Source organism: Syzygium oleosum, unplaced genomic scaffold (genome assembly GCF_021117445.2).
Source record: "Syzygium oleosum isolate NSW1041296 unplaced genomic scaffold, Sole_v2.1 Sole_v2.15, whole genome shotgun sequence".
In the NCBI taxonomy this organism is placed as follows: Eukaryota; Viridiplantae; Streptophyta; class Magnoliopsida; order Myrtales; family Myrtaceae; genus Syzygium; species Syzygium oleosum.
In genome coordinates this window covers 5,048,498-5,118,698 of record NW_026607499.1, presented here as the reverse complement: position 1 = coordinate 5,118,698, position 70,201 = coordinate 5,048,498, and the positions used below count along the sequence as shown (strand labels likewise).

Below are 70,201 nucleotides of genomic sequence, written 5' to 3'. Positions count from 1 at the left end.
GTTGCCACGACAGAGACCGGCGAGTCCTCATTCACCAGAATCCTTGTCCCCCAACTTGTCCCAAAAAACAAATAATCAAAAACCCAAAATAACTAAAGATGAGTACGTTCTTCAATCTGATTTGGACTTGGCAAGCGCAAGTGAAGATCTCGACTGGTTAACGTATTGGCAACCACCACCTAAACAACTCTCCGCACGTAGTTGCGTGGGGCAATTGGAGAACGATGATTGAAGATGACGCTTTTGCCTACCTTTTAAGCTAATCTCCCCCAAGAATGTTGGTGTTAGGTGTCCTGTTGTCGGTCACAGCAAAGAGTAGGTCTTTTAGCCTGAGATCTGCATACAAATAAAAAGACTTTTAAGTCTCGTTATGGGTCTCTTTTGTTAGGTTGATGTTAATTTTTATTGTGAAAAGTTACGTGGTCAGTGTCAACGAAAAGGGGCAGAGCAACTCCTTGAGACGACTTCGTTTGTTACAAATTTGTGTGGAGGGTGAACTTCCTACTTCCTAGCTTGAAAGTTTAATTGGAGTCTTACCATCTATGTTCCATCCTCGTGTTGTTAAAGAAAACCAGCAATTGCATTGACTCTATTTCCCCTTCATCTTGTTTTTGTTTTCCGGGTTTGCAACGATTGAGTGGAGAACACAAGCGAAGAACTCATGACACTAATACTTATCGGAATTATCAACACGGTCGAACGTGATGAAGTGGCTTTTGATGGTGATTTTGTTCAATTCATGTATACGAATGTTATGAACTGGATTAGCATCGAACTTGATAGTTCAGTGGTAAAGGAGTCTATATTGTCTTTCATGATATCATAAATTCGAGCCATGTCGTAAGCGAACCTCCAGCCAATTTATGCCCTAGGCATCTAATACATCATGTGAAGAGATTTTCGAATTTTTCTACTTCTGGTATGCTATTGAGGTTCGCAAACTCGACAGCTCCTGGTGGATTGAATAGTTATAGTTCAAAAACCAAACATTTCGTAGAGGATGTGAGACCTTTACAGCGATGCTCAAGGGTAATTATGTTGGTCGCCCCTCTCCACCACTTCATTAATATTTGAAAAAAAAAATGGTTTGAAGTGGGACATTCTATTGAAATTCTTCTAGTACATCTAGTACCGCGAATTAATACTCTTTCAAGTCCTCTTGAAAAAACGGATGCTACCAAAAGTTTATTTGTTATGACTAACTAATTTACCAAATCCAACCAATTCCTTTTTTCTGTAGAAATAAGGAGCCCGAACAATTCTAATCGGGAAAGTAAGGAAACATTTTCCGTTAACTAAGAAAACATTTTCTGTTGACTCATTTTCCTAAGCAAATCAAATGCCGGAAAATGAGGAAAGTGTTTTCCTAAAAAAAAAATTCCTTGAAACAAATGGACTCTTGAAGTGATTTTCAATGTATAATGAGTCTCAATAATTTCATTTGTGGGATTTTTTTTCTCTATGCAACTGTAGAATCATAATACTAGTAGAAAATAACATAAGACATAATGGGTCCGTTTGGTTCGACTTTGGGGGAATGCAAATACTTTTGGGCTAAAGGGGTTTTCCGAAATGCAAGTAGTATTTGGTAAGTGTTTTTTAAAATCAACTTGGACTAAAGGACTTTTGCTAATATTTAAAAAAAAGGCTCCGGTGGAGCTTAACCACCAACCACCGCCGTCGGCCAACCGCCGACGACCAGATCTAGTTGCCAGCCATCGCCGCCTGGGGTCACACGACCTCAAGCGGCGGTCGTTGGGGTTGCGCGACCCCTAGGCGGTGGTCGCCGAGGTCAGGCTAGCCCTTAAGCGGAGGTCGCCGGCCGCCGGACCTGCCTCTGAGGAAGATGAACAGTCGCAATGAACAGTGCAAGTTGCATTCCGAAAATGCAACATCTCAATGCACCTCTACCTTGCATTGGCCAAAAGTCCCTTGGAGAGCATTCCAAATGCAATTGCATCTCCCCAATGTGAGTTAAAAAAGTTGCCAAACACCATTTGCATTTGGACAATGGACTTTAAAGCCCAAGTGAGCATTCCAAATGCTGACCAAACGGGGCCAACATCCATAGCAAGTTTGTCATTTGTTAAGGCTCCTCTCTACCTTAACAACTCAACACAACTCAAAACACGTGATGTAGAACAGTTAGCCTGTGATTATCTTGAAGAATGTGATCGCCGTAATCACCGGAAATTTCGGCAGTTTTTTTGATTAGGCAGTTTTTTTTACTTTAGGCAATTTCGAATTATCAATATTTCGTTTGATTTTATTAGATAAGATTAGATTTAATTTTATTAGATAAGATTAGATTAGATTTGCTTTGATGTTATCTTCATTAATTCGGATATCTTTAGGAGTCCTATCATTATAAAAGGACGTCCAGCTTTGTATTCAGATTATTATCTAAATGAAATTGAATTGAATTCCAGTCGAATCGTGGAAGAGTTTTTCAAGTTATCGCTTCTATCTGCGTCATTTGGTATCAGAGCAGGTTTCTCCTGTGACGATGGTGAATAACGTGAATGTCAATCTCCCCGCTGCTGAGGGCCGTGAGAACGAGCCTATTACGCGGGCTGAGTTCAATCAGTTTGTGGATCAAACCGATCGGAGGTTTCAAGAGATCCTTGATGCCATCCAGCGTTTGTCCACAAACCATGCACCTGGCGTTCTTCCAGCCGAGCGAATTCGTGTCGTTCGTGATCTCGAAGATGCTATGGGGCGTGGAGGAATTCCCCGACATAGGCGTCAAGACTATGTCGAGGATACGGAAGACGAAGACGATGATTTCCAGGAGATACAGATTCGTGGTGGTCGCCGATACAGGGGATTCCAAGAGGAGCATGTTCGTGGGGATCGACGGCAGGGGGGCTATCGACGAGATCCTGAGTAGTATCAACTAAAGGTAGATCTCCCTACTTTCAATGGGAATTTGGATATTGAAGATTTCCTTAACTAGCTTTGGGAGGTCGAAAAATTCTTCGACGCTATGGATATTGACGAGAATCGCCAAGTGAAACTTGTGGCGTACAAGTTGAAGGGTGGCGCTTCAGCTTGGTGGGAACAGACTCAATTGACGCGACGTCGACAAGGCAAGGCTCCTATTCGATCATGGGGTCAGATGAAATAGAAGTTGAAGAAGAGGTTCCTCCCAACGGACTATGAGCAACTGTTATTTCAGCAATTCCAGAATTGCCGACAATCGAATAGATCGGTCCAAGCTTATACGGAAGCGTTCCTTCGACTCTCCGCTCGCAATAACCTGGATGAGTCCGAGGCACAACAAACTGCTAGGTACATTAATGGTTTGCGACTTAATATCCAGGATCGGGTTTCTTTGCATCGACTATTCTCTGTCGAAGACACCCAGGATATGGTGCCAAAAATTAAGGTGCAATTGGAGAGGACTAGCCCTAGTACTCGTGGTAGCAATTATTCGAGTCGTGGGTCATTCGGGAAAGGAAGACAGCCTGATGTTGCAAGTTCTTCTAGTCAACAAACACCTGATTCGAGCCGAGTTCCAGGAGATACTACTAGGACAGCTAAGGAAGCAGTCGCAGCAAACAATCGCACTCCCAATCAGAATACCCAGAATCCATATGCCAAACCCCAACCGATCAAGTGCTACAAGTGTAACGAGTTAGGCCATCGTTCCAGCGATTGTCCTCGTCGTAGAATGGCCAATATCGTTGAACATGACGAAGATGTGTATGAGGAAGATTGGGAAAATGAAGAAGAAGTGGGAGTGGAAGATGAAGTGGGCGAGCAAGTTAATTGTGTTGTGCATCGTCTATTGCTTACTCCGCGGATAGAAGATACCCAGCGGAATCAGCTTTTCCACGCTCGCTGTACTGTCAACGGCAAAGTATGCGATATCATTATTGACAGCGGAAGTTGCGAGAACATAGTGTCAAAGGCCTTGGTGGATCACTTGCAACTAAAGACGGAGCCGCATCCCGTGCCCTACACGATCGGGTGGATACGCAAGAGAGCAGAACTTAAGGTAAACCAATTATGTCGTTTACCTATTTCGATCGGGAAATCATATCAAGATACTATTGTCTGTGATGTTGTGGAGATGGATGCGTGTCATGTTTTACTGGGTCGGCCATGGCAATATGATGTTGATGCTACACACCGAGCTAGGGAGAATACGTATTCTTTTGTGTGGAAAATGACTAAAATTACTTTGAGACCAAAGAGTAATTCCCCTCAGATTGTGAAGAAGCAGAATGCAGGGATTATGATGAACATCCGAAAGCATGAAGGGATGTATATGATTGTGGACAAGGACGACCAGCAAGTTGTGGTTCGTGTTCCCGACATTCTTAAGCCCTTATTAAAGGTATTCAGTGATGTTATGCCTGAGGATTTACCTGACGGATTACCTCCTTTGAGGGATATCCAGCATGAGATTGATTTTCTTCGAGGAGCTAGTCTTCCTAATTTGCCGCATTATCGGATGAATCCGAAAGAGAATCAGATTCTACAGGAGCAGGTGGGAGATGTCCTTCGAAAGGGCTTCTTGCGTGAAAGCAAAAGTCCATGTGCAGTTCCTGCGCTTCTCACGCCAAAGAAAGACGGCACCATGGGTATGTGTGTAGATAGTCGTGCCATTAACCGGATTACTGTCAAGTATAGGTTTCCGATTCCACGACTTGATGATATGCTAGACAGACTTGCTGGATCACAGAATTTTACGAAGATCGACCTTCGAAGCGGATACCACCAAGTTCGCATCCGTCCTGGCGACGAATGGAAAACGGCCTTCAAGACAAGTACGGGTTTGTACGAATGGCTTGTCATGCCGTTTGGACTCACTAACGCGCCTAGTACTTTCATGCGTTTGATGACTCAGGTTCTCAAACCTTTTCTTGGCAAGTTTGTGGTAGTTTTCTTTGATGATATACTCATATATAATCCGGATAGGTGTCAATACATGGAGCACTTGAGGGATGTCCTACTAACCTTGTAGCAAAATAAATTGTTCATTAATCTGAAAAAGTGTAGCTTCAAGACAGAACGCCTCTTGTTTTTGGGTTTTGTTGTTGGCGTGGATGGACTTCACGTTGATGCAGATAAGGTGGCCGTGATTCGCAATTGGCCAGTTCCAAAGAATGTTGGCGAGGCTCGAAGTTTCCATGGTCTTGCAACATTCTATAGGCCTTTCATTCGAGATTTCAGTACTATTATGGCCCCGATCACTGACTGTTAAAAGAAGGGCAAATTCCATTGGGGAGAAGAAGCTTCGGCCAGTTTTGCTCTTATAAAAGAAAAACTCTCCACGGCGCCGGTATTGATGCTCCCTGATTTTGAGAAAGTGTTCGAGCTGGACTGTGATGCTTCCGGCGTCGGGATTGGCGCTGTCCTTTCCCAAGAAGGTAAGCCTATAGCCTTCTTTAGTGAAAAACTTAATGAAGTTCGCCGGCGTTGGTCGACGTATGAGCAGAAATATTATGCTGTCGTGCGAGCTATAAAGCATTGGCAGTCCTATCTTTATCAATAGGAATTTGTTCTTAACACGGATCATCAGGCTCTTAAATATATCAAGAGTCAGAAGCACTTAAATCGAATGCATGCACGATGGGTTTCTTTTCTGGAGCAATTTAATTTTGTGCTTCGTCACAAAGCAGGCCATTTAAATAAAGTGGCAGATGCGCTGAGTCGACGTGCTGCGACACTCGTGACCATGCGCACTGATGTTGTCGGTTTTGATCACCTATGTTCTCTTTATCCTGAGGATGATGATTTTGGTGAGATATGGGAGAAGTGTTCTGAAACAGGTTGTCATGGCGATATGATAATTCAAGAAAAATTCTTGTTCTTTGGCAATAGATTATGCATTCCTCGTGGTTCCTTGCGTGAACAACTCATTTGAGAGCTTCATGGTGGTACTCTCGGCGGACATTTGGGGCGAGATAAAACTGTAGCCTTGGTGGAGGAGCGGTACTATTGGCCTCAACTGAAGCCAGACGTGGGGCGATTTGTCAATAAATGCTACATTTGTCAAACCGCTAAGGGCCACTCTCAGAACACTGGTCTTTATACCCCCTTGCATATTCCTTCGGGTCCTTAGGTAGACATATCGATAGACTTCGTGGTGGGACTTCCTCGCACTCAACGGGGTTTAGATTCTGTTTTCGTGGTGGTTGATCGGTTTTCGAAGATGGCGCACTTCATCCCTTGTAAAAAAACTTCGGATGCTCCGCATGTGGCAAGTTTATTCTTTCGTGAAGTAGTCCGTCTCCATGGTGTGCCGAAGACAATCACTTCCGATCATGACACGAAATTTCTAAGCCATTTTTGGCGTACTTTATGGCGTTTGTTTGGAACTGATTTACAGTATAGTAGTTCTTTTCATCCCCAAACGGATGGTCAGACGGAAGTTGTGAATCGCACTATGGCGGATATCATTCGCTGCCTCTGCAATGATATGCCTAAGCAGTGGGACCGGTATCTTGCTCCTGCTGAGTTCGCCTTCAACAACTCGGTTAACCGCTCTACCGGTACATCTCCCTTTCAAGTTGTTTATGGGCGTACACCACAGCATACTCTGGATTTGGTTCCCTTGCTCAAGATTCACGGCTATAGTGTCGCAATGAGAATTTGGCGACAGAATTAATGAAGTCCAAACTTGTTGCTAGTCAATTGGTCGCTTCTAATTCAAAGTATAAGGAGGATGCTGACAAACGGCGACATTCGAAAATTTTTGAGGTAGGCGATGAGGTAATGGTTTTCCTGAGACAGGAGTGTTTTCCTGTAGGTACCTATAATAAACTGAAGCACAAGAAAATTGGTCCTTGCCGCATCCTCAAGAAGATCAACGACAATGCCTATGTAGTTGACCTTCCTGGTGATCTCAACATTTCCCCTACATTTAATGTGGCAGACTTATTTGAGTATCATGCTCCCGATACACCCCTCTATCCTAATCATAACTCGAGGGCGAGTTTTCCCGAAGAGGGAGGGAATGATGTAAAACAGTTAGCCTGTGATTATCTTGAAGAATGTGATCGCCGTAATCACCGGAAATTTCGGCAGTTTTTTTGATTAGGCAGGTTTTTTTACTTTAGTCAATTTCGAATTATCAATATTTCGTTTGATTTTATTAAATAAGATTAGATTTAATTTTATTAGATAAGATTTGATTTGATTTGCTTTGATGTTATCTTCATTAATTCGAATATCTTTAGGAGTCATATCATTATAAAAGGACGTCCAGCTTTGTATTCAGATTATTATCTAAATGAAATTGAATTGAATTCCAGTCGAATCGTGGAAGAGTTTTCCAAGTTATCGCTTCTATCTGCGTCAACACGCTATTGAGTTATATATACATATCTTAATATCTAAGATGGTTGGTGAAATATTAGCATAACACACCTTTGGCACAACTAACAATTGACCAAAGTTTGTGGCGAGTATGTGCAAACGGTGACGCTTGTAAACCCAATAAAGATGGAATGATTACACAAATGGTGCATGAACTTCGACCAAATATGCAATGTTGTCCCTAAACTTTTAATTTGTTCAATGTAGTCTTTAAACTTTAACCCAGTGTAAAATATCATCCATGAACTTTTAATTTGTTTAGTATGGCCCATGAACTTTTGGTAAATGTTCAATCTAGACCCTAGATTATTATAATCTTGGATTCAATCTAGTCCCTAATTTATCTAATCTAGAAACTAGATCGAACATTTACCAAAAGTTATTGAACCACATTAAACAAATTAAAAGTTAAAGAACGACATTGCATATTAGGCCAAAGTTCATAGATCATTTGCATCATTTTCCTAGAAAAGATTGCAGTGCTTCAAGAGCACTTCCAGAAAGAGTGGGGGATCAACAGCTGACATAGGGATGCATGTTGAGGATCGAAAGCTGCAGTGCTGCAAAAGGAGCCCATGAAATGTATTGGCCTCGGTCTCCCTAAACCAACCCCAATTTGATTCTCTAGTCCAAACTTGATCTGTGTCCAAGTCCTGTCCACTGGGTCTCGTCGGGACAACATGGACCTCATCAGTCCACAAACTTCACTGGCCAACTCCATCGTGGACAGATCACATATTGAATGAACTTGGATGCCTTATAAGGCCCACAACCACTAATATTACCATCCTTCAAGAATTTCAGAGGGCAAAATACCTGATTTTCCAATGGTGTGGTATCGTTTCTGGCATAAACTAGAAATAGCTTCTCTCTTTCTCTAGGGTTTTTTTCGGGTACGTTTTGAGCATTGTCACGCAATCCACTAGGTCAATAATCACGTGTCAAGTATAATTTTTTTTTTCCTTATTTCTTTTCAATATGATAACACTTCGCATGCGGTGATTGACTTGGGTGGACAGGAACGTCGTGTTCTATGAACACTTGAAAATCTTTCTCTAAGAGACCCTTTTTTCTTGACATGAGTATTGGATTCATATCTCATTAGCCCCCTGACTATACAACCTACGCTAGGTTTCCTGAAAAATGATCATGATCTCCTCAATCGAGTGGCTCGATTTACATGGTTGGTTTGTAGGAATGTATCATGCCATTTGTCAAATTGCACTAGTACATCTCCCCACAATCTAATGCAGGTCCGAAAGCATTTCGTGCACTAATATTACATCACACACAACATCTAGTCATCGGTCTCTCTCTCTCTCTCCCTTTCTCCATCCAATCAATAAAAATCCGTCGCATGCAAAAGCTAAATCCATACTTAACCCTAGGCCACAAGATGTTCATATTTACTTGAGCTCTCTCACGGGATTCTTCTCATACAAAAGATGAAGAAATCACTGTCTCCCAACTCCAACCAAACAACCACCTCCTACGATCCACATCTTTTTACCGACTTCTCGTGATCGATCTCTCAGGCGCGCGCCCAAATGCATACGACACAACACCTCCCAAAGAACTTACAAATGCTACCCATTCAAACCAAACGCTTTGTCTTCGTTCTCTTCTTTGCTTCGGTTTGTCTTGAGGAATGGATGCTCGACCAGTGAATTCTCCCCGCGCCCATTTCGTCGACATTCGCGAAGTCCCCCCGGAAGAAGAAGCGGAACAAGTGACTACAACAGCAGCAACAAATGCAGATAACAGACCCGACAGCAACAAGCGCACCAACCGAGCAGCGAAGCTCCGAGATTCGAGGAGGCAGCAGCGGACTTTGAGCAGGCAAGTTTCGCTAGAAACGGGGTTCTCGGTGCTCAACAGAGAGAAGACCAACAACAACTACAGCAATGGAGGAGGCGGCGAGAGGAAGGTCCTCTCGAGGAGTGGACTGAGCTTTGGGGGATTCGACTCTGCGATGAAAGGAGCAGGCGGCGGCACGGAGGGAGTGATGAGGAAGGCGGACTTTAGCTTGTTCAGGACGAAAAGCACGCTGAGCAAGCAGAACTCGCTTATGAAGTCGAGGAAGGAGAGAGAGACGGTGGCGTCGGCCGTGCACGAGTATACGCAGAGGAACGAGGGTTTTGCTGGGAATAGGGAAGACGAGTCAGTGAACAGGAGTGTGCCTGCTGGGAGGTATTTCGCTGCTCTAAGAGGACCTGAGCTTGATGAAGTCAAGGTAAATATCAAAAATTAAATCACACTTTTAAGGTGTTTTCACAGTTTTAGGGAGATATAATAACGTGTATGTTCGATATTGACCAAAAATTTATGCATGAAGGATAACATTTCATCACGTTGAGAGTACTTCCGAATTACCATGTTGAATGACTGAAAGCTTGTAGCAGTAAAGGCCAATCTCAAACCCTAGGGTTCAAAATATTCATTATCAAATCAATCAAACTTTTGTGTTTCTCATTATAAAACTAAGAGAAAGATCACATCTTTCCTATAAAATCGACTTTCTCTGGATAGAACTGGCTGATCTTTCTTTTCTGTTGATTTTCCTCTATTTGGCTTATGCATGGGGGTATGGGTGAAAAATGATTCCTAAAATGAACTTACAAAATAATGTACAAGTTCTAAATCCTATGAAAATATGTTCAAGAACCCATTAAGATTTTCTTATTTAGTTTTCAAAATAAGTTCCAATAAATTCAATTTTATATCTAATATCTGTCTTCTATATTACACGAGGTGGAGAGGTAGAAAAGTATTGAACCATCGTTGAGTATTTAGGAATGATTACCTCTATCAATTTGAGCAAACTCTGAATATTGTTCGGCCTGAGCAAGTATTGGATATTTCTGGAGTAGATCTTCTCATACTTGGGAAGCAATCAATTACAACCATCAATTTCAAAAGATATAATATTAGGATTCACGCGAAATTTTCAAGTGGGTTATTTAGATCACACCTGACCTACCAAAAACGATAAGCTCTAGAAGTGTCTAAAACTTTTTGTGTCCGACCAAGATTTCAACGAATGATCCTCTTCATATCAAGCAAGTTGATCATATTATCAGGGGAATGATTCATCACCAACAATCACTTTAGATAAGTCATTCTTAGATGGCTTATACTTTCCTCTATCCCTAGACAGTTGGATCAAAGGGAACTTTCTCTAATAATCACGCATATTCGTTAATTGATCATAGGTTATAGATATCACCCACATGTAAATTTAAATAAATATAAAATGTAGAAATGTTTGGTTATGTAATCAAAAAAATGTGGGCATGCTTGTAACCAAACATGCAAAAGACTGGTTGGATAAAGTTCTTCGAACCAGAAATGGAGGAAACCATGCCCATCATTGATAGTTTATGCTCTAATTCATATGAACGCATGCAGGACTATGAAGACATCCTCCTCCCAAAGGACCAAACTTGGCCCTTCCTCCTCCGCTTCCCTATCGGTTGCTTCGGTATCTGCCTCGGCCTCAGTAGCCAAGCCGTCTTGTGGCGGTCCCTCGCCACAAGCCCTGCCACTCAGTTCCTCCACATCTCCCCCTTCATCAACCTCTCGCTCTGGCTCCTCGCCCTTGCTGTCCTATTCTCCGTGACTGTAACCTACCTCCTTAAGTCCATCTTCTACTTTGAAGCCGTCCGCCGGGAGTACTTTCACCCGGTCCGCATCAACTTCTTCTTTGCCCCTTGGGTCGTCTGCATGTTCCTAGCCATCAGCGCACCGCCTTCCCTATTTACCGAACCACTCCATCCCGCCATATGGTGCACATTCATGGCTCCTTATTTCTTCCTCGAGCTCAAGATTTACGGACAATGGCTCTCCGGTGGGAAGCGGCGGCTTTGCAAGGTCGCAAACCCTTCTTCTCATCTCTCGGTGGTCGGGAACTTTGTGGGGGCAATCTTGGCAGCAAAGGTTGGGTGGAAGGAGGCCGCCAAGTTCTTTTGGGCGGTCGGGTTCGCGCATTATCTGGTGGTTTTTGTGACTTTGTACCAAAGGTTGCCTACTAGCGAGGCTTTGCCAAAAGAGCTGCACCCTGTTTATTCCATGTTCATCGCGGCTCCTTCAGCCGCAAGTATCGCTTGGGATGCCATTTATGGCGAGTTCGATGGCTTGTCCAGGACTTGCTACTTCATTGCCTTGTTCCTCTACGTGTCACTGGTGGTGCGGATCAATTTCTTCACAGGGTTTAGGTGAGTTCAATTGATATATGTTGAGTGAAACATCTCTTGAAGCTAGAGATTATGTGGAAGTTTGTATGCCTCAGTTCTGTGTGAAGGTTTGAATTATGCTAAACCTTTCGGCCAAACAATTAGTCTTAACCTAACGCATAGAAAGATTGAATTAGGATGATGCTTGATGATGATGAGGATTACCCAATTGAGAAGAATCTGCATACGTGAAATGAGACCAAGATTGAAGTGATAGCGTTCCTAAGCATTAAATTGGTTCAAGCTGTTTCTAGGATTTCTTCTGGCTTTCTAATTGACACTTCCATATGAACCTTTGCAGATTCTCTGTGGCATGGTGGTCTTACACATTCCCAATGACGACAGCGTCGGTGGCAACAATCAAGTACGCAGAGCACGTCCCTTGCACCGTAAGCAAAGGCCTCGCGCTCACCCTTTCGTTCACGTCCTCGACAATGGTCGCCCTACTGTTTGTGTCGACGCTCCTCCATGCCTTTGTTTGGCGCACACTGTTCCCCAACGATCTCGCAATTGCGATAACCAAGAAGAGGCAAGGCAGCAAGGAGAAGAAGCCCGTCAAGCGGGCCTACGACATAAGGCGATGGGCAAAGCAGAGCTCCCTGCCCTTCGTCTCGAGCATACGGAAGCAGAGCTCGGGGAGCAAGGACGAGAACGAAGCGGAGTAGAGCTTCAAATTTCGCAGGGAATCCAAATTTCGAAACGGGATAGCAAAGGGGCTTCAATTTTGATAAGAAAATTGGTGTTGCATTGAATAGTATGATGATGTTGGACAGAGAATTTCTCATCTCAGGTTCTTATTGAATGAATGAGATCTATACCTGAAGTTTGATCGTGAGCTTCTGATTGAAGCCTGGTCTAGTCGCTCAAACTTCTTTTGGGCCCAGATGGCTCGATCGTGCTGTTTAATACCTGAATCTTATGTAGAGTAACTAAAGTCAGACCAAATTTTCCTGGATTCCTTCAAAGTTATAGCAAAAAAATACGAAAAAGAAAATTGTAATTTAGAACTAAGAGGGTACGATAAATAAATAAATAAATTTTGGCTTCATTGGATCCTGAAGTTAAATGTTATTATCGAGAAAAAGAAAAAGGGAAGAGTGTTCATCTCTCAGATCATTCAATGGAGTCAATGGGATCCATGTGAGTTTGGATCCTTTTCTCTCGCAACAAGATTTATCAACCTTTCTTTACCCCAACCAAATAAATTAGTCCTTCATCTCTAATTTAATTTTGATTATGTAGTTTGGCTAGAGGTTGACACCGCCTCTCCCACCATCTTTTCAAAGCTGGAAATTAAGTTAGGAAGCTGAATCGAAACTTAATTTAAATTTCATTAGATCCATATCCGTGGGGTCATATGTATCCGTACAAATTTATGAGAATAATTCTCAAATTGAAACTGACTAATGTTCACAAATTTAGAACGGAGTGGAATATCATTCATCTTGGTCAATTGGGGAAGAGACAGAGATTAATGACGTAATAATTTGAATGTCGTAGGTGTGCTGCACAAGATCTTTTCAACTACCAATTTTACTCCTAATGAGTTCGACTGAAACAGATCGGTCATCTACGACAACTTCCGTATGAAAACAGTATACAGAGACACAAACTTAGGCATCTTATTTCCGTAATTTAAGTGGGAGGCCCTGGCGGTGGGTTGCTAGGCTAGTCTCCCCCGAGATATAGGTGCCCCGATTACCTGTACGGGCTCGTCCCCGGGGAATGGTGGCGGATCCTCGGTTACCAAAAAAAAAAAAAAAACTTAGGCATCTTATGGTATAATAAAATTAGGGTTCACGCAATGACAAAAGGGTCTGAAGGAGACAAGGAAGAGGAATGCTATGTTGTTTTTTTTCGTCCCCTTTCAACTTCGATGCACTTGCTCACGCAACCATCTTTGCATAGAAGCCTCACACATTAACATCCCTTTATCCGCGCCGAAATTTTTTCTATATTTTCGTATTTTCATACGTGCGTAAGGACTAAAATTAGCGGCTGCTCGATAGGTGACGCTCATCTGTCGACGGTTTTCATTCGTGGACTTGAAAATCATAACCTCGAAATCAATTTTATCTTACCCCTCAACCCGCAAAGTCTATCCTATACCGCCGCTTTCGCCCTCCCCTCGCCCTGCCAGGCCCCGGCAAACCCCTCGCCATGCTCTTAACATCACCAAATCGCCACGGCGAGTCCGTCCCCGTCGTCTGCTCCTCCCTCACTCGCCTGCTTTCCCTCTCTTTATCTTTGTCCGTCGGAAGTTGTGCCTCCACGGCCAAGGGTCAATGTTGGCCGTCAAGCCTGGGGAAACCCCACCCGAGGCCGTTGCCGACCCAAACATCGGATCAATCGCCATCGAGGACGACCCGAGCCGTAGATCTAAGGCTCGGGCCGAACGAGAACAAGCCCGGATCCGAGGATGGCAACTTTTTAATGAATCTCGAGTTCATCAACTACTCATCATCAACATCATCGTCATCTCCTTAGTCAATTGCATCTACCTAATCGGTTGTAAAAATAATTCGCATCATCTTCATCCTCATCTACCTAATCCGGTTGTAAAAAATCTGAACTAGTACATCACTCTCTGATCATGTAAAGAAACACTGACAGACAGTCTCAATCAAATTAGGTTTAATTTTGATTTAGTCAGTATAAAGCGTCTTCACTAATATTCACGAGAGTGTGTTTGTGGCAGGAGCAAGTGGGACACTAGATTCTTGTTGATTCCTGGTGGCCCCATTATTAAAAAGATTGGAATAGCGACCTCACATTAAGATAAGCCTAATGTGAAGATCCTAGGACATCAATTCAATCCTTTTATTACCCAATAAAAAGGCTGATTAAGACTTATGTGCATGAAATGAAGAAGATGGTACCATAAGTTTTGCTTCTTCTTTTTCAATTTAATTGATTTAATGTGTGTCTGTGTGTGTGATATTCTTTTCGTATAGACATGGTGGATTTCGTTTTAGCCTGAGGCGTGTTCTAGCCTTGTGGCTGCGGTTGGATAGTCGGGCATGCCGAAGAGGAGAATTTGTCACGAAGCGACCCAAGACAAGATGACAAATTGATTGTGAATGATGTGAAGAATCTTGAATATATTATATATATGGTTTTTGGAGAATCCTCAAGTGTGAGGGAGATCCTTGCTTTGAAGCCTTGGATTAATTCGCCCAGTAACTGACAAAAACCCTAATTGTGGCTGCAATCAATTTGATCTTGGACTTCCTGTATGGTTGTGAATTTTGGCCTCAAGAGTATGTAATTTGTATGAAGAAAAATAGTAGGAAATGAACCGAGTCAGAGAGAGAAATCATTTATAGAGTTGAAAAACCATCACCTTTTTTTCTTCTTTTACATCTTGCCGTCCTGGCGTAGAGTTAAGCATACGAACGAAGCAAGTTTGATGTTCTCCACATATTTGAGCCAACCGTTAGACACTAAAAAATAACCAAGTACCCTTAATCGACATGACGGTAATATGGAGCTCGATATTGGATTGTTGACAACGAAATCGATAAACACGATTGTTGACAATCAATATGGCACCGATATAAATTCAATATCAATGAGCTGTCGATGGTCAAGGGATGTAACGATTTATTGACGACCATAACAGCCCTTGACATACCAATGGCGCTTAGTTATAGATAAAACCTGGACATGTTGAAGATAGAAGACCAAACGAAGATGCTAAGGATATATATGTCGATCGGTGGTTTAGCCCAGCGGCATTTGACGAGTTGTAATTGCTTATTGATAAGGACAATACATGATCGATGAAAATGATTTTGAAGCCTAAAACCATGGGATGCGGTTGTGACTGGCAATTTGAATGTTAACCGTTTATAAGCGGTAAATCAATGTAGAGGATCCGAATCATCAACAGTTATATATCTTTTCGATTTCAGTTTATCGATTTATCAATTTATATCAATTCCATTACTTGCATTTTACTTTAATCTAGATTTACTTATCCATGTTCCATGAATTATTTCCTGTCAGGATCGCCACTCAACCCAATTCGATAAAAACCAAAGATCAATTTTTGGTGAAAGGTATTTCACCGTGTGGATCAATTCCGACGGAACACCACCATACAAATTCCAGGTCACATTTTAATCCACAAGAGTGAGTTTCATCGAGAAAGAAATATATTTACTCCCAGCCTGAATTGGAGCTGTCGTAATCTCGCACCGACGGTAACATTTTTTCAATTAGTGTATCAACAACTTAATTAATACGATCCTAATCTGCCATGTAAGGGTAGAGATAGCTCCAATGAGCATAGGAAAAAAGACACTTCTCTTTTAAAAATTACCACTTTCTCTTAAAATTTTACGAGGACAAAACCCATCTTAAATAGCTAAATCTTGTATTATAGACATGCACACATTAATCTCATGGATCATATAAAAATGCCAGAAAAATTCCAAATTGATTGTCCAAATATGGGCATGTTTGGATATGGAAAAACTCGTCACTTATTTCCTACTTAGGAATTTCTCTTTTATTTTCCAAGATCCCTTTCCTTAGGACCTTAGCAAACAGCTTTGCTAAGGTCCATCTATATGAGTTCAAGGTAAATCGAGAAAGTCCATGAGCTCTTGTTGGTCAAATTTGGAAAAGTGAAATTTTCGAGATTTCATTGTCTTGTTTCAATTGATTTGTTGAATTATAGGTAAGAAGTCTGACCAAAAAAAGGGATACGTGGAAGATACTTGCCTCCATAAAAGAATCATTCTTTCTTTTTTTCTTGGCGGGGGAGTGACACTTTAGATCTTGTGGTTTTCAAGAACACATCTCAAATGGTAGACGTACCCCAGAAGCAATGCAGCCTCTGACCGACTCTAACGTGTTAGGGTTGTAATTCAATAGCGTAATAAGGTACAATTGGCATGCGGAATTTGTACGTTCCGAATGAGATTAACAAAGTATGAGTATCTTCAAGATGGTTTCCAACCTTTCAATCAACTCTATATACAAATCAATCTAAAACCAATAGTAATGAATACAGGTTACGACTAGCTCGAATTTCACGTTCTGAACTCACACTATATATAAGAGAAATAACGTGTGGGGCTAATGACACGCAATGTGTGCAGGCGTTCGATCTAACATTACAATCTTTCATGATTTTTTTTTTAATTGAGTTTCTTCTACAAGACAGAGTCTAGTTAGATAAAAAAAATTCAAACAATCACAACTTGAAAAATTACAAGAAAGTCCAAGTGAATCTAAAGCTCGGTTTTTTTCACGGAAAATATATATATTTTTAACATTTTCCTAAACATAATTGCTTGCATCACTTATAAGAATCAATGAACGAAATATATATTTACTATTCACGAAAATGTTTATTGATTAATTATTTCAATCGATACAATCATTTTTTTTAGAAAATATTTTTCAAATTATTTATTTTATGCGTAATAAACGGAACCTAAGGTAACTTTTCTTAGAGGCCATTCTAATTTCTAAAAGTCAATGGGAAAAAAAAAAACATTGATGACTTTGAATGTCGAAAAGATTAGTAGTTGTTCAAAAATTAAACTTAAAATACGGTCCCTTTTCTAATCCTCAAAAAAGCCATAGAAAATCACAAAATTCAAAAGCAGAAGCCACGCCAAAGAAATCCCACTCATAATTTCAAACGCAAAATCAAATCATCGCACCATTTTTTGGCCGCCGAAACATGTGCACTTGTCAATTTCCACATCTAATCATCGCTTGCATTTCCTTTTGTTTTTATTTAACCCTCTTGCGTGGAAATCTTTCTCCAACGTACCAAAAGACCCTTCATCAAAGACTCCCCCTTATAGGGCTACCTGAGCGAGCCGGGTGTTTTATCAAGAATGTCTTATGGCGTGATCTTGCTTGCGATATGGAAATGTTCCGTTTGATCTAATTATGGTAATTCACATCTGAAACTAAACATCTTCGTCTTTTAAGGTAACGGGGAATCGAACTTTCCATCTCCCCTCTGCCCTTTTCCAAATAGGAAAGATGACTGCTGTAACAAACTCCAGTGACGTCAAGTTGATATGCAAGAACAAACAAACATCTGTCGCTTGTCTCGTCTTTCCTCTGGAACTCCAGAAGAAACGCTTCAACAATGACGAAGGCGGATTCTTAACTAGGTCACAAAGATCACGGGGACAAGAATGTAAAACTCGTAGCGCCACAAAATATCAAGACGACTTGATCCCTGCTGTCTCTCTCTCTCTCTCTCTCTGCGTCTGCGCGGCAACAAAAGGAACGGCGCGCCCGATGTTTTCAACAGTACAGAGCAGCAAACCAAAGCTCCAAAAGACCCAAAATTTTCCTCTTTTGGTTTTTTCCTTCAGGAACAGAGCCACGCGATTGAACAGACAAGATTCAGGGCCCAAAGGGAAAAAAATATGGGAAAACATTAACCTCGAAAAACAGGGTCGTCACTCTCTCTCTCTCTCTCTCTCCTCCAAAGCCAAAGCCAAAGCCACCATTTTTTCCCTCCCTCGTTCTCTCCGACCATCTTCCCACAAACCCAATTCAAGAACCAACCCATCCCCCCCTCCCCCCCTCGCTCCCTTTCATTCCAATTTCGTGTCGACCGAAAGGATGAACCGTCCAAGATGACCCGCACCCGCCGTTCCCGGACCCGGGACCCGGATCCAGAAGAAGACTCCTCCAAGCCCACGACCTCCTCCTCGTCGTCCGGCGGAGGAACCGCCATGAGGGTCATCGTCCCTCTGCAGGGGTTGGTCCAGGGCAGGGGAGGCCTCGTGCTCGGCTCCGTCATACCCTGCGCCCTCTTCTACTTCCTCCAGCTCTACCTCAAGAGGAACAGGTCTCGGGAGCCCCCGCCGCCGCCGCCGTCCCCTTCCTCGTCGGCGGAGCACCTGCTGGAGGTGCCCGGGCTGCAGCGGACCCTTTCCCGGGCCCACCTCTCGCCCCGGGGTCCGGGCGGGCCCGCCCACGTGTCGGGCCGGGTGAATGCGATTCTGAGGAGTGGGGATTCGCCGGATGTTGTTGGGGCGAGAAAGTATCTGGAGGATGTTTATGATGAGAGGAGCAATCCTGATGGGATTATTCAGCTTGGTTTGGCTGAGAACAAGGTGGGGTTTTTCTCCCTGTTTTTTTTTTTTTTGGGTGTTGGATGATTTTTTCACGTTGTTTTGATTTTGGTTGGTTTGATTGGTTGAGTTAATCTTAATGACTTCTTGTTTGTGAGATTTTGATGGGTCCAGGTGGGTTTGGATTTGGTCCGGAATTGGATGGTGGAGAATGGGAGGGAGGCAATGCTGGGGGATGAGTTGAGCATCAGTGGAATTACAAATTACCAGCCTTTAGATGGATTGATGCAGTTGAAAGTTGTAAGATGCTTCGAGTTCGTGTTCGCTATGTACTTTCTATGCCTGTTTTATTCGTATTGCGGAGTTTGACGGCGTGTCATGTTCATTTGTCAATTACGATGTGCATTCATGTGAAGTGAAGTCATGGTCATTAATTGTGGACAATTTTCTTTGTTTTGGTTCTTATGATTGACAATTGGAGATGCACCCTAGCATACCGATTACAAGTGGAGGGAAAGATGTTTGGTGGCCCCGGCAACATCCAAATTTACAATACCCACCTTTCAAGTTCTGCCCTTTATCATGAATTTGCCCTGTCATTTGCCGTGTTTTGAGACCAAATTTTACTGCACTTACATATGGCAGGCTATAAATGGTGTATATGTGTGTGTGGTGCATGCTGATGTCCACGCGCGTGCAATTGTCGTGCGACTCTGAGCTAAGAGGAGGATTGCCAGCCAATCTCCCTGGTAGCTAATCTCGCTGTCGAATCTGGGACGTATCAGTGATGTTTTAGTTAATCTCTAGTTATTCATGCTATAATCAAACTTGATCAATTTGTTAACTCCCCTCTTATGTACGAGATTCATTAATTATTTATACAACAGTACAAATGTCAGTACAGATGACTCATATTGCATCGGGCACTCCTAGTCCTTCCTTATTTGGATGGATCCTTCATCTTTTTCCCCGTGAATCAGTATCTGGATTAATTACTCACGAAGAGTTATTTGAAGCAGATACTACTCTCATAGTTCATATCATTTTATTCTCGTCTGCATTTCGTGTGATTTCTCCTTTGATTGAATCCTTCCATTTTATGAACATCATCTTGCTGATCATGTAGGCTGTGGCGGAATTCATGTCCCAAGCTGTTGAAGGAGCAGTGTCCTTCAACCCATCACAGATTACGCTGACAACAGGTGCAAGCGCTGCTATTGAGATGCTTAGCTTCTGCATAGCCGATGCTGGAAATGCATTCCTAGTTCCAACTCCATATTATCCCAGGTAATTATAGGTGCAGATATTCTATTTACGTATTCACAGGTGCATGTGAAGCTAAATTTGAAATACATATGCAGTTTTGACTGTGATTTGAAATGGCGAAGTGGAGTGGAGATAATACCAGTCCCCTGTCGTAGTGCCGACAGCTTCAGTTTAAGTGTTACTGCTTTTGATCGTGCCTTCAGCCAGGCAAAGAAGCGCGGGGTAAAGGTTCGTGGGATTATAATCTCAAATCCATCAGATCCTGTTGGAAGTCTGCCAAATCGTGAGACTCTTTATAGCCTTCTGGATTTTGCCACCGAAAAGAACATCCACATAATCTGTAATGAAGTATTTGTTGGGTCCACTCATGGTGAGGGGTTTTTGAGTATGACCGAAGTTGCTGATTCAGAAGACTTTGATCGGAGCAGAGTTCATATCGTTTACAGTTTGTCGGAGGACCTCTCTCTCGTAGGGTTTAATGTGGGTGTCATTTACTCCTACAATCAAAGTGTTGTGGCTGCTGCTAAAAAATTGGCACGGTTCTCTTCAATTTCATCTCTGACCCAGCGCATGCTTGTCTCTCTGCTTTCTGACACTAGATTTACGCAAAACTTCATTAGGATCAGCAGAGAGAGGCTTGGAAAAATGTACATGGGGTTCATTGGGGAATTAAAGCAATTAGGAATCGAGTGCATGAAAGGCAGTGGGGGGTTCTACTGCTGGGCTGACATGAGCGGGTTGATTCGATCATACAGTGAGAAGGGAGAGTTGGAGCTTTGGGATAAATTGTTGAATACAGCAAAGATTAATGTCACTCCTGGATCCATTTGTCACTGTATCGAACCTGGATGGTTCCGGTTTTGTTTCACTGCATTGACCGAAAAAGATATTCCTCTCGTCATGGAACGCCTTCGAAAAGTTACTGAAACCTGCAAATCTCGCAGTTGAAAATTTGTTATCTATTTCAATCTACAGAAGTGGGTCGCTTGTGGAGAATTTAATGGGACAAAGTTAGCCTCCAGTTCAAGTGATCATGGATGAAGAAGACTCGAGTCGCCCTAATATTTCAAGTCCAAGTATCAAGTAAGAATTCATGTGGGTAACTTCTATGGTTGGATTTGGCTACTTTCGATCACATATATGCCTGCTGATCTCTGCCCTAAAACTGAACAGCAGCAGTTCTCGGCTTGGATCCGGAAGCGGCTCTGATGGAATTTGTTTGTCAATTTTGGTCTCTTAGTCGATATGCCTCGGCTTCAATATTGTTTTTTTATGGCCTTTTGTAATGGTCGTCATGGATTTAAAATGTCTAGTGCAGTTTTCAAATGTGAATGGATAATGCTGGTACATAGGAATTGTTCGTTAGATTGTTGAAGCTTCCTTTTGAGACATGGTTGTATCCAATTCCTTTGCCTTTTGCTCTTATTGTTGTAAAGGTGCCCATCATTAGGTGCAAAAGGTGTTCAAATAGATTTGAATGGGCATCACCAGTGGAAGTTGGAGATGGAACTGCTTTAAGCATTTCTTTCAATGATGACAGTTGAAAAGGTGTCGAGTCCTTCTTGGTTTTGTAAATTTGGGCCCCATGGCCCTTGCATTTTGTTTCTACAATTACTTTATTGTGTTTGAGGGGGGTGGGTGGATGGTTCTTGTAAGTTGTGCATTCACCTCTGTATTTTGCCCAATATTCTGATGACCCTGAGGACAGCAATGAGTATGATGAAATGCATAGCTTGTAAAACGATAAAAGGGAGACTTTTAAGCAATGAATACAAATGATGGACGCAAGTGAGAGCCATGGTTCCAGGCAATTTACTTAAGATTTTTAACGAGTGGCAAAATGTAGGAGAGGTTGTCATACTGATTCTGCGACTTATAGAAAAATGTCACTGTTCCGTTGTTGCGTATCAGACATTGCTGTACGTTTCCTGATTTCCCAACTTGAAACAATGAGATGGGAAAAGAAAGAATGATTTTATTTCCAGAAAATTACAAAGGTCAATGAACATTTTCAGACTGATGATCTAGAAAGAATACAAAAGAATTTTCTTGTTCTGCTCCATTTAATTCTCTGTAAACAATCCCCAACCCCATGTTTCCTCTGCACAAACAAAACAAAAAACCCTCTTGGCTAGGCTATGTCATTACCATGTCTGTACTCAGAAAGCCCCCAAAATGAATCCCGCTATAGCGCAAATTGCATCGCTAGGATTCAGGTCCAGACCTAATAGACTCAAGAACCTGAACAACTTCGGCCATGCTCGGTCTTCGCGTCGGAACCTCGGATGTACAAATCAAACCTAACTTCATAACCTGAATCAGCTCGTTCTCCACAAGTCCTCTCAAATTCCTGTCAAAGCAATCCGAGGCAGTTCCTCTGTCCAGTAACCGTCTCACATATTCACAGAGAACGATCACCTCATTTGACACTGGTCTCTCGACCGGTTTCCGGCCTGTCACCAGCTCCAAAAGAATCACTCCAAAGCTATAAACATCACATTTCTCGCTCGCCCTCAAACTCTGGGCCAACTCAGGTGCAACATACCCGACCGCATTGTGGGATTTAGTCAGACCGTAATTATCCAAAATAGGAAGCAGTTTCCCCAACCCATAATCCGACAACTTGGCCTCATATCTGTCATCTAATAATATGTTTCGTGATTTTATGTTGAGGTGAAGAATAGGTGGCCGGCAATCATGGTGAAGGTAAGCTAGAGCTCTCGCTGTACCAAGAGCAATCCGAAACCTTCTAGACCAATACAATTCGGGGTTACCACTGCTTGTGCTGGTTCCAGCATAAGAAAACTCGTGCAAATTGTCATACAGATTCCCATTGACTATAAACTCGGTCAAGATTAACTGCATCGTTGAGGACCAATAGTATCCTTGCAAAGCAACCAAATTTGGGTGCCGCAGACTCCCCAGGCGTCCAATCTCTTGCTCGAATTCATCTTGATTCCTAATCCTCCCTAGCGTCTCGAGCTTCTTGACCGCGATCGAGACCCCGCCTTCAAAGTTGCTCCTATAAACTGTGCCAAGCGAGCCGCCACCTATCAGACAGTCCTTGTCAAGCAAAGCCTTGGTCCCTGCCTCCCAGTCTTCATACTTCGTTGGTAGACTTTTGCTAAACAAGACCAACTTTCCAATTATCACATTCGAATCGGTCGAAGCTAGCGGAGTGCTCTCGACAATTTCCACCTCACCATCTGTTTTTCTTTTTCGAGCCCGGATGTTCATGACAGTAACCACGCAGACACCGGTAAGGATCACTGCGGCTGCGACAATAGCCACAATCACCGAAACGGTTAGCTTTGTTGTCTTCCCTGGTGCAGGGGTAACTGTGCCATTGCCGGTTGATGAGCAAGGCACATCCAAAGGGTCCCCGCAGAGCCCCAGATTGTGGGAAAATGCAGATGGACCAAATGCCCGGAGGATCATACTCGGAGGGATGACACCTGAGAGATTGTTGAAGGAGACATTGAAGTGTGTTAAATTTGCCAGATTCCGTAGGGACATGGGAATGGATCCGGAAAGCGAATTATTGGACAGATCGAGACTTTGGAGTCTCGAAAGGTTCCCCAGTGTTGGTGGAATGCTTCCATCTATTTGGTTTTGATGAAGATCAAGAACTTCCAGGTATGTCATGTTGTATAGATTCAGAGGGATTTCACCATCCAAAGCATTACCAGAAAGATCCCTGCAGTCACAACCCATAAATTACTACTTACAAATTTCAGAGTAAAAACTTGTTCATGCATTATCGGAAGCAATTGAATTTTGGGGACTCACAGCTCACGAAGGAAGCGGCAATTGCTTATGTTATTGGGTATTTCACCAACGAGGTTGAGATTCTGCAAATCCAGGATCTGTAGTTGCTCAATGCCTCCAATCTCCACAGGGATAGTTCCATCTAGCAGATTATTACCCAATCTAATCACTAAAAGCTTCTTTAGACCGCCAAGTTCAGTCGGAACACCACCGCTCAACCTGTTGGACCCCAGGTCCAAGACCCTCAAGCTGCTGCATTTGGCAATGCTCAAAGATATCTCACCGTCCAAGTGGTTCCCTGAGGCATCCAAAAACTCTAGGTTTTCACCGCATGATGTAATGTTAGGGATCTCCCCATCAAAAGCATTGTGCGATATGTTAAAGTGAGAAATGGTCTTCAACTCGAGAACCCCAAAAGGAGCCGACCCAGTAAAGCTGTTGCTACCAAGATCCAAATGATTCAAACTCTGGCATTGTGATATCTGCTCTTGCACATTCCCAGTCAGACCATTGTTACTCACAGACATGAAATCTAAGCTCGGAATATTGCAAATTCGGAAAGGAACTCCTCCGCTAAGATTGTTGTGAGAAAAATCGAATCCTTCAAGGTTCAAGCAATTCGCAATTGACTCGGGTATTGAGCCGGAAAAAGTATTATGAGACAGAGAAACAAACCGGGTCTTGTAGCAATAAGTGAACAAAGCAACTGGAATCTCTCCATTGTAACCATTTTTGGACAAATCAAGAAACCTAATGTTTGGCAAGCTACCTAGAAACTCTGGTATCAAGCCAGACAAAGCATTAGAGCTCACATTGATCTTCCACAACGACTGAAGAAGCTCATACTCTTGTGGGATATTCCCAGAGAAGTGATTCCCAAACAATGTCAAAATCCTTAATGACTTCAAACCAGATAAAGCAGGAGACAACACACCTGCGAGGCTTTTGTTCCACAAGACTATCCTCTCAACGTACCCATCTGCATTGCAAGAAACACCGCCGAAATCACAGGCATAGGCACTGGGGACCCAAGTGGCCAAGAAGTCATACGGGTCCTCCGTGATGTTGCCCTTAAATTGGAGCAAGATCTCCTTCTCGGTCACCGGCGAGACCTCGCAAATGATGCAGACAAAGCAAGGGATCACGAGCACAAGAGCATGAGAGAGAAGAGGGTGTTGACCGAGACTTCTCATGCTCGAAACCCAGATGGTGAATTCGCCGGATCTAACCGTTTGGCATGATGGGTGCTTGATTCAGCTCACAAAGACGAAGCGCGATAGAAGGGTTCGGCAGCCTCAGCGGCCCACACTCCAGCAGAGCTGAAGACGCGAACTTTCAAGAATGAGAAATGCCACATCTTACTGATCGTTGAGTAAAGCAAGAGCGCTCGCTCACACTGTGATCTGATAAAGGAGGTTATCATTGACTGAGCACATTTATGCACAAGCAGCAATTTAATGGAAATCCCAGCGAAGCATCGATTTGGGTGATCCTCTCTCTCTGGGTCAAGCCCAAGAATGATGAAGGTCTTTTGTTGTCTGGGGTTGCATCAAAAGCAGAAGTTTCCTAAATTTAACACGCAGAGAGAGAGAGAGAGAGAGAGAGAGAGAGTCATGCAACGAAAGTGGCAGCTGCATTAAGTGACATGGGCTTCGCTGGAAAGGAAGCAAGAAATTGGAGAGAGGCTTCAAATTTATTAATTGCGCAATTTTTTTTAGTTTTAAGGAAGAAAGATCTCTTACATATCTAACCTAACCTTATTCTATGTAATACTAACAAAAATAATGGACATGTACTTTGAAGTATGACCCGCTTATTTAATGTCTGTTGTAAATTTCACTTCATATTTATGTTTTAAAGTTTCTGGCACTAATCAAATGTTAAAATTGCAACCAGTGGTGAAGGAAGCACGTTGATTGAGCATGTGCAGCTTCTTTCTTCTCTCTTTCTCTCTCTTTCTATCTCGCAAACCAGAAAGAAAAGATGGAACATGCAGTGAGGATTAAAGAAAAGCACAGACCCATTCTGATTTTGTCTCTGTCTCTATTCTCTCAATATTCAATTGATTGAATCACCAAAGTAGCATCGAGAGGGACCTTATAATTTGTTCTTTGGTGAGTGTGGGTGAGAGAAGAGAAAGAGAGAGAGAGAGAGAGAGAAAGAGAGCATTTATTCTCTCACCAACCACGCCTGCTCCACCATCATCACCACCACACCATAATCTTTCATTCTCTTGAACCCGCACAAACACCGGAGACCCGATTTGTTAGCAGAAATGGGAAAGCTTTTCCATTTGCTTCGCTTCTTGTTTCATGTGCGCGATAGCTGCAGTAGGAATGGAAACTCCAAAAGAAGAGAAAGATGAAAAAGAAAAAGAAAGAGACAACGAGACAACGAGACAGAGAAAGAGAGAGAGAGAGAGAGAGTTGTGGGGGGTTCATTTTGTTCTCTCTTTTACACTGTGCAATTGTGAATCGACAGTACTTTTTCCTCTCTTCCAGCCGTTTGGATGGAGACCTCGAGAGGACATTCAATTGGTTGGGTATTGTTTTATCATGTTGTTTATATAGGCAAAATTATTATTCGTTCGTGTATGAAGTAGATGAGATGTGCCATTCATCCAATAAACAAACAATTCAGGGGCGAGACCAATTCCTTGAACGGACAGATATGCACCTGTATTCTTTGCCTCGGCCGTGCCAGGTGGAAATTTGTTTCAGCAAATTTTCAAGCATGATGCATGGTTTACATCGTGACGATAATGATCTATAAGATGACTTTTTACCCAGTCTACAATTCTTCTCTTGGGTTTCTGTTGTCTGCTAAAAGCTTTCCTTCGAGTGAAAGCTTCTGGTGCTCGTCGTGCACGTTCTGCTCTACTTCATGATTTGGTTTGTCAGGTAGCATTGACCAAGCAAAGGGAACAGAAGATTCAAAGGTCAGGAAAGTTACAATGGGAAAATGACCATGTGATTCCACCCTGGCTTCAACTCCCCCACCTTCCTCACTTCCCACAACCACAAAACAAATAAACGAACAGATGATAAAACAAAAATGAAATCGAAACTCGAAAGGTGGCCATCGCATTCAATGCATTCAAGGGGATTTCTTTTTCAGCTATTAAACACCCTGCACCTGCCTTTGCCTTAAATGGGTTCTTGGTCCGCGCCCCCCAAGAGGAAAGCAATAATTAAGCAGAACCCTTTTGGGGGACGCACCGACTTCATATAAGTTCAGCAGTGAATAGTTAATTTTAGCAGTTGCAGAGTTGTCCATCCAGTGTTGTGGTGGTCCTCACTCGCAATGACACATGCCGATCTGTCTTTGATGTGTTCCTACCATTGTTGCTTGCCCCAATTTCCACGTCAAAGACAGCACCTTGGGCATTCCACACCCGCTAAAAGAAGAAAACGCATTGATGCGTGGAGGGAGAGGAAGAAAGGGAATTAAAGTCAGTCCCGCTTGCGCGAACCGGGGCCATTTGTCGACGATCATATGAGATTTCCCCATTGGATGAATCGCTATTCGGCAGTTGCGATTGAACCAGTCGATAACGTGTCGAGTGCAACCCCGATCGAATATGGTGGCAAGAACGTGTGATGTCGAGTACAAAGAGGGCCAGCTCCAAGACAGTAATGAAATGGCAGTTAGCGCAGGTAGACTTCCCTGTTTTCCTTTGCCCTTTCTTCAGTGAGCCCTGTAATAAATTTGCCCGCTTTCGTTTGTTGTTGTCTTGAAAAGGGAATCTCTCTCTGTTTTGCTCTCCCACACGCTCATGAAGCTTATTAATCATTCTTAGGGAATAACTCAAACGAGGTCTAAGGCCATCTCAGTTGGTATCTTAACAAAGCCATTGCGAACAAACAACACGAACTGATGATCAAATTATCACTCATAAGTCTCCTCTGACTAACTGATTAGGCGGAGATTCATCTCGAGTACTTATATTCGGAGCTACAACACGCCTCGATCTGGCAATCACGGGACAAGTCGCATCTCCCCCACCAAGCTTCAGAATAAGAACGCCGGACGGAATGGAGGTTTCTGATATGAGAGAGTAAAACCCATCCAAACGAATGTGACTCCTTCCTTGTGGTGGCCTCTCTCGCCGGACATCCACGTTCCACCAGATGAGCTCTTGACATTGATTGCGCCGATGATCCTTTCACATGTTATACTCTCCCCTGTGACCTCCATTAGTGACCACTTCACATTTTCACATGATCCAACCCAAGTCAAAGCAGAGTAATTTTCCCCGTCCGAAAATCTATTCGGTTGCCGGTCCACCATCAATCCATATCGGCTAACACACGATCCTTTCAAGGCCCAGTCCAGCTTATATATGCATTTTCAGTAAGATCTTGCAAAGAGAACAGACGCTAGGGGTGTGCAACCGGACCGGTTTCAGATGGAAACCGGACCGGATCACCCAAAAAACAGGTCCGGGAACCGGGTTTCTCATACCCTACTAAACTCGTAAACTTTTAGAGAAAAAGAAAAACCCGAAGTCGATGCGATATGGATATAACTGATTCAAAAGATTGATAAAACTTGACCTAGATCGATCCAATCTAATATATCTTAGCAAAATTAGACGTGAATACAGAAGCGTGTAGTTACGCCGCATGGTCATGCACGTGCTTATTAATTTATGAAGTAGCCCCACATCGCATGACATGGCACCAACTAAATATAAACTAATGATTTTGGAATAGTAATGTAATATCTACATAAATGAAGTTTACATTTCGATTAGGTTCCTTACCGAACTAAATAATTACTTCCTCGGAGCTGGTTGTCCAATCCCCCCAAACCCCTCATGGATGTTCTTTGTGCTGAAGCGCATTTGGGTTGTTCCTTACTTTACCTACGTAAATGAAATGGAAGCAAGTTTTTTCGACCAAAAAAAAAGGTTCCCTACCGACGTAAATAATTACTTACACATTCTCCATCAGATGATCTATACTATAACTATGTATTAACAATGTCAGATCGATCATATAAGCCAGTTCTATAAAAAAGAAAACTGGTATTTACATACATACATGTAAGTACGCACTCTATTTTTATAGTAAAAGTCTTCACCAAATGTGGGTTGAGGTTCGAACATCAAACCGATATAGTGTGTGATATTTAAGTGGCAAAATGGATCGATGATCCGTTTGACTTGACTCATATTTAATGGATCAAGTAGCTTATGTGGTACCGAAAGTTTTAGCAAGAGGTTGGAATTAATTTATCACAGTAGAGCCCAACTAGAGCTATTGATTCAACCTATTAATAGCTCAATTCGACCCAAAAAACTTACGGATTGAAAAAACGTGAAGACAAAAAAGAAACAGAGAAACAGAAAAGCTCAACATTCGAACTCAAAGGAGGAGGTAGCTCGCCATGGCAGTGCCTCACCACTGCCGGCGACATCGAACGAGCAATAGATCATGCCGGCAACGTCGCTAATGGTAACAACTCTAAGCCGCGACATGGCTCCCTTTGTGACTACTCACACAAACGGCGTTCGCCGCTTGCGTTCACGAGGTCGCCGGAGGTGGCGAATAAGGGGACACAGAGACAGCACAGGCGTCGTGACGGCCTCGTATCAATGTCTTAGATATGCACCATGACGCAACTTTCTTATATTTTGTTAATTTAATTTGAAGTATTTTTCAATTTTCTATTTGTTTAATTCTGCATGATGTTTTTCTTTTCTACTGTTTAATTATTTAACATTTGCATATCTTTTTTTCATTTTTACGTTTTTATACTTGCTGATGTTAGTTATTTGAGTGAATTTGGGTTCAACCACGAGTTGGACCAGGTACAAGTTGGACCAGGTACAAGTTGGATCATACCCAATTATGACCCACCCTAATCAGGACCGACCCACCCATTTGCCACCTCTAGTATTATATTCAAGTTTCATTATATGTATATGAAAAATATGTGATAATTATTGGGTTTTATTGTGAAAATTCAAATGCACAACCACCCGAAAGAGAACGTCTGGAACCGTGACCTACCACATGACCGACAGGATACAACGGGTCCTATTTCCCCTGATCATCCTCTAAATGATAAGAATAAAGATATGACTCAAACAGCCAAAAAGTAACAATCCGTAGGAATTTGCCCGTTAAAAGACAGTAAACGGTAACCACAAGAGTGTCCAAGTCAATCAGATTGATATTCTTATATACAGACAAGAATCTGCATGAATTGGTTTCAACTTCTGAAACAGATTCAACCCTATACAGCTGATAACTAAGAACCTGCTTACCTAATGGACGAGGCATTATTCGGCAACAAGGAAGATCAGGTTCTTGCCATATCACCGTTGTTTCAGAGTATCGAATGATTCAGATCTAGAACATGAAAACTTCCCCTATGCTCGATCCAGAAAGTAGAATCATGTTAGATACCAGTCTTGACTCCCAACCATTACCATTACTCGAATGCCATTCCCATTAAGAATCAACTTCACAACAGATTGAAGTTCCATAATAAATGAACCTCATCCTGCAGTATATTGCAATCAGATGTGCCACCTTAAGTGCTCTGAGCGCAAATCTTTACATTTCAACCCAGTGCAGGAGCCATCTCATTCTAGTAATGGCTCCCCTTCCCTCTGAATTGTTTTGAGTTGCCTTTTTGCATAAACAGTGAAAATAATCGTGGTAGCAACTGTCCCCAAGAAGCCAAGCACATTCATTACTATCTGGGGAGCAGATAGAGAGTGCCGATCGTGAGAAGCATCAGCAAGAGTTTTTATCAGGATTCCCCTGCAACCAAAGTTATATCCATAAGTTCGACAGAGAAAATGACTAAATAGAAAGAGGATAGGTTTCTCTATTCTTCAAATTTAGTGCAATCCAGAAGAATCTGAGGCACTACATGTAAGGAGCATACTAGAACCAAGCACATGCAGACAGTCAACCTCAAAGTATTCCCCTAACCCAAATTGAATAATTTTCTTTTGCTCACCATTACATAATATACTGAAATGCACCAAGTGATATAAAAAATAGATTTAGTTTGAACTAGAAAATCACCATATAAGGTTTATGAAGTCTATAATGACAACGACATGAAAATTCTAGAAGCACGCATAAGGGACATATATTTAAGTGGTTAAAAACGTGCCTAAACAGTGTTTGAATAACCTTAAACTCATGTAAGATATGTCTGCGAGCGTCCATGCTTGTGTGTGTACACGTGCCCACTTTGTGAGTGTGTGTGTGTATGAGAGAGAGAGAGAGAGAGAGAGAGAGAGAGAGAGAGAGAGAAAGAGAGAGAGATTACGTGTAAATTGCAACAAATATTTCTGGCACGACACCAATCAGCGACCCAAGAATGTAGGGGAAGTATCTCACATTTGTCGCCACAGCACAGTAGTTATATAAAATATAAGGGAATGGAGATATCCTGATCAAAATAACAGCTCGAAACTGATCAAAACAATTTCCTCTGCCAGCTGACCTTATCAGGGAAGCTCTCTTTGGATGTTTTTCTAGCCAGGTCTGCATGGGAATACAAGGTAATGTAAAACAAGAACGCAAGCACAAAGAATATCTATGTTTCATAACTTACGTCACTTATAGTTTGTCCAACAACTAATAAAGATACTTACTTGAATTTTCTGGTGGAAGAGAGAGCCAATGAAATATGGAAGCGATACACCCACAATTACTCCTGACATAATCAGCAAGAATCCGTAGCCATAGCCAAATGTCATTCCAGCAACCCACCAGGAAGGGGTTGATGGTATGAGCAGGGTGGGGAATATAGCCACAGAAGCAAAGACTAGAAGTGCAAGAACCGGATGACTAAATGTCGCGGTCTCCCAGTTTATTATGGGGATAACTTCCTGCAAACGAAGCACACCACAATAAGGAAGGGCAGTGAAAACTTGCCATACTGATTAACACAAAACCTGCGAACTTTCCAAGAGCTCTGATAGGTTTTCCACACTAACCAACTCCAGAATGCACATAATTTAGATCTACACTCTCAGAATGTAGAACACTTGACAATCAATACTGTCTCACGGTGCCATGATAACTACAATGATAGTCTTGGTATGTCAGCCCATTTCATAGCCAAACTAGAACATGCAGGAAACCAATTAGGACTGATACAAATTGATACCAAAAGCAACTTCGCAAAGATGGTTATGAACCTCCACAATGCAGGTTACATCAGATTGGACCAGAAAATGAGCAGTGACTGTATGTTCAAGCAAAACTTTCAACTGCCAGCATTCTAAAAGAGGGGCATTCTGACATAGAATACACATCAATGGGCAAGCTCAACTAAGCATTTTAATCCTGATATAATAAAATTCCAATCAACCAAATAATGCATACCCGTACAAGAACAGAGACCAATTAACAAAGACAGGCCACATACTTCAGAGGCAAAACATTGCCTTGCATAGTCCATTATAAGCTATAACCCACGAAATTGAGTAAATTACAATGCATTGTCACATGAAACATAATCAAAGAATAAATATCGAAACACAATCCCCACCATCTTATCATCGAAACTAACACACTAGGTCCCCAAAACCCACACTCAAAGCCAACACGATCAATCAACTAAACATCAAGCCTCAACAAATACATGCGTCAACATAAATAAGCATCCAAAAACATAAACGCAACAAATTTTTTTTATATCCAACAACAACACCAAACCTTGTCCATGAGAAACGGCCAGACCCATTTGATGCAAACCCCAGCCAACAAGCCCAGGCAAGAGAACAGCAAGAACAGCTTCGCCAGATACCACACGAACCGTCTACACCTTCTTCTGGGAGAAGGAGGATCTCTCTCCGCTTCGCGATTCCCCGAGCGATCTCGCATTCCCAGGTCGACATAACCCCCTTTGTTCCCCTCGCCCTCCTCCCCGACTCTCACCCTCAGCTCCGGAACCACCTCATCTTCTTCATAAAAAGTCATCGAACACCCGAAAAAAACAAGAAACTGCCAAAAAAAAAATCGAAACTTTAAGGCACCCAATCGCAGAAATCCCCCCGCGAACTCGAGGGTTTCAGCGGAAATCGGATAGGTACCCAAGAATCCGAACGTGGGGTGTATTTTCCCCGCAGGAAGGAAACGTGGGGGTGGCGCTTTCAGCGAGAGCTCTGCGCACGCATTGGGGTCGGAGTAGGTCGGGAAGACTGGTAGATGAGAGGGTTTTATCAATGTTGGAGAGAGGAAACGCAAAGGCAAAACTTAGAAGCTGAAGGCCAGCATTGATTAAAGGTAAGCAACTGAGAAAATGGCGTGAAAGTTTAGGTTTTTGCGCTTTCATCTACAAAAAAAAACAATTCAGCAGTTTCTGTTTGGGCGATGGATGATGATGATGAGGTCTACGAGATGGGCATGCGAGATGGACGGAGGGGATCGAGACACGTGGCGAGCGATGAGCTGGCCGGAGCGACAGGCGAGACATCGGTGCCGATCACCTTTCGGGGAACGTTTTTTTGTCGTGACTTCACCGTCACGGTGGGCATATGTGTTTTTCTTTATTTCCACTTTCACCCCTTATATTTCTTATTTATGTTGTTTTGGTCCTTATGTTTCCGTATCCTGTCTCATTTCGTCCCTACTTTAGTAATCTGTATTGACGAAGCAATTTTAGATTGAAAGTAGTTACTTTTGAGATGAATCATTGTTGCACGGATAAACCACGGGTGGTCAACATATTTGCTCGAGCGAATTAGGGAAAAATATTGCTTCTCATGAGAGAAAAAGTGGGTGATCGAGTGATTATAGTTCGGTTCAAATCGTTAAGAGCCAAATCGAAAAAGAATCGAAGTTTCAGGTTTGGTTCGGGTTCAATGTCTGTGTTTACAAAGTTTGATCAGAATTCGATCCATCCGATACGCAACTGAACTGCCAAATCAGATGTCAAACTTTTTCCTCTCCACTTTCTATCAAATCATACGCAAAGCTCATGATGAAAATTATGATTTGCAAATTTTTGATTGGCCATGGTGAGGAATGTTGAAGGGCTAATTTGATTATATTAAGTTCGAATTGCTCCGGTACAGAATCAATTATACTAAGATTTGGTTTGAGAAAATTATAAACCCGTCCAAAACAAATTAACTTATTGGAAAACGACTTGACTAAACCGTGCCAATCCCCTTTATTTGGTGCGAACAAGTACTTTTAAAAAAAAAAAAAAAAGGAAGGGGAGATAAAATTAATATTAGAAAGGAAAAGGTCCAAGTGGCAATGTTAACTTTGTCCTCCTTAGGAAATCTTTATGTGCTAGAGTAGGGTATTCCCGTCCACTTTTTTTTTTTTGGGGTCGAATCCGTCCACTTGAGTTAATTAGTAAGTGAGAAGAGCTATCATTTGAAATAAAATAGAAATAAAAAAAACTATCACTTTATTATATTTATTTGACGGATTATCCTTTCGAACACCTAAAATAATTCTCTTCCTCGTTTCTTTTAATCAGTAACGAGTTTTTTTAATAGAGTAATTATAACATACATTGCCAAAAGAAATTCTACACGAACAAGCCGTACAACTTTGATCTGAAAGAAGGTAATCATGATCCCCTAATCAATGGTAACTATGATTGCTTGTGTAAGATTTTCTGTACACCAATGACATAAATATATATATGTATGTATTCTAATTTTTTTTATTTTTAAATATGAAGGAAAGGACAAGAATAATTTTGCTGTTAAAGTAGGCACAGAATCAGAATCTTTCTTTTTCCCCCCTTATGAAAAGCAACAATGTGATCATGATGTAGGTACATCTTTTTAATTTCATGAAATCATCCTCTCGGGCCTCAAATTTTCGTGACAACTTCTGGATAATATAAAAAAATAAAAACACAAGGACGCGTCATATCATTTTTCCGAATGTGATTAACCAAACGAGTCAACCAATAATGGGGCTCTGATAAAATAAAAATAAAATAAAAAAACCAATGATGGGGCAATTATAGCTTTTGTATATTCTTCGTTTTGGAATCACAAGTTGACCAACTTTCAAATAACAATATCTTTTAATTTTGTCATGATAAGGCGAATATTTTGCACGTACTTTAAAGGAAAAACGACAATATACAAGCGTCCATGTCGCGTGCTGATTAACTTCGCTCCCATGCGTCGGGACCATTGGAGGCGGGCATGGCGAGCCTGGGTCCGACATCGTCACCTTTGCACACGGAAGCCCTAGCTTTACTTGCTATTCTCTCTCTCCTTGAATCTATGAAGAGTGCATCTCATCACCCTTGGGCAGTCAGCGTGCTGATCATAGAGGCCCGCCAAGTCTTGGGCCAATCTAAGCACCTTTCTTTAGCTCACTGTTCAAGGGATTCTAACCGGTTAGCGGATCGGCTTTGCAAGGCCCACAGATTGAATGATCTACCTTCTCATTAGGTTGCTCGTCCCTTCACCCTCTTTGGGATTTTCTTTGTCTCGAGGTCCCTGATGTGGGCTTTGCTGTTTAAGTACTTTCAAATTCAAAAAAAAAAGGCCCTACTTAACTCTTCGCATAAAAGTTATAAACAGAGAAGAAGTTAATGCTCGAACATCAGTATCTTTGACATTGGACAATATGCAATACTCCTTGCTAGGGGGGTGAGCGTAGTCCACGCGGGCAGTTCCCGACATGGAATTGAGAACCGCCCACTAAGGACCGGTTCCGAGAAATCGAAACCAGAAACTGCTCGTTGGTTCCATGGATCCACCTAGGAATCGAACCGCGATCCGGTCCGGTTCCCGAGTGGGTCCATGGAATCGATCCCACCAAGTTTAATACAAATGGAGGTGATCGAGAGTGAGAGAAGGAGGCGATGAACGGCTAAAAGCGCGGCCGTGAGTTGATGGGAGTTGAGAGTCGAGCTTTAGATTAGGGATTTTATGATTTTCATTTTTCTAAAAATGTTTTCTTTTTTTTTTGGTTGAAATTTTTCTAAAAAATTATATATATGTCTATATATATTACCGGTCCAGTCTGGGTGGGCGGGTGGGCGGTTCCACGCCTAGAACCGGGAACCGGACTGGTACTCACCAGTTCTAGTAAATTAGAACCAGGAATCGGACCGGTCCTCACGGGAACCGTCAGTTCCGGGCCTGTCCGGTCTGGTTTCGGGCGGTCCGGGCGGTTCTCGATTCTTTTGCACACCCCTACTTCTTGCATTTCAAATTGAGAACCCAAATTGATTTCGAGCCTATGAGAAGCCCACTTGTTTATAAACACACAGTAATAGAAAAATGATTTTTTCATTTTTTAGAAAAAATTTCTGAATTTTTTTTCCTATTTCTCTCCGTCGATCGTCAGCACAAATGAGGGTGTTGCGGCCCTTGCTTGTGGTTAGCTGCCTCCACCGGCCATCGCCAAGGCCATAGTGACCGAAAAAGGGAAATAGGGAAAAAAGAGAAAATTCATAAAATTTTATTAAAAAATTACATACGTTAGCGTTGGCTGTGCCACGTGAGATAGCCGGTACAGAATGGACTGTGATGATTTCCGGCCAAAATTAGTCGGAAGGACTACATTAGCAAATCATCAAAAGGTTAATGATTAAATTAGTTAAATTGAAAAAGTTTAATATTGAATTCGCTGCTATGAAATAGGTTTATGATTTTTTGAACAATTTTCCCTTACTATAACCAGCACACATCTAAGAGAACATAACAATATCGAAGAGAAAAAGAAAACAACAGGAAAGCATATAAAGATGGACTCCCATGTTTTTTATTGATTGATATAAATAGATGGAGTCTGAAGATTATTATTGGTACTCTTTTTATCAAATGATAATCTTTAACTCCTTAATTATCATATAAGTTCCCATCTTGAGCAAAAACCAAAGTACCATGCTACTTAACAGAGTTAATTAGTAAAGAAAGTTACAAATTGGGTAACTTATGTCGACATGAGGGACATGTATCAACCCGACTTATCCACTGCACGATGCAATTACCATGAAACTCGTGAGAGCAAACCGTCCGACTAACCTTGAATTGCTGATCCATTCGTTCCAATAGACCTGCTCTTAAGTGGATCCGCTGGGGGATCCAGGGCTCGGGATTTATATGGCCGGCTGGAACGACCGAAGCAAGTAATCTTGGACTTAGCAGTCACGCCGCTGCCGCTCCTCTTCTGGAATGCCAGCCTCCTCTTGAGGTAACATGTCAGGGAAGGTCAAACACCTTAGAGATGGATACCAAGATGCAATACACCCTACGTCCCACATTACGAGGGCCGTTGATCATGGCATTCGCAATGTTCGTTACCTCGGATATTATCTTGTCCCGAGTGTGTTCAGTTTGAGATGTGGAACCTCCTGTTAGTGAATCGCTCTATCGTAAATGATCCAAGGCGAAAGGCCGCGGCAAATTGAGTAACGAGAAAGATATGATTTACCAAGACGGCGATGACGCTGAATTAAGCCAATTCACACTCATAAGCTCATTCCTTAACCACCAATTAAGTCAATCTAGTAGAGTTCGTGAGAAAATTGAACTTCAATAGCGTATAGAACACATCGTGCCGTTTTTTATTTTGTTAAAATTCTTGAATATACATGTAGTATGTTTAGTGTTCGAAAGTGATCCTAATCCTCGAGAAGTCATCAAGCACAATGCTATTGCTCTCCAACAACAAAGTGTCATTCCTTCATCGATCAGCCCAAGTGTTTTCTCTCATGTATGAAGCATGGTGCACGCAAAAGAAATTATCAGAACATATAATGGAATTGATAGATAGGAAAATAGCAAATCAACGTTTCGAATCTATTTCACGACTTTACATGAGTCTGACCTATTAAAGAAAAGATCAAGAAGCAAAGATCACAACGTGGGTAACTTGTGCCTGCAGGTAGGACAAGTATGCGCAATCTTTAGCCACTTCTCGATGCAACTGCTGTGAAACTCGTGAGAGCAACCCATGCGGCTCACTTCATCCCCCACCTCCGGCTCTTCCAAGCAGATCGCACAAACCCCGCTCGGATCACGGTGCTCCTGTATCACTGACTTCTCTAGACTCCCAATTGCCGACTCCCACGCCACCTCGAACCTCCGGAGCATCTGGTCAATGTCACGTCGCAGACTCGCCTGCATTAGACTCCGACCCATCTCTTGGATTTCGTTCTCGGGAAGGGTGACCACCTTCGTGACGTCCACCGAGATGCCGAATCTCTTGCGCCCCTTGTTGCGAAGGTCGTTCACAACTCGGCAGGCAACGTTCACAATCTCGGACACGACCTCAGCCCGTGCCTGATCTGCTTGACTCGCGCCTTCCCTACTTTCCGGATCGATCCATCTCAATCGATCCAAAGGGAACAGTGATCGCAGGTTGTCTAGCGTGAAAGATATGAATCCCCAACAAGGCGACGACGGCGAGTTGCTGGCAGACACGAATGGCGCGCACTCGAAGTGTTGCTCCGAGTAATAGTCGAAGATGCGCGACAGTGGTGACCGGTCGGATGACTCATAGATGGAGCGAATGGTGTATGTGACGTGCATGAGAGCGTGAGGCAGCAACGGGTCATCGCGCATCGACCTCGGAGAAGCAGAAACATAAACTTGATAGTTTGCCATCTTCTTGACTTTGTGATCGGAGTCTGTGAATTCATGGCCAAATTATTGCGCTTATAAATACATAGAGTCCTTTTATAGACACTTGAGTATATGATAAAGATAAAATCCGCCACCAAAATCCGGGCATTGTTCATCTATTCCTAGTAGGCAAAGACTTCCTAGAGTCGGTCAGATAATGTTATTTCGAATCGAGTTTTCGAATTATTAAAATAAAGAGAAGGAGAGCTACCACAATGCAAGGACAACTTGTTCTTTTAATTTCATACAGGATAAAATGTGATTACTTATAGTAACTGCCTCATACGCTCTTATAATTGCCAAGTTACCAGCAATGAACCCATATATTTATACTGTTAGAGAATGTGAATATTTATGTATATCTGACTACACTAACACTTGAAGTCTGAATTGATAGATTATTGATCTATGTATTTATCAACGTATTTGACTACATACGCAATATCTTTAAGTTATTTCAAGCAATATAGGCTATTATTTTTCTTTTTGGGATGACATAGTGTCATAGTGACACGGACATAGAAACTAGGGGTGAGCAAAAAGAGCTGCTCGGACCAGACCGAACCGATCAATTCTAAGCAATTCCCGGGGGCACCAGTCTCGTTTCCAGTTCCATAAAATTGGAACTGGTGAATTTCGATCTGGTTCCCGGTTACAAGTATGGAATCACCACCTAGATTGGACTGATTTTTTTAAATTCTTTTATTTCTTAAATGTCTGAAAAAAAAACCCTAATCTCCAATTTCAGTAGTCAGTAAGTCACGCACGCAGACACGCATGGCTCCAGTCTCACGCTCGCTCTTTCATCGTTTCATGCCTCTTTCCCAAATCCTAATAGCTCTTTCCCATTCTTCATGCCTCTTATGCTAGCTCAAGCTCACACCTCTCTCGCTTGACTCTTGGTCACGCTCTCTCTGTCACTCTCTCGCTCAACTCTCTTATGCTACCCTCTCGCCTAAGTCGCATCCCTCTCGCTCGACACCTCCCTCTCACAATCTCGCTTTGTGGCGAACGTGTGGCAAACTCTTTTCAGATCCGGATTGTCTTTGGCTTACAGGTTTGGCTCCTGGTTCATGTTGTTTTACCAGCAAGGTCCCCTCATAATAATGCGTTATGTGCGTGTTTTCTACCAGGCCTTTCTTGGTGTGTAGATCCTTCCAAGACATACATGTTTTTTTTCTTAAAAAAAATTGCACAATCGCCGGATCCTTTGGCCCATCCGGGAACAAGCCTGGATCGGTCGGTCCAATTCTAAGTCCAAGTGGGCCAGTTCCCAGTTTCAATGGGAATCGACCTACCCTGAAACCTACCCTGAAACCGATCACCCCTAATAAAAACCAACCACTTTGATAAAATAAAAAAAAAGGTATAGATTATAAATTTTCCGCTCAAAGGTTATCCTCTAGTATGTTATCCATTCATAACCGAGTAGAGTTGTACCAGAAATGTATGTGCACCTCTATTTGAAATTTGAAACTTCCCATCATCGAAATGCTTTATTTGAATTTGACTTATATAACCAGAGTTAGAATAAATGCATAATTAAAAATCCATTATCAACATTAAGGGAATAGTAAAGATGGATTAGACATGAAGAAAGTCATCCATGTGCTCTTTTCTTTTATTTTTTGAAAAAAAAAATTAGTTCGAGATTTTACATTAATAGACTTAATTTAAACTATACTAGATTTTGTTGGTGCGCAAATTATACATACATCCACGTGAGTCATCTAACATAATGAAACGATATCATCTTTAATAAATTATGTGAGCAGTAAGAATTTAAAAGGATAGAATGTGAAAATAAATTGTTTTCAAATTACTCTTTTTGTCATTCCAAAAAGGGCAAAAGCCACCAAAAATGATAAACTATATCCACTGTGATACATTTACCCTAAACTTTTTTTCCAATGACAACAAAAATCCCAAATTTATGCATGTTTGACACATTTACCCTCCGTCAAAATTCTGTCAATAAAAACCGTTAAAAATCTGCCTACATGGATGCTAGAAGGCAAACAATGTTGATATGGACGGCGAAATAAAAAAGGAGTGGTTTTGACTAAAAAAAATCCAACTAAATCATGACAGAGGATAAATGTGTCACGTAGTTTCAAGTTATGGGTTTTTTATGTCATAAGAAAAAGTTTAGGGGAAATGTATCACAGTGGGCAATAAAATGTTCAAGGTAAATACATCACAATGAATATAATTTAAAGTTTTTGGTGACTTTTTCCCTTCCAAAAAATAACGAAGGAGGAAACTTTCCACGACAGCCTAGCAAAATTTCTTTTTGTCATCATTTTTGTGACTAGTCACCTCCCCCCTCAACGTATAAGATCATTCGAGAATTACAAAGCCCCGTAGAATCTTTGAGTGTGGGAAACAGACCAAGAACAACAGTGTCATTCCTTCATCGATCAACCTAAGTGTTTTCTCTCGTGTATGAAGCATGGGGCAAGCAAAAGAAATTATCAGAACATATAATGGAATTAAAAGATAGGAAAATAGCAAATCAACGTATCGAATCTATTTCACGACTTTACATGAGTCTGACGTATTAAAGAACAGATCAAGAAGCAAAGATTACAACGTGGGTAACTTGTGCCTACAGGTAGGACAAGTATGCGCAATCTTTAGCCACTTCTCGATGCAACTGCTGTGAAACTCGTGACAGCAACCCACGCGGCTCACTTCATCCCCCACCTCCGGCTCTTCCAAGCAGATCGCACAAACCTCGCTCGGATCACGGTGCTCCTGTATCACTGACTTCTCCAGACTCCCAATTGCCGACTCCCGCGCCACCTCGAACCTCCGGAGCATCTGGTCAATGTCACGTCGCAGACTCGCCTGCATTAGACTCCGACCCATCTCTCGGATCTCGTTCTCAAGAAGGGTGACCACCTTCGTGACGTCCACCGAGACGCCGAATCTCTTGCGCCCCTTGTTGCAAGGGTCGTTCACGACTCGGCAGGCGACGTTCACGATCTCGGACACAATCTCGTCCCGAGCCTAATCTGCTCGATCGGCGCCTTCCCTACTGTCCGGATCAATCCATCTCAATCGATCCAAGGGGAATGGCGACCGCAGGTTGTCTAGCGTGAAAGATATGAATCCCCAACAGGGCGACGACGGCGAGTTGCCAGCAGACATGAATGGTGCGCACTCGAAGTGTTGCTCCGAGTAATGGTCGAAGATGCGCGACAGTGGTGACCGATCGGATGACTCGTAGATGGAACGAATAGTGTATGTGACGTGCATGAGAGCGTGAGGCAGCAACGGGTCATCGCGCATCGACCTCGGAGAAGCAGAAACATAAACTTGATAGTTTGCCATCTTCTTGACTTTGTGATCGGAGTTTGTGAATTCATGGCCAAAATATTGCTTTTACAAATACATAGTCCTTTTATAGACACTTGAGTATATGATAAAGATAAAATCCGCCACCAAAATCCGGGCATTGTTCATCTATTCCTAGTAGGCAAAGACTTCCTAGAGTCGGTCAGATAATGTTATTTCGAATCGAGTTTTCGAATTATTAAAATAAAGAGAAGGAGAGCTACCACAATGCAAGGATAGCTTGTTCTTTTAATTTCATACGGGATAAAATGTGATTACTTCGAGAAACTGCCTCGTATGCTCTTATAATTGCCAAGTTACCAGCAATGAACCCATATATTTATACCGTTAGAGAATGTGAATATTTATGTATATCTGACTACACTAACACTTGAAGTCTGAATTGATAGATTATTGATCTATGTATTTATTAACGTATTTGACTATACATACGCAATATCTTTAAGTTATTTCAAGCAATATAGGCTGTTATTTTTCTTTTTGGGATAACATAGTGTCATAGTGACACGGATATAGAAACTAGGGGTGAGCAAAAAGAGCTGCTCGGACCGAACCGAACCGATCAATTCTAAGCAATTCCCGGGGGCACCAGTCTCGTTTCCAGTTCCATAAAATTGGAACTGGTGAATTTCGATCTGGTTCCCGGTTACAAGTATGGAATCACCACCTAGATTGGACTGATTTTTTTAAATTCTTTTATTTCTTAAATGTCCGAAAAAAAAAACCCTAATCTCCAATTTCAGTAGTCAGTCAGTCACGCACGCAGACACGCATGGCTCAAGTCTCACGCTCGCTCTTTCATCGTTTCATGCCTCTTTCCCAAATCCTAATAACTCTTTCCCATTCTTCATGCCTCTTATGCTAGCTCAAGCTCACGCCTTTCTCGCTTGACTCTCAGTCACGCTCTCTCTGTCACTCTCTCGCTCAACTCTCATATGCTACCCTCTCGCCTAAGTCGCATCCCTCTCGCTTGACACCTCCCTCTCACAGTCTCGCTTTGTGGCGAACGTGTGGCAAACTCTTTTCAGATCTGGATTGTCTTTGGCTTACAGGTTTGGCTCCTAGTTCATGTTGTTTTACCAGCAAGGTCCCCTCATAATAATGCGTTATGTGCGTGTTTTCTACCAGGCCTTTCTTGGTGTGTAGATCCTTCCAAGACATACATGTTTTTTTTCTTAAAAAAAATTGCACAATCGCCGGATCCTTTGGCCCATCCAGGAACCAGCCTGGATCGGTCGGTCCAATTCTAAGTCCAAGTGGGCCAGTTCCCAGTTCCAATGGGAATCGACCTATCCTGAAACCGACTACCCCTAATAAAAACCAATCACTTTGATAAAAAAAAAAACGTATAGATTATCGTGAAATTTTCCACTCAAAGGTTATCCTCTAGTATGTTATCCATTCATAACCGAGTAGAGTTGTACCAGAAATGTATGTGCACCTCTATTTGAATTTTGGAACTTCCCATCATCGAAATGCTTTATTTGAATTTGACTGATATAACCAGAGTTAGAATAAATGCATAATTAAAAATCCATTATCAACATTAAGGGAATAGTAAAGATGGATTAGACATGAAGAAAGTCATCCATGTGCTCTTTTCTTTTATTTTTTGAAAAAAAAAATTAGTTCGAGATTTTACATTAATAGACTTAATTTAAACTATACTAGATTTTGTTGGTGCGCAAATTATACAGACATCCACGTGAGTCATCTAACGTAATGAAACGATATCGTCTTTAATAAATTATGTGAGCAGTAAGAATTTAAAAGGATAGAATGTGAAAATAAATTGTTTTCAAATTACTCCTTTTGTCATTCCAAAAAGGGCAAAAGCCACCAAAAATAATAAACTATATCTACTGTGATACATTTGCCCTAAACTTTTTTTCAATGACAACAAAAATCCCAAATTTATACATGTTTGACACATTTACTTTCTGTCAAAATTCTGTCAATAAAAACCGTTAAAAATCTGCCTACATGGATGCTAGAAGGCAAACAATGTTGACATGGATGGCGAAATAAAAAAGGAGTGGTTTTGACTAAAAAAAATCTAACTAAATCTTGACAGAGGATAAATGTGTCACATAGTTTCAAGTTATGGGTTTTTTATGTCATAAGAAAAAATTTAGGGGAAATGTATCACAGTGAGCAATAAAATGTTCAGGGTAAATACGTCACAATGGATATAATTTAGAGTTTTTTGTGACTTTTTCCCTTCCAAAAAATGATGAAGGACGAAACTTTCCACGACAGCCTAGCAAAATTTCTTTTTGTCATCATTTTTGTGACTAGTCACCTCCCCCCTCAACGTATAAGATCATTCGAGAATTACAAAGCCCCGTAGAATCTCTGAGTGTGGGAAACAGACCAAGAACAACAGTGCCATTACTTCATCGATCAACCTAAGTGTTTTCTCGTGTATGAAGCATGGGGCAAGCAAAAGAAATTATCAGAACATATAATGGAATTAAAAGATAGGAAAATAGCAAATCAACGTATCGAATCTATTTCACGACTTTACATGAGTCTGACGTATTAAAGAACAGATCAAGAAGCAAAGATTACAACGTGGGTAACTTGTGCCTACAGGTAGGACAAGTATGCGCAATCTTTAGCCACTTCTCGATGCAACTGCTGTGAAACTCGTGACAGCAACCCACGCGGCTCACTTCATCCCCCACCTCCGGCTCTTCCAAGCAGATCGCACAAACCTCGCTCGGATCACGGTGCTCCTGTATCACTGACTTCTCCAGACTCCCAATTGCCGACTCCCGCGCCACCTCGAACCTCCGGAGCATCTGGTCAATGTCACGTCGCAGACTCGCCTGCATTAGACTCCGACCCATCTCTCGGATTTCGTTCTCTGGAAGGGTGACTACCTTCGTGACGTCCACCGAGACACCGAATCTCTTGCGCCCATTGTTGCGAGGGTCGTTCACGACTTGGCAGGCGACGTTCACGATCTCGGACACAACCTCGTCTCGTGCCTGATCTGCTCGATCGGCCCCTTCCCTACTGTCCGGACCGATCCATCTCAATCGATCCAAGGGGAACGGCGACTGCAGGTTGTCTAGCGTGAAAGATATGAATCCCCAACAGGGCGACGACGGCGAGTTGCCGGCAGACATGAATGGTGCGCACTCGAAGTGCTGCTCCGAGTAATGGTCGAAGATGCGCGACAGTGGTGACCGGTTGGATGACTCGTAGATGGAGCGAATGGTGTATGTGACGTGCATGAGAGCGTGAGGCAGCAACGGGTCATCGCGCATCGACCTCGGAGAAGCAGAAACATAAACTTGATAGTTTGCCATCTTCTTGACTTTGTGATCGGAGTTTGTGAATTCACGGCCAAAATATTGCTTTTACAAATACATACAGTCCTTTTATAGACACTTGAGTATATGATAAAGATAAAATCCGCTTCCAAAATCCGGGCATTTAATCTATTCCTAGTAGGCAAAGACTTCCTAGAGTCGGTCAGATAATGTTATTTCGAATCGAGTTTTCGAATTATTAAAATAAAGAGAAGGAGAGCTACCACAATGCAAGGACAACTTGTTCTTTTAATTTCATACAGGATAAAATGTGATTACTTATAGTAACTGCCTCGTATGCTCTTATAATTGCCAAGTTACCAGCAATGAACCCATATATTTACACCGTTAGAGAATGTGAATATTTATGTATATCTGACTACACTAATACTTGAAGTCTGAATTGATAGATTATTGATCTATGTATTTATCAACGTATTTGACTACATACGCAATATCTTTAAGTTATTTCAAGCAATATAGGCTATTATTTTTCTTTTTGGGATAACATAGTGTCATAGTGACACGGACATAGAAACTAGGGGTGAGCAAAAAGAGCTGCTCGGACCGAACCGAACCGATCAATTCTAAGCAATTCCCGGGGGCACCAGTCTCGTTTCCAGTTCCATAAAATTGGAACTGGTGAATTTCGATCTGGTTCCCGGTTACAAGTATGGAATCACCACCTAGATTGGACTGATTTGTTTAAATTCTTTTATTTCTTAAATGTCTGAAAAACAAAACCCTAATCTCCAATTTCAGTAGTCAGTTAGTCACGCACGCAGACACGCATGGCTCGAGTCTCACGCTCGCTCTTTCATCGTTTCATGCCTCTTTCCCAAATCCTAATAGCTCTTTCCCATTCTTCATGCCTCTTATGCTAGCTCAAGCTCACGCCTCTCTCGCTTGACTCTCGGTCACGCTCTCTCTGTCACTCTCTCGCTCAACTCTCATATGCTACCCTCTCGCCTAAGTCGCATCCCTCTCGCTCGACACCTCCCTCTCACAGTCTCGCTTTGTGGCGAACGTGTGGCAAACTCTTTTCAGATCTGGATTGTCTTTGGCTTACAGATTTGGCTCCTGGTTCATGTTGTTTTACCAGCAAGGTCCCCTCATAATAATGCGTTATGTGCGTGTTTTCTACCAGGCCTTTCTTGGTGTGTAGATCCTTCCAAGACATACATGTTTTTTTTCTTAAAAAAAATTGCACAATCGCCGGATCCTTTGGCCCATCCAGGAACCAGCCTGGATCGGTCGGTCCAATTCTAAGTCCAAGTGGGCCAGTTCCCAGTTCCAATGGGAATCGACCTATCCTGAAACCGACTACCCCTAATAAAAACCAATCACTTTGATAAAAAAAAGGTATAGATTCTCGTGAAATTTTCCACTCAAAGGTTATCCTCTAGTATGTTATCCATTCATAACCGAGTAGAGTTGTACCAGAAATGTATGTGCACCTCTATTTGAATTTTGGAACTTCCCATCATCGAAATGCTTTATTTGAATTTGACTGATATAACCAGAGTTAGAATAAATGCATAATTAAAAATCCATTATCAACATTAAGGGAATAGTAAAGATGGATTAGACATGAAGAAAGTCATCCATGTGCTCTTTTCTTTTATTTTTTGAAAAAAAAAATTAGTTCGAGATTTTACATTAATAGACTTAATTTAAACTATACTAGATTTTGTTGGTGCGCAAATTATACAGACATCCACGTGAGTCGTCTAACATAGTGAAACGATATCGTCTTTAATAAATTATGTGAGCAGTAAGAATTTAAAAGGATAGAATGTGAAAATAAATTGTTTTCAAATTACTCCTTTTGTCATTCCAAAAAGGGCAAAAGCCACCAAAAATAATAAACTATATCTACTGTGATACATTTGCCCTAAACTATTTTTCAATGACAACAAAAATCCCAAATTTATACATGTTTGACACATTTACTTTCTGTCAAAATTCTGTCAATAAAAACCGTTAAAAATCTGCCTACATGGATGCTAGAAGGCAAACAATGTTGACATGAATGGCGAAATAAAAAAGGAGTGGTTTTGACTAAAATAAATCTAACTAAATCTTGACAGAGGATAAATGTGTCACATAGTTTCAAGTTATGGATTTTTTATGTCATAAGAAAAAGTTTAGGGGAAATGTATCACAGTGAGCAATAAAATGTTCAGGGTAAATACGTCACAATGGATATAATTTAGAGTTTTTTGTGACTTTTTCCCTTCCAAAAAATGACGAAGGACGAAACTTTCCAAGACAGCCTAGCAAAATTTCTTTTTGTCATCATTTTTGTGACTAGTCACCTCCCCCCTCAACGTATAAGATCATTCGAGAATTACAAAGCCCCGTAGAATCTCTGAGTGTGGGAAACAGACCAAGAACAACAGTGTCATTCCTTCATCGATCAACCTAAGTGTTTTCTCTCGTGTATGAAGCATGGGGCAAGCAAGAGAAATTATCAGAACATATAATGGAATTAAAAGATAGGAAAATAGCAAATCAATGTATCGAATCTATTTCACGACTTTACATGAGTCTGACGTATTAAAGAACAGATCAAGAAGCAAAGATTACAACGTGGGTAACTTGTGCCTACAGGTAGGACAAGTATGCGCAATCTTTAGCCACTTCTCGATGCAACTGCTGTGAAACTCGTGACAGCAACCCATGCGGCTCACTTCATCCCCCACCTCCGGCTCTTCCAAGCAGATCGCACAAACCTCGCTCGGATCACGGTGCTCCTGTATCACTGACTTCTCCAGACTCCCAATTGCCGACTCCCGCGCCACCTCGAACCTCCGGAGCATCTGGTCAATGTCACGTCGCAGACTTGCCTCCATTAGAGTCCGACCCATCTCTCGGATTTCGTTCTCGGGAAGGGTGACCACCTTTGTGACGTCCACCGAGATGCCGAATCTCTTGCGTCCCTTGTTGCGAGGGTCGTTCACGACTTGGCAGGCGACGTTCACAATCTCGAACACGACCTCGGCCCGTGCCTAATCTGCTCGACTCGCGCCTTCCCTACTGATAAATTTAGAGACAAAGAACGCAAACACAATTTAACGAGGTTCGGCTAAGTAAGCCTACGTCCTCGGGAATCCTCTCTCAAAGTTTCTTTTGTTATAAATTCTTTGAGAGAGGGACTGCCTTTTTATTGATAGAGGTACATAATTGTTTCCAGAATTACAGGGAATATACAGAGTAACAATTGAACAAGGAAAGAACACCAAATCAGGAGAATATCCTATAATTTTCTCCTACCAAAATAGGAGGATCCTGTCGATTTGGTCAACACTCCCCCTCAAGTTGGACCGAAGATATCATCAGAGGTCAACTTGTTCACCATGTCCTGAAATGGTCCTTTAGCAAGGGCTTTGGTGAAAATATCGGCCAACTGATCTTCACTTCGAACATAGGGAGTTTCAATGGTGTTATCCTGAACCTTTTCCCGTACAAAATGGCAGTCTACCTCAATGTGTTTTGTTCTTTCATGGAACACGGGATTTGAGGCGATATGAGCAGCAGCTTGATTATCACAAAACAGCTTCGTAGGTGACGTTCTTGGTTTGCACCCTAATTCCTGGAGGAGAAGGTGCAGCCAAACTATCTCACTAGTAGTAGTAGCCATTGCTCGATATTCTGCTTCAGCACTTGAACGAGCAACAACATTTTGCTTCTTACTTTTCCAAGTAACAATATTACCTCCTACGAAGGTGCAAAAGCCCGTAGTAGACTTCCTGTCATTGGGGCTTCCTGCCCAATCAGCATCTGCATACCCGACAATATCTGTATGCCCATTGTTCTTCATTAAAATACCCCTTCCTGGTGTAGTTTTCAAGTACCTCAGCAATCGATCAACCAAATCCATGTGCCCTTGAGTCGGATTTTGCATGAATTGACTTACATAGCTAACTACGTAAGTAATATCTGGTCGAGTAATAGTCAAGTAAATCAACTTGCCTATGAGACGTTGAAATGCTCCAATGTCTTGCATGGGAGTATTATCAGCGGCAAACTTACTATTGTAATCCATAGGAACATTTGCCGGTTTGGCCCCCATTTTCCCTGTTTCTTTTAACAAGTTCAGAATGTACTTTCTCTGTGACAGAAACAAACCCTTGTGAGAGCTGGCCACTTCAATTCCTAAGAAATACCTTAGTTTTCCAAGATCTTTGATATCAAATTCTCGACGAAGATATTGTTTGAGAGCCTCAATTCCAGATTTATTGCTTCCGGTGATAACAATATCATCAACGTAGACGAGTAAAATTACAATACCACCCTCATCAGATTTGGTAAACATTGATGAGTCGGCCATACTTCGTACAAACCCAAACTTTGTAAGTGCACCACTGAGCTTGCTGTACCATGCTCGAGGAGACTGTTTAATTTGCAAACCATCCTTTCTTCATTTTGCAAGGCATGACCCGGGGGAAGATCCATATACACTTCTTCTTCAAGGTCTCCATGAAGAAATGTGTTTTTCACGTCCATTTGACAAAGCGACCACCCACGATTGACTGCTACGGACATAAGAACACGAACCGTATTCATCTTCACAACTGGAGCAAATGTCTCCTTGTAGTCAATGCCGTAGGTCTGGGTGTAGCCTTTAGCTACAAGGCGAGCTTTATACCTTTCGACTGAGCCATCACTATTGTATTTAATCTTGTAAATCCAACGACAACCAACAGAGCGCTTTCCATCGGTAATCGCACCACATCCCAAGTGTGATTTTTATCAAGCGCTGGAGTTCCTCCTTCATAGCTGTAATCCACACTGATTGATGTTTGGCTTCTTCATAACTGTTGGGTTCTTTTGAACTTTCAAGAGTAGATAAGAAATACCAAAATTGATGCGAAATTTTGTCATAATTGACATAGTCTTGGATGGGATACTGTACCGTGTGATATGTGGTAAAATCTCGAAGTCTAGCAGAGGGCCTAGAAATCCTCAGAGATCGGCGAACTGGTGGTGAAAATGCTCCAGAAAATTCTTCTGTCATGATTTCTTCCCCAGAGTGAGTTTCAGCCATCGGCTCTAGATTTTGCTGTAGCTCGGTGTCATGTTCTAATTGTCCTCCATCCCTTGTTTCTAAAGTGGGTACCACAGGTGAAGCAGCAATAGGGACAGGGGTAGGTGAAGCAGCAATAGGGACAGGGGCAACTTCTCCATAATCTGTTGAGAGTTTGGTGTACTCCCCCTGAAGTTGGCTCCTGTCAGAATAATACATATTAGTCTCATCAAAGTGAACATCACGGGATATATAGAGGCGCTTTGTGGTGGGCTCGTAACACTTGTATCCCTTTTTAGCTAAAGAATAGCCAACGAACACGCACTTCCGAGCACGTGGATCGAGTTTACCATTGTTGGCGAAATGACAACAATCACATGAACTAGAATCATGAGATAAACATCTATCAAGAGTGTGTAAAATATGATCAGACGGATGACCCATGCGTCTATGCCATAGTTCCGACATCTTCTTAGCATTCTGGATTGCACTCAATGCCTTGGGGTATTGATCTATGACATAGAGTCCATTCTACAACCTCCCTTCACCAATCGTCCTCTTGGTGATGCAATCCTGAAGTAACACCTTAGAAGCAGAAAAAATGACATTGCAGTTCCATTCTTTCGTACACTTACTAACAGATAATAAATTTGAAGATAAATCAGGTACGATCAAAGCAATAGAACTCTTAGACAACATCTTAAATTTTCCCCGCTCCTTGTGTCGGGACCTGTGCTCCATTAGCAACAGTAATAGGAGGATAATCATTGGAGACAACTTTAACCATTATTTGATCTGAATTACACATATGGTCAGTGGCACCCGAGTCTATAACAAACTGATTTTTGAACTGAGTCAAGAACACCTTACCAGAAGTTTGAACCATGTGGCTTGATTCAGCAGATGAGCCAGTTGATCCAATTGCCTTAATGTTGGACCCTTGGCCCTGCAAAAGTTGTTGAAATTGATTCGCAAGACTTTCAAGTTTGGCCTTGAATTCAGTCGGGTTAATTGGATCATTTTGGGCAGCCAATTTTGCTTATGGCCTCTTCTCTCTAACAACCCGCAAGTGAGGATGAAGAACCCAGCATCGGTCCTTGGTGTGACCATCACGATCACAGCGTTCGCAGTGGAAACGACCGGTTTTCTTCGTCTTTCCCTTGACAAATCTAGTGACAGCCTCCGCCAATTTGTTGGTTACAACATTGTGGGCCGAAATCTCAGCAGTTGCTTTTATGTTGCCCAGTCTTGGATTCATGACTCGACACCTTGTTTCCTCTCCCTGGATCGTGGCACGGACTTCGGTGAGGGACGGCAAGATTGGGCTCATGAGGATATGTCGTCTAAGATTATCGTATTCGGCCGAAGGCTAGCCGAAGTTGAAAGATCCGATCTTCCTCCTCTCTGCGCGAACATAATCGCATGATTGAGTGGCGGGCGATCTGTCGGAGCTCGTCCCACCTCCTCTTGAAATTTCCGAGGTGTAAGGTAAATGATTGATTCTCTTCTTGCCTTGAACTTGCCAATTCTTGATGGATTTCAAAAATCCGAGAGGCATTTCTGAGTTGACCATACATTCCAACCAACGCATCCCATAGTGCTTGAGCTGAATTGGAGTATGCAAAAATCTCGTAGATTTAGGGCTCCATGGAGTTGAAGATCCAGGACATGACAGAGTTGTCACTGGCCAGCCACTCTTCATATCCGGGATCATCTTCTGGAGGAGCTTTGATTTTACCATTGATGTGGCCGAGTTTCGAACGGCCTCCAAGAGCTACGGTTCTGACTCGTGACCAAGGAAGAAAATTTCTTTCGTTCGAAGCATGTTCGTGAGACATTGGTTGTGAGATTCTTGCAGAAGACCTTTGGTAGAAGGAGTTGCAGTCGGCAATTTCTTGCCGGCATCCTGTTCTCCCATGGTGACAACACAGCAACAAGGTAACTAGAAAAAATCGTCGAAACAAACAATAACAGGTTAGGCTTGAACTTGCTTTGATACCATGATAAATTTAGAGACAAAGAACGCAAACACAATTTAACGAGGTTCGGCTAAGTAAGCCTACGTCCTCGGGAATCCTCTCTCAAAGTTTCTTTTGTTATAAATTCTTTGAGAGAGGGACTACCTTTTTATTGATAGAGGTACATAATTGTTTCCAGAATTACAGGGAATGTACAGAGTAACAATTGAACAAGGAAAGAACACCAAATCAGGAGAATATCCTATAATTTTCTCCTACCAAAATAGGAGGATCCTGTCGATTTGGTCAACACCTACTTTCCGGATCGATCCATCTCAATCAATCCAAAGGGAACGGCGACCGTAGGTTGTCTAGCGTGAAAGATATGAATCCCCAACAGGGCGACGACGGCAAGTTGCCGGCAGACACGAATGGCATGCACTCGAAGTGTTGCTCCGAGTAATGGTCGAAGATGCGCGACAGTGGTGACCGGTCGGATGACTCGTAGATGGAACGAATGGTGTATGTGACGTGCATGAGAGCGTGAGGCAGTAACGGGTCATCGCGCATCGACCGCAGAGAAGCAGAAACATAAGCTTGATAGTTGGACATCTTCTTGACTTTGTGATCGGAGTTTGTGAATTCACGGCCAAAATATGCATGTAGAAAACATAGTATACAAATACATAGAGTCCTTTTATAGACACTTGAGTATGATAAAGATAAAATCCGCCACCAAAATCCGGGCATTGTCATCTATTCCTAGTAGGCAAAGACTTCCTAGCGTCGGTCAGATAATGTTATTTCGAATCGTGTTTTCGAATTATTAAAATAAAGAGAAGGAGAGCTACCCCAATACAAGGATAACTTGTTCTTTTAATTTCATAAAAGATAAAATGTGATTACTCATAGCAACTGCCTCTGATGTCGTATATGTTCTTATATTCGCACTGTTAGAGAATGTGAATATTTATGTATATCTGACTATACTAACTCTTGAAGTATGAATTGATCTATGTATTTATCGACGTATTTATCTATGTATTTGTCTAATTATGCAATATCTTTAAGTTATTTCAAGCAATATAGGCTATTTTTCTTTTTGGGATATTCCAGTGATATGGACATAGATACTAGGGGTGAGAAAAAGGAACTTCTGGACCGGACCAAATTAGCCGTTTCTAGGCGGTTTCGAGGGCATTAGCCTGGTTCCTGATTCCATAAAATTGCAATCGATGAATTTTGGTCCGGTTTTGAGTTCTAAGCGTAGAACCGTTCAACCGGACCACACGGATCGGATCGATTTTTAAAAAAAAAAATTATTTCTTAAAAATCTGAAAAAAAAATCCTAATCTCCCATTTCAGTAGTTAGTCAATCACACACGCCGACATACACGACTCTAGTCTCACGCTCGCTCTTTCACCATTTCACGCCTCTTTCACAAACCCTAATAGCTCTTTCCCATTCTTCACGCCTCTTATGCTCACTCAGGCTCATGCCTCTCTCGCTCAACTCTCAAATGTCACCCTCTCACCTGAGTCCTCTTGCCTAAGTCACATACCTCTCGCGATCTCACTTTGTGGCAAACGTGTGGCAAATTCTTTTTCAGATACAAATTGTCTTTGGCTAGCAAGTTTGGCTCCTAGTTCATGTTGTTTTACCAGCCAGATCCCCTCGTAATAATGCGTTCTACGCGTGTTTTCTACCTGGCCTTTCTTGGTGTGTGGATCCTTCCAAGATACACATGTTCTTTTTTCTTTAAAAAAAAATTGCACAATCGCCAGTTCCTTTGGCCCACCTGAGAACCAGCCTCGACTGGTCAATCCTATTCCAAGACCAAGTGGGCCGGTTCCCAGTTCCAAAAACTGAAAACCAGCCCCTCTAGTATAGTTCCCGGTTCCATATTAGGAACTGACCCACTCTAAAATCAATCACCTCGAATAAAAACCAACCACTTGGATATAAAAAGTATAGATTATTGCTAAATTTTTCCCCTCAAAGGGTAATCCTCTGGTATATTATCTATTAAGAACCGATTAGAGTTGTACCACAAATCTACATGCACCTCTACTTGAGGAACTTCTCATAATCAAAATGCTTTATTTGAATTCGACTTATATAATCACAGTTAGACTAGATTATTTAATTAAAAATCCATCATCAAAATTTAGAGGATACTTAAAGATGGATTAGACATGAACAAAGCCATACATGTGCTCTTTTCTTTTCTCATTTGAAAAAACAAAATTAGCTCGAGACTTTACATTAATAGACTTAATTTAAACTATACTAGATTTTGTTCGTGTGTGCAGATTATACATATATCCACATGAGTCGTCTAACATAATGAAAAGATATCGTCTTTATTAAGTAAGTAACAAAATACTTTAATAGATTATGTGAGCAATAAGAATTCAAAAAGATAGAATGAGAAAATAATTTGCTTTCAAATTACTCCTTTTGTCATTCCAAAAAGTCAAAAACCACCGAAAATCCTAAATTATGCCCATATAATAAATTTATCCTATTTTTTTTCAATGACACAAAAAATCCGAAATTTATATTTGTGTGACACAGTTACCTTTCATCAAAATTCTATTAGTGAGAACCGTTAAAAATCTGTTTATATGAACACCAGAAAGCAAACAGCGTTGACATGGTGTCCACATGGCTTAAGCGAAATAAAAACGACGTTGTTTTGACTTAAAATCATCTAACAGAACCTTAATAGAAGGTAAATGTGTCAAATAATTACAAGTTTGAGATTTTTTTGTCATAAGAAAAAATTTAGGATAAATATTTCACAATGGACATAGTTTGAGGTTTTTTATGTCACAAAAAAAAAGGTTCAGAATAAATGTGTCACGGTGGATATAATTTAGGATTTTTGTGACTTTTTTCCTGACCAAGGATGAAATTTTCCACAATAGCCTAGCAAAATTTCTTTCTGTCATAATTTTTGTCACTAGTCGACCCCCCATTTAGTCAACGGATAAGATCATTCAAGCATTACAAAGCCCCACAGAATCTTTGAGCGTGGGAAACAGACCCGGTCCAACCATGGGTAAGATCCCGGTCCAACCTCGACCGGTTCGACCGGTGGACAAAACGCGTTGGGCAGAACAAGTAGAAGCGTTCAAATTTTCTTGTTTGCATCTAGGAACACAGGAGGACAGTAATCTCCGTGGAATCCCACTCCCAACCGTCCGATGGCGCCCCAGAAATGGATATCCCGCAATCGGACGGACACCGTTCGGTACGGAACGAGAAACTATCGTGCGCCGACTTCGGTACGAGAGAAGGAAACAACGAGTGCCCCTTGGAAAGATCACGCAAACCCGTGGGTGGTGGCGGCCTCTGCAAAAGGAAAAAGCTCCAGAATTTCGCTTCTCTGTTCTCTCTTTCTGGCTCTCTCTCTCTCTCTCTCCCCTTCATCAATCCCGACCTCCGCCGCTCCTTTCGTTCCTTCTTTGTCAGCCGCCGCCGCCGCCGCCGCCCCGCAGCAGCAGCAGCACATGCTCCGAGCCGATCAATCGACGACGGGGATTCGGAGCTCCACGTTTTCCGCCGCCGGGGACACACAGCTACACTAGTCCGCGAGCGTTTACTAGGTAACGTGAGACCGGAACTTCTCGCGTCCGTTCCTCCTGTTGATTCTGTGATGATTGTAGAGGTTCCTTATGCACGCTAGTCAAACGGGTGATGATGCTTCTTTCAAGCCGGTACGTGGCGATGATTAGTTCTAGTTAAGGGTGTGAAGGATAGAACTTGAGCTTTTGAGTGACGGTGTTTATGGGGCGATTGGCTCTAGGACGATGTTCCAGGTCAAGATTCCGGAAACCGTTTTTGGGTTTCCTTAGGACGCCGGACTTGTTCCCGAACCGCCGGTGGGTTCCAGGCCGACCGGCGATGTGGCCATTATTTTTGGCAAAACATGCTTTGCGGCCAATCCGTGGCGTGGCGATTTGGATATCGATGGATTTCCTAACGGGAGATTCACGGTATAATATCGGGAGCCATATTCTTTAATTTAGGGACCTGCCCAATTCCCCGTATGAGCTGGTTGCACGGTCCAAACGAATCGGTCCGGTCGCTCGTGCCGTCACTATTGTGTCGTTTGTATTCTCTCGATCGTAAAATTCTTTTTTTTCGATAATTCTAGATATCTTGATAGTGACATACAAATTCTATAATATGGAGCGCCGTGAGAAAACGGGCCCATCAAACAGTCCACTTCCGAAATAGGTGATGTGATATATATAAACAAAATATGGATTTTTTTTTTTATTATTATCTACGTGATGTGCTGTCATAGTAGGTCGGTCGTGCGAATCCAAAATAGTTATAGACTTTCCTTTATCGGTCCGATTTTCCTCCACATCTGAAATTCTCTTCCACGCTATAAAAATTTTACCCACGACCTTACCGATAATCATCTCATCGTATAATATTTTTCTGGTGGTTTCCCACCACCGAAATTCTCGAGGAAATCATACCCATACCCTCGATTTCAATCGCCTCAACAGCCCCTGCTTCTTCTTCTTCTTCTTCTTCTTCCTCCTCACAGTTACGTGCGCAATCCTTGCGCATCAAGATTCAGAGCTTCCTCTTTTTCCTTTGAATCAGGCGGAAGTAGAAGCGGGAGGAGGAGTAGGAAGAGGAAGATGGGTTCGGAGCGCAACGAGAGCGTCCCCGTCGCCGAGGCGCGGCTCTGCGCCAACAACTGCGGCTTCTGGGGCAACGCGGCCACCATGGGCCTCTGCTCCAAGTGCTACCAGGACCTCTGCCTCCGGGAGCAGCGGGCCGCCGCCGCCGCCAAGGCCGCCGTGGGGAAGTCCCTCGGCCTAGAGACCGCCCCGGCCCCGCAGGATGGCAGGGGCAAGGAGGAAGGTGACCCTTTCGCGAGGGCGGTGGCCGGTCCGGTGCAGGCCGCGCTCGGCGTCGGGGCATCGAGCTTGGAGTCGGCGTCCGCGGGCGGCGAACGGAAGCCGAAGGCCGCGAACAGGTACTGTATACTGGCGGACCCCGTTGAAGGTCCAAATATTTTCATTAGCATCGATTACTCTGTTTTTTTTTTTTTCAAAGAGATTCGTGTCCTTAAAAGATGTTTGATCCCTGGATCTAAACATTCTCGGTCCGTGGCTGCTGCCACCAGGTGCGGGACGTGCAACAGGAAGGTTGGCCTCACGGGCTTCCAGTGCAAGTGCGGGTTCACGTTCTGCGGGGCGCACCGGTACCCGGAGAGCCACGAATGCGAGTTCGACTACAAGAGGTCGGGCCGGGACGCGATCGCCAAGGCCAATCCGTTGATCAAGGCGGACAAGGTGGACAGGATCTGAATGGAGATGGATGGTCAGCTAATTCGTGGAGATTAAGGGGGCAAGTAATAGTTCTGGGTTTAGAAGAGTAGTGGATTTGAATTTTTATCTTTTGGTTCTCGTCTTTGTCCCGATTGGAGCAATTGCTCCTGGAATGTCTCTGCCTTCATTTTCATGCTCTGGAACGATGTTCCCTTGTTTCCTTTTCTCCAATCCAACTTGGCCCGGCAAGACCCATTAATGCCAATGTCGAAATGAAAATAGATATTTAGAAAAAAGAATGGTTCGTGTACGACTGTTTTAATTCGTTTAAGAATGTAACTCGTGTAACTTATAATGGGTCATGCAAAGATAGAGATCCTTTGGCGAGTGGAGAGAAGTATTTCCGGCAAACGTTGCCGGCAGGCGATTTCCCATACACAAAGGACCGTGTTACCTAGGGTTTCCAAAGATCTCATGGTCCCAAGATTTCCCATATACAAAGGACCGTGTTGCCTAGGGTTTTCGGAGTTCTCCAGGATATTCCCAAATGTACCAAGTTCTTATCATAATTGTCGATAGTTGGTGGAGATATCTCCACTATAAGATTGAAAGACCATCAACAGGGACTGTTGTATAAATAAAGGTGTCATTCCTCTCATTTCTGTGATTCACTACTTTGAGCAATATAATCTATTTTTTCTCGAGGCTTATCTCTCTAAAAACTTTCTCTACCATATAAGTGAGCGAGCACGATTGAAAACAGTCGGTTCCGATCCCAAACAATGGACCCGTGACAATTTCATGGGCAATTATCGAGTAGCTAAGTGCTAAATGCCTTAAGCCGAATATTTGGCCACACCCCATAGGGTAACGCCAAGGGTAGCCGTACTAGTGGTGGATGTTTGGGCTCTTGCTTTGAAGAAGTGAGTCAAGCCCGTGGGCTAATACACAGTGCTTTAACTTCATAAACACTTCCCTTGGCAATTTCCAGGCCTATTCGTGAATGCCTTCTGAGATTTGTGGCCCTCCCGCAGAAAAATTTACTATCTCCCAGTTAGTGCAAGACATTACCAACGCACCCAGAAAAGAGACTCCCAACTTAGGGTGGAGAATATAATGTAAAAAAGTAACTATGACAATGTTTTGATTTTTTTTTCCCTTTCTCTATTACGAGTTGCCCCATCTTTAGGTGAACAAATTCCGAGCTTAAGATTTGCCTCATCAAGGATTATACTTTGACCATAAGCCGCACTGATGTAAGGATTATGTTTGCCGCCCACGTGTCGAGATTCGGATGAGTGATTTTGGGGGCAAGTAATAGTGTTTTGAGTTTAGAGCAGTGGATTTGAATTTTTATTGGTCTTGTCATTGTCCCGATTGGAGCAATTGCTCCTGGAATGTTTCTGCCTTCATTTTCTTGCTTCTGGAACGATGTTTCTTTGTTTTCTTTTCTCCAATCCAACTTGGCCCGGCAAGAGCCATCTATGCTTCTCTCTGAATTGACTTAGAATGAATGAACTCTGTGAAACAAATCGCAACGAAAATAGATATCTAGAAACAAAAACTGTTCATGTACGACTGTTTTAATTCGTCTTTACGAATGTAACTTATGCTACGTCAAGCAAAGATAAAGATCATCTGGCGCGTCGAGGGAAGTATTTGCGGCAAACGTTGCCGGCCGGCGGAAAGAAAGAAATGCGAAAGGACTATAAAATCTTGCTTTTTGATCAAAACAAGTGATTATTAGTTTGGGTGACCACACAGCTTAGCCGAAAAAAGTTTTTTCTTTTTTTCATTGGACCTAGCCCAAAGAATATTTAGTTTATTTCGGAACAAGTATGTGTTTGTCACGGTCCCGAGATTTCCCATACACAAAGGACCGTGTTGCCTAGGGTTTCCGGAGTTCTCCAGAATATTCCCAAATATACCAAGTTCTAAAGTCTTCTTGTAATAATTGTTGGTAGTTGGTGGAGATCTCATCTCCACCGTAAGATTGAAAAGCCATCAACAGTTGTAATAAGAGGGACTATTGTATAAATAAGAGTGCCCTTTCCCTCATTTGTATGATCCAACACTTAGAGCAATACAATCCATTCTCTCCTAGAGCTTCTCTCCAAAACCTTCTTCTCTCCGGTAGAGTGAGCAATTGAGAACCTCCGATTGAGTGAGCAATTGAGAACCTCGTGACAAGTTTATGGGCAATGCTATCACGTGGAAATTAAATTGTTAACCTAAATGCACTCGTCAATATTGGATATATATATATATATATATATATATATATATATCTATCTCAGATGATGTCGAGTAGCTAAGTGCTAAGTACCTTAAGCCGAATATTTGGCCGTGCCCCATATGGTAATGCCGGGGGCAACCGTCAATGCCTATGGTACTTGATCTGGTCTCGCCCTCCGCACTTTTCTAGTCTACCCATAAAAAGGACTACTAGTGGTAATGGTGGATGTTTGGGCTCATGGTTTGAAGAAGTGAGTCAAACCCGTGGACTAATACACAATGCTTTAACTTCACAAACACTTCCCTCAGCAATTTCCAGGCCTATCCGTGGGTGCCTCCTAAGATTTGTGGCCCTTCCCAGTTTGTGCAACACATTACCAACGCTCTACTTAGGATGGAGAATATAGATGTAAGAAAATAACCATGACAATGTTTTGATTTTCTTTTCTTTTCTCTACAACCAGTCACCCCTCTTTAGATGAACAATGTCGAGCTTAAGATTTGCCTCCTCAAGCATTATACTTTGACCATAAGCCGCACTGATGTAAGGATTATGCTTGCCGCCCATATGTCGAGATCCGACTGATTTGAGCATAGTTGAGGATGACAACAAAACCTGGTGGAAACATTGTTTATATGCTGATATGTTCTCAGGTGCATAAACTTGTGAATTAGATTTCCAGATGTCCCTGCTAGTTTAGTCAAGTTGCATCCGAAACAATACTGATGAGGATGCACTAGGCAAAGTCTTTTAAGTACTCTTTGATGTCTCTACACTGCTAAATTACTGGCTATCATCGAATTGGAAGCTTTATTTACAGCAGATGAACCATATGGGCAAATTGCAAATTATATCATATAGGATGCCATGTCAAGGGTCTGCAGCATAACCTAGACTTAAACGAGCAAGTTCTATATGTTTCCTGTCTTAATTAGTTGGGAGATATAGTTTCTTCATTGTTGTGAAGAGACAAACTTCACTCGACATTAGTTGTAAAGTCACGTTAAATTAGTTTTGTTAAGGACTGCTTCTGTTTTTTTTTGTTGTCACAGGAATACTTCTATTGAATGGATCTCTATATGCCAGAAGAAAAAGGCTCAAAGTTCTTAGTCATAGTTTTGTTTTCATATGTCACTGCTCATCTGCCAACCCGAGTTGCACATACGATGTGTAGATAGAGTTAAAATATAGCTCTCATATGTTGGATGTTATACTAAAGCAGATATTACAATGAATGGAAAAGCAAAACCTGGATAGATAGAGGCTCAAATACACGTCATCGCTGTTGATAACGACAAAGGATTTTAACAAAAATTTGACTATATATGTTTGATCTATATCGCATGCAGCGCCAAGAAGATAGCCATTTCTGCAATTTCGAGTGTATTATTCCGTTTGGTATATAGATGGGGTTCTACTGTAGCCGAGTTGTTTCATCGCTACGCTATAAAGGTAACTTGTATAATTCTTACTGCATGTTTTAAAACTACAACAACTCTAAGAAAAAATGGAGCAATTAAAACTAATGTAAATTAGTGTAGTTATGGAGATGGGCTGCAGCCATGAGATGTTTGTGACACACCTTATGAAAACTCCAGTCCTTTTTCACAGCAAGGATTACTACGAAAACATTGTACCGATCATATGTAAGGATGAAATATGCACAATGTGTCCTTATTGCAAAATTTCTGTTAGAATTAGTTCTTCACATTGGCTAGGATGGTGCAGGTAATTCTAAGAATCCTATCTTTGACAAACCCTCCCTTTTACTATCATATGAATGTTGAGTATAGAAAAGAAGCTTTAAAAACCCTAACCAATCCAAGAAATGAGATTTTCATCATAATCTCACTGTTGAAAATAAAACATTGTAGGTGCATCGTTGAATTATAGAAACAAAGAGACTGTTCAATGATAGTATAGACATAGATATGGAAAACAGGCTATGGATCTTTATCTTTGAGAAGATAAATTTTCTCAAATAGTTAACATCTCGTCAACCAAACCAAGAATCCAAATTAAGCCACTTCACTAAGAACATCCAGACTTTATCAATATTTTTCCACATATTAATGCGAAAAATCGCGCACACGCCCACGCACACTCATGATAATCCTCTCTCTCTCTCTCTCTCTCTCTCTCTCTCTCTCTCTCTCTCTCTCTCTCTCTCTCTCTCTCCACTTGCTCTAATTCTGTAACCATTGAAACCACCATCATTGGCCGCTGAGACAACCATCACCACTCCCTCCCTCCCGCCCTCCCTGTGGTTGCTACAGATCGACAATGACCTCTGATCCATGGTCATTCATGCCTCTGATTAGTAGTTTTATTGAGCTAAGCCAGAGGTAACTGTGTCAATCTAGTTGAGTTAAATACAAGGTGAATCGGTGGAGAAATACACTGCGAGGTTCAAGAAACTGCAAAAGAGGTGTCAAACCAATCTAACCGATGAAGAATGAATTGTGATAGTTCAGAAGGGGCTAAATTTCGTTTTCCGAGTGAAATTGGAAGGGCAATACTTTTATGACATGTTCCTATAAGCCTTCTAAATTTGTCACAGCAGAAAACCCTTATATCGTGTGTTTCAATTCTTTGTTTGAGTTGAGATTTCTATCCTTACTTTCAGAAGCCATCGACCTTCAACCTTGGATGAAAGGTCGAAGTCCTCGATCTATGTTGACGACCTTAAGTAGAAGGCCTTCAACCCCTCATGTGGCGCTAATTGGCAATGTGTGTGTGTGTGTGTGTGCGTGTGTGTGTGTGTGTGTGTGTGAGAGAGAGAGAGAGAGAGAGAGAGAGAGAGAGAGAGAGAGAGAGAGAGAGAGATCGCGATTAGGCGGTGACGGCAGTTGTTGGAGGGGATGATGCTTCGGTGACCGAAGGTGGGTTTGGTGGTGATGCTGGCTCTCTTTTAGTGCACAATGGAAGGAGGAGGAAGAAGAGGAGGAGGAGGAGGAGGAGGAGGAGGAGTATCTCAACCCTTCAGATCATCAACAAATTTAGAGGTACCTCTTCGATATAAGAGGTAGATGATCCGCGAAAAAATCACTGTCGCAAGTTAAAAAAATATTTAATAAACGCACCCTTGCCAAACTCGAAGTATGAGCCACGAAAGAGCATTTCCAGCTGATAGCTTGGACATGAGGAACAGAAATATAAACAAAATATATTCCAGCTAATTCGAATGTGAGCAATATTAAGGATGCAAAGATGTCTACAGAGTTTCACGTACCAAATGATAAATCAAATTTTCCTTGTCTGAGTTTAGACAAATACCAGTCATGTACAAATCAATTCGCTTGATTAACTACCCAATAAAACTTAAACATCAGTTTAGTTAGCCAAACACGGTAAAAGATTCCTTGTCTCTAGCCTCTAGCATTCATGTTTGGGTAAACATTGTTTAGAACTTCAGAGCACCAGTTAAAATTCTCAATCCCAGAGATTCCTTCAGAAGATAAAACAAAGGTGGGAGAAGCAAGAAGGGAGAGACAAAGCAGGGGCATGCACAAGAAAGGAACAGTCTTGAATCAGAATGGGGACAAGATAGATCCTGGCATGGGTCAAAATGCATGCAGTTTCAGTCAAAGGAATGGAACAAAAAGATGAAAACTGGCATGCCTTCTATGTAAGAGAGAGAGAGAGAGAGAGAACGGTAATTGTGGCGGTTCCATGGAAGTGTTGTTGTAAATTTGCCCCGTAAAGGTGCTAGTTCAGTGAAGTGCACGTGTAGACCAGTTCATGTCATTACATAACCCTAGAGCTGAGAGAGAGAGAGAGAGAGAGAGATCTCTCTCTCTCCCCAAGAATATGGAACACCATGCGCAAATGCACATACCTCTCTCCTGAATTGCATGCCAGTCTCATTGAAACTGCAAAAGGCCACTTTAAATGAACTGCCTTGACCTTCTCAACTTATCTCAATTGAAGCAACAGTCGCACACTCACACATAAATTCATGAACTGTTTATCTATCCTATTATCACCCCATAATTAATGACCCCAGATGGGCCCCCTTCTATCCTCCTCGATGTTCTCAATATCATACGTGAAGTAACAAAAATGAAGAAAAGACCAACTGTGAAAATAATAAACCTTAAGGTCGAAGAAACTTGCATCTTTGTTTTCATTAAAATGTATGACCAAAAACACACACCCAATGTAGAATGGAGTGAAATTCAAACATCTAAATTTCTGGAGAAGAGCACTCTCTAATAACAAGGTTAAACCATCACGAGAGAAAAGACGTTTGGAACAAAAAATAAATTGTCGAATTGATCAGCAAACTCAGCAATACAAATTCTATCAAATCCAAGTTCCTCAGATCCTACAATTCAAGAGCAACATCAACGGAAGATTTCACAGAAGTCGCCTCACCACCCAATTTACACGGTTCTTCAAATCAAACACAATCATTCCTAGGCCTAGTCAGGAAGAATGAGAAATGAAATCAGCTAATCGATTGAAGAAGACAGAAAACCTAAAATTCATTCAAAGAAAAATAAAACCACAGATTACTTCCGCTAGTAGCTACAAAAGATCCGGCTATCTCCTAGCAAGCTTCAATAAGCTCATGAGAGAGAGAGAGAGAGAGAGAGAGAGAGAGAGAGAGAGAGAGAGAGAGAGAGAGATTAAAAATAAAAGAGAAAGGAACATAACTGAAATTTTTCGCTAGTAAGGCGGTCTAGCTCCAGACCAGTAAGCTTCGGATGGCATTTGTATCGAGTTGAGGAGATTTGGAGGCAACCCGTGAAATAGCCCCGCGTTGTTCGGATCTCCCAAGAGCTGTGGTGGCGGCTGCTGCTGCTGCTGTGGTGTCTGCCCTCCGACACCGCTGCCTGGGGATCCCATGCTCCCTCCTTGGACTTGAATTCCGGCATCATCCTCCTCCAGAGGCAGCCTCTCATACGCAGCATTGCTAAATGAGGCAGCCATGATCACGACGGGGCCCGAGGCGATGAGCGTCCCCACGACGCTCCCCCCAACCACCTGCCCTTGCCCGCCCGCCAAGTATATGGTCAGCCCCGAGGCAGCAGGTGGCGCGGGAGGTGGCAGGAACGACCCAGCTAGGGATAGGATTTCGAACCGGCCGTGCAGCGTCACGATCGCACCAGGTGAGGCCGGTTGCCTCAGGGTGACGTTGGTGACGGTCCCGCTCCCGCTCATTATGCACACCCCCCTCTGCCTCCGCCTCGCAAAGGTGGCGACGCTCTCGACGATGTCGCAGCCATCTGCGATCTCCATGACATGGGTGCGGAGCGCGTTGGCGCTGTCCCGGGTGATTATGATCGGGGGCTTTGGCTTGTTCTTGGATCCAGCCGGCCTCCCACGGGGCCTCCTTGTGATCTCTCCCTCTCCGCCTTGACCGCCACCCCCGAGCTCCTTGCCAAATTCACCGCCGTTAGGGTTCTTGTCACCGTTGTTGTCGTCGCGCTCCCGCTTTAGGGAGCCGCTGCCACCGCTCCTCTCATCCTCGGAGCTTGGCTGGTGGTGGAGGAACTGGTGCTGCTGCTGCTGGAGCTGGAAGTCTCTGGTGTGAAAGGGTGGCGGAAGAGAGTGGCCATGAGCAGAAGCTGGATCCATCAGCTCTTTGTCACATACACAAAATTAGGCAAATTTGCAGAGACAGAGACAGAGACAGAGACAGAGGAGGGTGTTTTCAAAGGAGAGGAAGATAGTGGAGAAGAAAGGGGGGGCGGGGGAGACAAAAGTAACAATAAGGAGACTTGGTTCTTGGGTGTTTTCTGCTCTATCTTTTTCGGGGGAGGGGGAGGCTTTCGCTTTCTCGCTGCCCTTTTCGATGGTTGCTCTTTTTCCTTACTATGTAATGATGGCCTTTGGGAAGAAAAAGGATGAAGGAGAAGGAGAAGAAGAGGAGGAGGAGGAGGATGAGATGGGTTTCGGCTGTCAATTGTAGCTGAAGTACGCTGCAGCTGAACTCTCCATTCTTGAGGTGTATCTGAGTTTCTTTTAGACAGAGAGAGGGTTTTTCTTATTTGGGTCGGAGAGAGATTGAGGAGAGAGAGAGACAGAGAGAGAGGGGTGAAGAAGAGGACATGAAGGACTTAGGTTGTCATGTTTTGTAAGTATTAGAGGAATGGAGGAGGGGTTAGAGTTTAAGGCTTTTAGGGCTCGCTCGATGAGGACGGTAGAAGAGAAGAGGCTCCAAGAACCCAAAGAAAAAAAATGGTGGGGGCCCCTTTGGTTTTGGTAAGACTCCGTGCTTGCGAGTGGGGCGGTGGGCGGTCCCCACCTCTCTCTCTCTCTCTCTCTCTCTCTCTCTCTCTCTCTCTCTCTCTCTCTCTCTATTTTGTCTCCTCCGGCACTCCACGTTCTCCCTCTCTCGTATTTAAATCGGTGGTATTGAGAAGAACTAAACTCAAAAAATTATGGAATTTTAGAGTCGAGTTAAACCTAGGTGTGAAATTTTGGGTATGTGTATTGAACTGAGTTTAATATGCTATTAACAATCTCGGACGGCTTACGACCCTAACTGATTAATCGCGTCGAATTTCCATACATTTCGACGCGAGATCGATTATGTTTTTTTGGTCTTTCATTATGATGCGATCCGTTCGAGCTCGAGTATGATCTGTGCTTGAACCCGCATTATTGCTTGTGTCATGGGTCGAGTAGATTGTGTAAGGGAATGCCTCTCTAGGTCTAGATTGAGTGTTTAAAAAATCAAGATCGATTAAGTTTGTTTGTCGATTGAACTCGGACTCTACTAAACCCCTTACGCGATTTTCGCTCTCGGTTCATTTTCGCTATTTTGCTTCACTCTTATCACGCCGTTGTTAATCCCTTTTAAGAGCTCAAACATCTAAAGAAAGTGAAGCCCCAAGATTTAAATGCAAGGCCCTATAACAGCAGAACGTTTGGAACGTAACGGCCACGTCATGTGTTGCCCGTGAAAATCGGCAAACTTTCAAACAATTTAAAATCGGAAAATTACCATTAATGTCGCGAGATGTGGTGACTTCATCAAATTAGGACATCAATGGCGAAAGTAATATTATCGTTCATCAAATTATATATGTGTTGAGCTTTAGTTTTTTTTTTTTTATCCGTCATACCTCTAATTCTCCTTACTCTCTGACTTTTGCTCTATTTCTTGTAAAATGCGGGAGTTAAATCTCACACATATGATACTAACGTCCCCACCCATCCTAATCCCTTTACCAGTAAAACTGCATGCCTATTGACATGTGTCGTTGTGCTTTAGTTAAGTGAGAGATTTTGCTGCCATTTTTGTTTTTACTTCTTTCCTGGTTTGGAAGATCATATTAAAGTGAAGCTGAAGAAAGCAAACACGCATAAAACGCATCAAATGGAAAAAATTTGCATGTTCTAAACCTAAATACTATGTAGAGTTCAATTTCATGAACAAAATGTCATGTCTATATTAATTTTTTTATACTGAGCTTTTTGTCAAACCATTGGCCAATAAACTAAGAACCGGAAAAAAGAATAGTAGCTGGCCCATCTCATTTATACTGGCGACTGCCAAAATCGCATCGTAGACACACACACACATTTATATTATATATATAAATGTAAATGTTTATTGAATGAGCAAGTTGCATCAATAAGTCTGCAACAGTAAATGTTAACGTCATGGTCCACATGCACCTGGGAGCGCGACACGTGTCTCCTCCCCCCCTTCTTACGGGTCGAGTCTCGTTGAACTTTTTATTTGGGGGTTGGCGTTCGATTTTTCTTTTTCTTTTTCTTTTTCATTCATTTTATCAGGCATTGGTACCCTACTGATTTAGGGTTTTCTTTCTTTTCCTTGTTTTTTGGTCTTTCCAGCATCAAACGCATCGCTCGTACGAAGATCTTCTTCGACGAGGAACAGAAAGAGAAACTTAACGTTTTTTAAAAGTATAGTGGGTACGAGCCCACAAGCACATAAATTGCGAATTTGAAGGGAATTGACGGAAAAAAACTAATAAGAATGCTCCAAATATAGCTATGCTACAGTATTAGGGATCTTTCCTTTTCTGACTAAACATTATATTCAAAACATATACATATCTCATTTATGGATAGATAAGACCCCAATAGAGTTGGTCCCATATGCAATTTGTGCACGAATATATGTCCGTGAAGAACCTATTTTTCCTATGTAGTGGACCGACCTCTGGCCTTGGTACTAAATATTCTTGTTCTAGTTGCAAAACCTTGGGAAGTAAATATATTATGGTTCAAGAACGAAGTACTTGGCGACCTTGTCCTGGATCATACAGATTGGACCGCATTGGTCGGGGTTTACTGCACAAACAAGTACCTCGTGACATTCGTGAGCTGGGTGACGAAGAAATTCAGGTTCGAAAAACACTCGACAGTCACACACCGGCTTATATCCTGTGTAATTCAGCATGTGCTTAAGGACGCGAGTGCTGTAAAAGCGACTTAGCTGCTGTCAAAATGTAACTCTCAGCGAATGTGTTTCTATCGCAAGATGGATGCGTAATGCCAAGGCTTCAAAGGCCGCAGGGTTTGACCGGCACCATTCACTCAGCGAGTCACTCCACGGTGTTTGGGGGGGAGGCGTGGGAGGCGCTGACACCGGCACGCACACGCACGAAAGGGAAGACGAAAGGGAGGGCCACGAGCTCTCCTCTTCCCTCCTTCCCCCTTCCCTCTTTCCCAAAGATGCTCTTTGTCCCCCTCCATTTTCCCATATCTCATTGGTTCTCGGATATTATACTCTTGGAAATAGATAATGAATTCTTTTATATCACCCAAAACCTAATGGTCAATCAATGTATGATATGAGCCTCTATTTTCCTGCTGTTCTCTAACCCTAGTTTATATGCTCCGGCTATTTGAACCAAAACAAGAGAGAAAGATTTGCAAAATCTAGATAGACGGAGAGCACGAAATGAGGATATCAGCAGTGGTTTTTTTCTTTCGATAGACAGTTTGCCCTTAAAAATTCAAAGAACATACACCAGATACATTGGAAATAACAACCGAGAGGTGGCAGCTTAAGTCGTATAATCAAATCCAAACACCGAAAAGCTGATAAACGACAAAACCCCAATGAAGCCCCCACCATGTGTGGATAAGAATCATTTAAGACCAGGTCAAGCCTTCCACCTCGGAGCATCATCGATCCATGTTGGCTGGTGTTGTTGTTGGTGTTGCTGCGGCTGCTGCTGCCTTTTTTTCATTTGCTTTCTTTTTCTTTCCTCCAACTCCAAGAATAATGATCGTCCATTTTCTCTCTGGCCCACCTTTTAGGGTTTGTCTTTCTTGTGCCTTCTCTGCAGGTTTAGCTATCCGGATAACGTTATCATTTTGCTCAAAAATTCGCAGTCTCAACCAAACCCCTCCCCATAGGATTTATACACACAGGCACATCTTTCCTGAAAATGTGTATCCATCGTCTAAGCATATGTTTCTTCAATTAGTCGGTTACTGGAGTGAAGTAATTCCTTTTCGCCGCTTTGTTAAGAGCGTCTGGGACAAGTAAAACGAGGGCAAATTTCTAGTTTTCTTGGGAAGAAATCTCTCGACTCTTTAAGACGGAAATATTGATTATGCGGACAAATGATGTAGGGTCGCTTCTTTCAACCCTCGCTACTTGAAAGCGCGGCTATTTCTTTGGAAAAATGATGAAAGGTTGATTAATTTTCACATGCTGTCGTATGTCTCCATCGCTAGATATAGCATGAATAAAGACGAGTTCTACCATGCTTTGAACAGAAGAACTTAGAAAAGCGGGAGATCTGAATAAATAAATATATAGCCACGACAAACAAGTAGTCAATACACGATTGATTCAATCCTAAACCTCCCATGACAAAGTCCTCTCTTGTCTTGTCTTTTCTTCCGTCCCAATCTTTGATTTTTTTTTTTATCAAATTTAGCTGCATCCATGCATTTAATTGTATTGGCGACCTAATAAAAGAATCTAAAGTTGAATCCAAAACCAAATCCAAACTCAAATCAATTCTTGTCACAAGAGCAAACACGAGGGCACTTGAAAACAAAACTCAATACGACCATCATGATATTTGATCGATCGTCGCTTCCCAAAAGAAAGTGGACCTCCTGCCATAACTATGGTCATTAATTTTGCATTTTTCTTGCCTCCTCCTAAAAGAAAGTAGACATTATAGATAGTACCGCATTCACATGTCATGATTAGCACACAATATCCGAAAACACGGACAATGGACACGGGCGATTGCTGCTACTGTTTGACTTCAAGTTTATATATATTTTGTTCGCAATTATGGTTAGGTGGTGATGAGTGCATCAATAGTCCAAGGAAATTTCGTTGAAGGTCGGAGGTGGGCCATTTCAAATTAGGGCACGACCAATCATGCATGGATCCCTACAATGTCTCTTTTGAAAGTACAAAAAGTCTGAATAATTAAGCCTTTTCGTGAGAGCGAAGTTCGTGAAAGTGATCAGTCCTCCAAAAGTCACCCAAAAGTCCAATTTGGCTTTTCACAGGATTGACATTGCAGGATTAGTTCAGCTTCTGGTGATAGAATTACTAAGTAGGTCAATAATTATCATCATGTAGAGGGAATAGAAAAAAAAAAAACTCCGGCTTGATTTTGTTATCTACTTCAATTGCGGTCATCTTTTCTGAGACACTTTTCTGGGTGAGTAATTATGTAGATTTATAAACAAATTATGAACGAATGAAAGCACAAAATAATTAAACAATCTGCTTCACTTTGGTGAAGCCCAGTTGCTTGCAAAGTAGACCTAACAACCTTGAGTTTAGG

General features: G+C 42.2%; 6 protein-coding genes across 8 annotated transcripts; 3 read left to right on the top strand and 3 right to left on the bottom strand.

Moving 5' to 3' along the window:
• Positions 1–8,846: 8,846 nt before the first annotated feature.
• Positions 8,847–12,392, top strand: LOC115687776 (guard cell S-type anion channel SLAC1). The gene is made up of 3 exons (XM_030613433.2): positions 8,847–9,562; positions 10,738–11,543; positions 11,863–12,392. The coding sequence occupies exons 1-3, from the start codon at positions 8,978–8,980 to the stop codon at positions 12,224–12,226; spliced, it is 1,755 nt and encodes a 584-aa protein (XP_030469293.1). The 5' UTR covers positions 8,847–8,977; the 3' UTR covers positions 12,227–12,392.
• Positions 12,393–17,827: 5,435 nt separating this feature from the next.
• LOC115687850 (probable aminotransferase ACS10) lies at positions 17,828–21,460 on the top strand. The gene is made up of 4 exons (XM_030613534.2): positions 17,828–18,661; positions 18,794–18,919; positions 19,746–19,906; positions 19,981–21,460. The coding sequence occupies exons 1-4, from the start codon at positions 18,179–18,181 to the stop codon at positions 20,831–20,833; spliced, it is 1,623 nt and encodes a 540-aa protein (XP_030469394.2). The 5' UTR covers positions 17,828–18,178; the 3' UTR covers positions 20,834–21,460.
• Positions 21,461–21,842: 382 nt separating this feature from the next.
• On the bottom strand, positions 21,843–26,166 carry LOC115687849 (probable LRR receptor-like serine/threonine-protein kinase At1g12460). 2 transcript variants are annotated; one of them, XM_056318231.1, is made up of 3 exons: positions 25,835–26,166; positions 23,675–25,219; positions 21,843–23,582 (listed from the first exon to the last, which is right to left on the bottom strand). In XM_056318231.1, the coding sequence occupies exons 2-3, from the start codon at positions 24,844–24,846 to the stop codon at positions 22,091–22,093; spliced, it is 2,664 nt and encodes an 887-aa protein (XP_056174206.1). In that variant the 5' UTR covers positions 24,847–25,219; positions 25,835–26,166; the 3' UTR covers positions 21,843–22,090. The 2 variants fall into 2 exon arrangements, with proteins under 2 accessions (XP_056174206.1, XP_030469393.1); XM_030613533.2 differs by lacking the exon at positions 25,835–26,166 and having other exon boundaries at positions 23,675–25,785.
• A 3,589-nt stretch (positions 26,167–29,755) lies between these two features.
• On the bottom strand, positions 29,756–32,995 carry LOC115687852 (uncharacterized). Of its 2 annotated transcripts, XM_030613539.2 has the most exons (5): positions 32,724–32,995; positions 32,347–32,634; positions 31,278–31,514; positions 30,950–31,167; positions 29,756–30,429 (listed from the first exon to the last, which is right to left on the bottom strand). In XM_030613539.2, the coding sequence occupies exons 2-5, from the start codon at positions 32,608–32,610 to the stop codon at positions 30,249–30,251; spliced, it is 900 nt and encodes a 299-aa protein (XP_030469399.1). In that variant the 5' UTR covers positions 32,611–32,634; positions 32,724–32,995; the 3' UTR covers positions 29,756–30,248. The 2 variants fall into 2 exon arrangements, with proteins under 2 accessions (XP_030469399.1, XP_030469397.1); XM_030613537.2 differs by having other exon boundaries at positions 32,347–32,995.
• A 22,127-nt stretch (positions 32,996–55,122) lies between these two features.
• On the top strand, positions 55,123–57,434 carry LOC115687853 (zinc finger A20 and AN1 domain-containing stress-associated protein 1-like). The gene is made up of 3 exons (XM_030613541.2): positions 55,123–55,525; positions 56,541–56,919; positions 57,070–57,434. The coding sequence occupies exons 1-3, from the start codon at positions 55,138–55,140 to the stop codon at positions 57,251–57,253; spliced, it is 951 nt and encodes a 316-aa protein (XP_030469401.2). The 5' UTR covers positions 55,123–55,137; the 3' UTR covers positions 57,254–57,434.
• Positions 57,435–63,698: 6,264 nt separating this feature from the next.
• LOC115687851 (AT-hook motif nuclear-localized protein 26-like) lies at positions 63,699–65,493 on the bottom strand. The gene has a single exon (XM_030613536.2). The coding sequence runs from the start codon at positions 65,031–65,033 to the stop codon at positions 64,122–64,124; it is 912 nt and encodes a 303-aa protein (XP_030469396.1). The 5' UTR covers positions 65,034–65,493; the 3' UTR covers positions 63,699–64,121.
• Positions 65,494–70,201: the final 4,708 nt, after the last annotated feature.

Bases quoted from the DNA above. Each gene is read 5' to 3' on its own strand.
- LOC115687776 (XM_030613433.2), top strand. From the start codon at position 8,978: ATGGATGCTCGACCAGTGAATTCTCCCCGCGCCCATTTCGTCGACATT. The intron at 9,563-10,737 runs GTAAATATCAAA...GAACGCATGCAG, and splicing joins CTGAGCTTGATGAAGTCAAG to GACTATGAAGACATCCTCCT. The intron at 11,544-11,862 runs GTGAGTTCAATT...GAACCTTTGCAG, and splicing joins AATTTCTTCACAGGGTTTAG to ATTCTCTGTGGCATGGTGGT.
- LOC115687850 (XM_030613534.2), top strand. From the start codon at position 18,179: ATGACCCGCACCCGCCGTTCCCGGACCCGGGACCCGGATCCAGAAGAA. The intron at 18,920-19,745 runs GTAAGATGCTTC...CTGATCATGTAG, and splicing joins GATTGATGCAGTTGAAAGTT to GCTGTGGCGGAATTCATGTC. The intron at 19,907-19,980 runs GTAATTATAGGT...ATACATATGCAG, and splicing joins CCAACTCCATATTATCCCAG to TTTTGACTGTGATTTGAAAT.
- LOC115687849 (XM_056318231.1), bottom strand. From the start codon at position 24,846: ATGAGAAGTCTCGGTCAACACCCTCTTCTCTCTCATGCTCTTGTGCTC. The intron at 23,583-23,674 runs GTGAGTCCCCAA...TTGTGACTGCAG, and splicing joins TGCCGCTTCCTTCGTGAGCT to GGATCTTTCTGGTAATGCTT.
- LOC115687852 (XM_030613537.2), bottom strand. From the start codon at position 32,610: ATGACTTTTTATGAAGAAGATGAGGTGGTTCCGGAGCTGAGGGTGAGA. The intron at 31,515-32,346 runs GTTTGGTGTTGT...CTTCGTTTGCAG, and splicing joins GGCCGTTTCTCATGGACAAG to GAAGTTATCCCCATAATAAA. The intron at 31,168-31,277 runs GTAAGTATCTTT...ATTCCCATGCAG, and splicing joins TCTTCCACCAGAAAATTCAA to ACCTGGCTAGAAAAACATCC.
- LOC115687853 (XM_030613541.2), top strand. From the start codon at position 55,138: ATGGATATCCCGCAATCGGACGGACACCGTTCGGTACGGAACGAGAAA. The intron at 55,526-56,540 runs GTAACGTGAGAC...CCTTTGAATCAG, and splicing joins AGTCCGCGAGCGTTTACTAG to GCGGAAGTAGAAGCGGGAGG. The intron at 56,920-57,069 runs GTACTGTATACT...TGCTGCCACCAG, and splicing joins AAGCCGAAGGCCGCGAACAG to GTGCGGGACGTGCAACAGGA.
- LOC115687851 (XM_030613536.2), bottom strand. From the start codon at position 65,033: ATGGATCCAGCTTCTGCTCATGGCCACTCTCTTCCGCCACCCTTTCAC.